Below are 72,089 nucleotides of genomic sequence, written 5' to 3'. Positions count from 1 at the left end.
AAAGAATATTATGTGTTCCATTCACCAAAACAGAGGCTGACTAGTCCAAAGATATCGATCTTGAACTTTTACATTTTCTTGACTAGAGGCATGGAGATGAGAGGGATTTAACTTGTGTATAAGGACAAGTGTTCAGGGGTTTTTCTAGTGCTTTCCCCTAGGCTACCATGATAGGTAAACTTTAAAAAAAGGGAAAGATGAAATGAAGCTGAATTGCAATCATTCTTGTGTTGCTCTAATATTTTGGATATTAACCCTTTTTCACAGAGTTTGTCAAGAACTTTTCCTAATTTATAGGCTTCAATTTTGTCTAATTATTTTTGCCTTACATGAACTTCGTAATCTCATGAAGTTCAATTTATCAATTGTTGATTTTACTAGCTTAGACATTTATTATCTACTCAGAAAATGGACTCTTGCTGAATTATCAATGCAATTCATTGATATTTCTTACTTTCTCTTTTATTAAATCGAAATTTCCAATTTTTATATTAAGGTCATTTATTCTGTTGGATGTTACTTTTGTGCAGGGTGATAAATATGGTGTATTTTCATTCTCCTATATATGAACATTCAGATAGAAGAGCCCAATTTGATGAGGGTGCGTCATGTGTCAGTTGAATAACTGAATATTTTATCAAAGTCTAAATATCCATAGATGTGTGTATTTTGGGGAAATTTTTTTCACATCCATTTATCAACCAGTATATTTCTGTACAAAATCAAGGCATTTATTATTATTTTATAGTAGAACTGCTAGAGGTAAGTGATGGCAATTTCTCACAAAATTCTTTGATTATTTTGCATTCTTTAAGCGATCCTAAATATTTGTCCACTTGATGTTGAGAATTGTAATTTTAAGGTTTGTAAAAATTGTGTTTTAAAATAATTTATAAATTATTTTTTCTAGAAAAAAAACTGTGATACAAATCTAAGCATACAAATGCATTTAGAATATAAATGTAAAATGAAGAGGAATTATTTTCTGAAGAAACTGAAGATTTTCATACAACATATGTTTGATAAAATTGATGATTACATAATGTTTTTGATAAAAATGAAAAAAATGATTCAGAAAAGCACTCAGATATAATTCTAGGCATTCAGATGCATTTAGAATATAATTAGAAAAGAAGAGTAGCTTGAAAGTAGAACTGCAACCCCATTCCTACACTTGTTCTCCATTCTTTTTGCTGGTGGTTTACTCTACATGTTTGCCCTCCCCATTATGAGTATTTCAAGCAATATCCCTCGATGTGTGTCCAGAGCATCTCTCACATCTGAGATCTCTTGTGAATTCTGGAGGCTCCCCACTTTAACTTCCCATCTTTCCTGTGTCCATTCTGTCTGCTGTTGCTGCTCAGGACATCAGTCCAATTTCCTTTCCATTATCTCATCATGTTTTCCCCTTCCTCTCTCTGTTTCCTCTTTTACTATTTTCCTTCCCTCCCACATATTCCACATCACACACATGGGTCTTTCTTTCAGTCCCAGGTTGATTTAGGCATTGTCATTTGGGTATTTGGCCTGTTAAACTTCTTGAATCCTGTGGGTTGTGTAGATTTTCAGTACTTTTTTGACCAATAATACATCTTATTGAGTATATTCCATGCATGGCCTTTTGGGTTGGAGTAACTTCCCTGAGGATATTTTTTCCTAGTTACCTCCACATGCATGTAACACTCATGATATCCTCAATCTTTACACCTTACTAAAATTCCATGTTGGAAATGAACATTTTCTGTATCCATTCTTCCATTGTGGAACATCTGGCTTGTTTCCAGGTTCTACAATCACAAATGAGGTCATTATGACCATAAATCAACTTGTTTACCTGTTTTAGGTTGGGCCAGCGTGGGCATACATACCCAAGAATGGTATAAATTTGTCTTCTGGTAGAATTCTTTCCCATTTAATGAGGAATCTCCAGATTTAATTCCTGTGTGGTTATCTCAGGTTGCAATCCTATCAGCAATGGGTGAGTGTTCCTCTTTCTCTACATCATTGGCAGCAAGTGCTCTTAGGTGCAATTTTGATATTAGGTATTCTGATAGTTTTTGGATTTTTAAAAAAAAATTTATATATTTACATTCTATGCATTGTCCTCCGTCTTATTCCTGACTCCAAAAATAATTTGTCTTGACCACATATGTACAAGCTTCATCATATGGTCACCAAGTGATAGCCACTGTGAGATGCCCTCTCTTTTATTAAATCTGGGAGAACTACTCTGTGGTATACAATTTATAGAGCCCAGAATGAGCTCTTTATAAATGTCTCAAAATTTGAGTGATCACAAATTAAGTTTTTGTAAAGAGACAACAACACAGTAGAGATCTAATTACTGCAAACCAACATAAAAGATCTCTTAATTTGCATAACCTCCTAATTCAGATCATTACAAATTTACCAACAAATTGTGGAAATCACATGAGTGGACAAGAATTAGGAGTCATTAGTTATTCCAATGTGACCTCTACAAACATATACAACCCTGTGTTGAAACACTCCATAGAAATAAAACAGTCTGACAAACCTCAGCTGTCACAGTGGACTATCAATAATTGATTATTATGCACTGTTTATGAAATGGTAGCCAACACTCAGTGGTCAATTGCCATTGACCATCTGACAGTGACAAGCATTATTACCATTATAATCATTGCTATATTACAATTCTAAACAGTGACAATGATTCAAAAGATGAGCTCTCAACCATAATCACATTGTGGACATCGGAATGTGACAATATTTCAGCGAACATGCCACACTGACCACAAAAATCAGTTTTCAGACCACATTATACCACAGAAAATGATCACCACACAGGGACCACCACAGTGTGACCACTACACAGTGACTTATCACAAAGTGTCCATCACTCAGTGGATATCAATACAATCCATCCCAGAACACACACACAGACACACACACACAGACACAGACACACACACAGACACATACAGATATGTATATATATATATATATATATATATATATATATATATATATATATATATATATATATAGATAGATATAGATATAGATATAGATATAGATATAGATATAGATATAGATATAGATATAGATATAGATATATAGATATATATATATTAATCTGTCAAAAAATGAAAACATTAGTCATCAATTAAAAGAAGATAATCTCAGAAATTTCTCTTTGAGATATTGAAAAGTACAACTTATCCTCTGGGTTTCTATTTCATATCTCTCTCACACACACTCACAGATACAGAAATGTTTATGACTTTCTTGAACATTTTCAATTGTTAATTTGCTTGAAATATATTCATAAGACTTCCAGTGATCTTCCAATGTCATGAATTTAAAATAAGATCTTTAGCAGGCAATGGTGGTTCACACCTGTAATCCAAGCACTCTAGGAGGCACTCTCATGAGATTTCTGAGTTTGAGGCCAGCCTGGTCTACAGAGTGAGTTCCAGAACAACCAGGGCAATACAGAAAAACCCTGTCTCCAAGAAAAGTAACAAACAAGCAAACAAACAAAAAGTAAGATCTTCTGCATAATTTATCTTGAGTTATCATGAAGGTAAATTATATTCTATTGTTAACAGCCTGGGAAACCACAACTCATTAAGACTGGCAAGATTGTAGAGAGCATTAGATTGAAAACTTTTCTGTGAAATTTTGCTATTTGTATTAATCACTGTTAATGCACACATGAATTTTTGAAATAAGTTCCAAATTTCTATATTTATAGTAGAATAACTATTCAAATCACAATCGACAATAAGATATGCTCTAAATTTTTTATGTAATTTGAAATGGCAATAATTGGTAGGAGTGTACTGAGTTGTGGAAATCACATAGTTTGATGAATGACAGCGTTCTTATATTTATTGTGACAACATGAAATTAAATCAGTGTAGTACAGGGCATCTAAAACTACACTGAAACGTCTTAACACATTTGAGCATATATATAAACATATATAAATATACATTATATAATGTATTCATATATGCATATTTGTATATATAAAGTATAGTTAAATGTAATGTATATATATTATATATAAATTTAAATATATATTGAAATACATAAGTATAAATTAAATATATTTATATCTCAGAAACATTAAATAAATAATTATAAAGGATGAAATGATATTATAAGGAAGAGGTGAAAAAACATCTAATGGACCTAAGGAGAATGTCACATTAATATGATTTGAAAATATTGAATATATGTATGTGAGTTAATGATTTTATATTTTACAATTTGTAATTTGTAAAAAAATATGTTTGACAACATAAATTGACTAAAGTTTTCTTAACTATTAGAGAAGGTTATGGCTAATTTCTTATAATCAATAAAAATAATAAAAAAAATTTGAACCTACTTATATGCAGAATTTCTCCAAAGCTTTTTCTTCATTAGCAACTAAGTAAGTCTTATTAAAATTTCAGAAATTTTGAAAATAAATATTCAAAATAAACCTGTAAGGCAAACATTGCATTGTCTTCCATGGCATATACGGTCTTCAATATGTCTGAATTTCCTCACATGAAATAAAAAAAAAATGCTTTCCTTAGAAAACTCATTTCTCTTCTATAAACATTAAAATTATGAAAGATATTTTCAAAATATTTAAAAAGTAGAATATAAAATAATTATTTTAGGTTGAACAGTATTCAATTTTATAACTTAAAAATTTTATAACCTAGATTATTTATGTTTTTTTATGTTAAACTCCTTTCAATTCTCCCAAAATCTTGTAAGAATGTTAAAGAAAGTGGACCTGTTTAAAAATGTTATATATATATATATAATTGATCACTGATCCACTCACAAACACTTCACTCATATATCAGCAGTGTAAATCAGTACTCAGAATAACAAACAAGAATCATCTTTCGTAGCACAACCTAGAAGATACTGCCAGGTCTCAGCCTCAGTATAGTTTAGATTGAGGAATTAGCAAGAACACCTATAGATAATCTCAGCTGAGCTTCTCTCTGCAAAGTGAAAATTAGTGAAGATATGAGGATTGTAATGTTTGCACAGCTTTCTATATAAGCAATGCTATCTAAGGTTTAGTGAGTAAACTTTGAAGTGTTTTAATTCTCCCACCAAATATCAAGTGTACTCCACAGGTTTTCATCAAAACAGGTCTGACCTCAGCATGTGTACGGGACCGATATGACATTGCTGCCAAGCACCCATCATATGCTGAAACAGAAAAAATTTGACACATCTCCAGAAATATTCTTAATGTATTTCTGGTTATGGTATCCATACAAATGCATGTCAACTGTTCAATGTAAAGTGGAACAATTATAAGCTAAGAATCCTCCCTTACCTTCGTCCTTTAACCTAATATCACTTCCCCTCTCCATCATCATGTGCTAACATCACTTCTCTGTATCTTCATGTGTTTGTTCCAGCAAAACACCTTCTAGTCCAACTGATTTTCTAAAGAACCTTTAATATAAAACTGCACGTTTATAAAATATGGATACTCTACAGTACAAGTTTGTTTGTTCCTATTAAACATCCTATTTTTCTTCTTCACAGATATGTAACTGAAAGATAAGACGACTATCAAAATATACACTAGGACTGGACACGTGATCAGATCTACAAAATTATTATACATAGTGAAAACATCCAATGAGATTATATAGCTTAATTTTTCAAATTGCTGTACATAATATTTTTTATCCAAATTTTTTATAGAATTAATAATTGAAGAGACACCATATTGGTGGTGTCATTGATATTTTGTACCTCAACAAAAGTTCCAACTGAATCTTCCAAAACACTGAATAGTTTTCTAGACATATTTGCATGTTAAATTATTAAAAAGAAATTAACAATGGTAGTGAATAAAAATTAATTTTATAAAATTGATATTTGATTCCCATATCACAATGAAAATACAATTTAATAAATATTACAAATGTGAAAAAAACTGAACATTATGAAACTGCTGAAAAAGGTGATTCAAGGTTTTCATGCATTTACATTTACTTATAAACAATTATAAACAAACCAGATCAATATCCATAGCATCAAACTAATCCTGGGGTAGCATATTGGTGGTGTCTCAAAGTGCTTTTTAGAAGCTGAAGCTCAATAATCTACAGTTGGTAATAGAGTTGCTTTGGTACTTTCCATTCTCATTCTTGTCATGGATCAGTGTATGGATGTATAGACTCTGCAATTAGGACAATTTTTAGGAATTCTCTCTTTATTTGACCATTAATCATTGACAGTGATGATTTGCCATCCTATATGTTTGATTGTTTCCATTTAATCTTTCAGAAAGTCAATGATGTGATATATTTGTCAACTTGTATATTATGATAAAACATACCTGTAGCAAATGAGGATTAATATGATGAAATTGATGACATTATGTACCAATCTAAATATATTATAACTCAGCATTTTAAACTAATTTTATATCCATTTTCCTTTTTAAATTTTTCTTTATTCTTTGTTTACATTTCAAATGATTTCCCCTTTCCCAGTTCCCTCCTCCTGATAATTCCCATAATCCCCATTCCCTTGATCCATTCCCCAATCATCTACTCACATTTTTCTTTCCTGTGTCCTGGTATTCCCCTACTATACTGCATCAAACCTTTCCAGGATCAGTACCTTCTCTTTCCTTCTTTTTGGGAATCATTTGATATGTTAATTGTGTCTTTAGCATTCAGAGCTTCTGGGTTAATAGCCACTTATCAGTAATTACATTCCATGTGTATTCTTTTGTGATTGGGTTATTCAATTAGAATGATATTTCCAGGTCCCACCATTTGATAAAATAAATTAATGAATTCATTGTATTTAATTGCTGAGAAGTACTCCATTGTGTAAATATACCACATTATCTTTATACATTCTTCTGTTGAGGGACATATGGTTTCTTTCCAGTTTCTGGCAATTTCTAATAGAAGTAGAAACATGCTAATTTGTTTGGTGATTGCTATCTTCTAATTCAAAATTCAGAATTATATAGCGAAGAGATATGAGAGTGGAAGGCAAGTATGCTACTTTTTTTTCATTGGGAATATGAAATGATACAGCATATATAATCATGAAATTTTCCTTTTATTTAGTTTAACTATTTTTCCTAGATGTACAATTATCCTTTTTTTATTTAGTAAGTAGGCCAGCATAGGAAGGATTTGTGACTTTGTAAAGAGAAAAAAAAACTTTTGAAGTGTTTCAAAATGCCTCTTTATGAATCACACTGCATATTTCATGCTGTGTAAGAGAGAGATGTGATATACACTTATATTTTTATTTATATGGAAAATGAGAGATTGTGTTCTTTTACTTTCGAATTTCAGGAAACAATTCCTTAATATAAGTTGAAAAATAATACTGATACTTTAGTGTACAAACATGACACAAACATAAATTTCACTTGGTATAACAAATCAAAGGGAATGTTTCAACATTACCTTAAGATAATCATATTGTCGGTAATTTAATTCTGTCATGTAAAAGGTCCTATCTCTATTTTTCTCTTATTAAATTAATGCCATTGATCTTATTGCTCCAATTGTATTTTCAATATAATGGCTCCCAATATTTTATGGAAGTTCTGTGTTTAAGTGTTTTTATGCTGTTTGTTTTTACTTTTCTTTTAGCATTTCACTTTAATTGCCTATTGTTTACTAAGAAGACAAAAAAGTGTTGTGAACAGTATTTATGAATGATAATGGAAGGTAAAATAACCTTATAGGAATTCATATGAAAAAATACTCTTATTTTAAATTTTAAATTGGAATAAAATTACACAAGTCTTTTCTCCTTTCTAAAGATTTGTTTCTTTTGCAATATGCTTTCATTGGTTATATACACTCGAACAGTAAATATTCATTTATTCTCTGGAAAGCCCCTTACCTCCCTGAACACAGAAGTATGATTTGGAATTTATGTTGAAAATATTTCCTCTTTCTCATGACTGCACTTTTATGTGTGCAGGTAACACTTAAAATACTCAAAGATATAAACATATCTATTGAAATTGTAATGTTGAATCTTCTGAAATAGTAAAACCTGAAATAAATGATTACTGGCTAAATCATAAATATATCTGTGTTGAATTTGAATGACAATTTCAAAAAATGTTAAATTATAACTCTATTACAACAGATAAGGAATAGTTTGGCAACTTTTAATACACTGTGATATAAACTACATAAATTAAAACTGAATAATTATATGAATTGAGTGTCTTGTTTTCATTTACCTAGATTTATAAGTTGTCACAGTAAGGAATGTAAATGACTATACAAATTAATACCATATCACCCCAATTCTGAGATTAAAGTCATGTCATATAGCATATATCATGGACTTTGAAAACCAAAGTATAGAATAAACATCTCAATTTTACTAAAATAGCAATTTATAAGACTCATGTAGAAAAATAATTTAATTTGTGCTTTTCAGTTACATATGATAAAAGTATCTAAATCAGTACCATTTTACCATGCACAGTACTAGATTTCATACAAATGACAGGCAGGGTATTGGTGGCACATGCCTTTTTCCCAGCAATTGGGAGGTAGAGGCAGAAGGATTTCTGAGTTCAAGGCAAGTCTCTTCTACACAATTTGTTCCAGGACAAAAAGGGCTACACAGAGAAAACCTGTCTCCCATACAGAAACAAACACACAAAGTGACAAGAAAACAAAAGAGATAGAGATAGAGATAGAGATAGAGATAGAGATAGAGATAGAGAGAGATAGAGATAGAGATAGAGATAGAGATAGAGATAGAGATAGAGATAGAGATAGAGATAGAGATAGAGATAGAGATAGAGATAGAGATAGAGATAGATAGATAGATAGATAGATAGAGAGAGAGAGAGAGAGAGAGAGAGAACAGATAATTGACACAACGATAAATTTTGTCTTTCCAGAAAGAACTTGCTTATGTATTGGTTATAATAAAACAAAGCAAATATTGAGGAAATTCTGTCCTAAATATTTCTTTATGATTTTAGGTGAAGATTGTTGAAATGACATACAAAGAAACAAACATACAAAAACTCAAATACCGAAATTGCACAAGAGAAATTTGGTCTTTCCATAAAGAACTTGCTCATATTTTGGATATAATAGAACAAAACAAATATTGAAAGAAGTCTGTCCTAAATATTTCTCTATTATTTTAGGGGAAGATAGTTAAAATGACATACAAACAAACAAACAAAACGTCACATATCAAAGTGACACCAGAGAAATTTTATCTTTTCAGAAAAAACTTGCTTATTCCTATAATATAATAAAACAAAACAGATATTGATGGAAGTCTGTCCTAAATATTTATTATTTTTTGTGAAGATTGTTAAAAGGATTAAAAATGTAAAGAAAAATGAATGCAAGTGCTTATAGATAGTCAAATAAATAATAATAACAAAAGAAAATCCTTACACAGCACATGGCTAAGGAGTGCCTTTCAAACTTTTGCAGTGAGAACTCATCATAATTATTGCATGTTTTCCTATGGTACATAAGAAATTAGAAGGATTTATAATTAGTTAATATAAAAGTATCATAGATGGAAAATTGAAATGTGATATGTATGAAGAGGCATTTCTTTGTAAAAGAATTTAAAACAAGAAACTGACAAATACTAACCTGTTGAGTTACGGCAAGAAATTTGACATTCTCTAGAGCAAAATTAAATGAGATTATATATGATGAAAACATGATACTTCAAATTGAATAAAAAAGAAAATGGAGAAGTCTTAAACACATAGGCACAGGGGCACCTTTCTTTAGTAGAACAGTTTTGTTTCAGGTAGGATGAGCATCATATAAATGGGAGGAAAACAACCTGAAATGCTTTTATAAGGCTAGTTATCATGTCCATAGTACTCAGAAACTATATGTATATTTTGAAAATATGTTCACTAAATCTACATCTAATAGTGGGATAATATCAAAAATCTTTACAAATTGGAAGGAATTAAACTCTCAGAAACAAATTTATCCAAAGAAAAACATGGATAAAAAAATGTAAAGAGAGTTCGCAATAGAGGACAATGAAATGGCCAGGAAACATGTACATTAATATACAACATCTAATGGTCAGTAAAATATATAAGAAATATACAACATCGAATGGCCAGGAAAATGTACAAAAATTTACATCATCATTATTCCTTTGAGAAATTAAAAGAGGAATCACCCTGTGATTCCACCTAACATCTGTCACAATGGCTTATATTAAATATAGTGGAGAGAATATTGATATAAAGAAACGATATTCTTTAAATTTAAAAAAAAAGCTTTTACATACTTTCCAGACCTCTATGTAATTTTACATCAAATATCATACTGAGTAAGCAAACCCAGACCCAGACTGGCAGGGCATGTGTTAACTAATAAATGGATAGAAAAAGTACAGATTAGTAGTGACAACCCAAAAGCCGTAATTAGTGTATCAAGAAGTATGGTACAAATGAGGAGGCTTTAGTCTCACTTTAAAACAGGAACACAGCAATCACATGAGGGAGAGAAATGGGGAAACCTTTGTAGGATGCTGTAGAGTAGGGGAAATGGCAGGTGCTAGATTAGGGATGTTTAAAAATAGAAGATGAGGGGTTCTGGAAAATGAATGGAATGTGCCCCTGATTAATTTAAACTTCAATGAAGGTGTAATGGCTGGGAGGCATCCAGAAATACATAGAGGTGTGTGATGGAAGACATTTCTAAGACACAATAGGTGTGAATGTTCTCTTTTCCTCATATGTAATTTTGGGTTATTTATGTGACATGTTTATGATTATTAGCATTCTTATTTTGAAGAGAATTTCATGATATTTTATGCAAAACAACATACAAAAACATATATTTAATTATCATCCATGGTGAGATGGAACCTGGAGATTACTCCTCAGGTATATTTTTAAATCCCCCAGCCCCAGTAGATGGATGGGATTATATTCCTGGCTTCAATATTTTTGACCCAGATTTCCTCATCTCTTAAAGTATTGCAGGAGAAAAAATTAATCCGAGATTTAAGGAAAAGCAAAATAACATCTGACCTAACTTTGTTTCCATCCCATGTGGATGAAGTGAACCCTGGCACTATTATTATTACTATGTGGTGCTTGCAGTTTGGAGACTAAGAGGACTTTCTTCTAAATGGCTGTACCAGTAGAAAACAAAGACAAATGTACTTATTTGTTACCAGACATCGGACTGAGGTCATGAAATATTATGTAAGAGTGAGGGAAAGAGGTTAAGCTTCAAGTATCCTTGATCCCTGGGATTTCACAAAGTCTAAACCTGAAACATTCTTACAGTTGCCGATCTAACACCCCAGGGAAATTAGGGTGAAGTGCACTGCCTTGTAAGTCAATCTAGTAGAAACTCTATGATTTAGGGAACGAAGATGCGAAGTAGATTTGCTTGGGATTAGCCTCTCACAGAACAATGAAGAAGGGAGGTTGTAAGAAATACTGGGAATAGATGAAAACATTTTTGATACAAATATATATTTAATAAACATTCACATCATCATTTAATATTTTTGCACACTTCCTAGAAGGCTCAAAAATTTAATAATAAATGTCAACTCTCAATACTTTAAGTTATTTCACATCATAGTAGATCCCAGAAACATTCATGATATGGATATTCATGACTACATTTTTACTACAGCCTTGTCTTCAACAAAAATAAGGAAATTTAATTATATAGCATTCTCATTTTAAATGGAAACAGGGAATATGGCCTAATCCAGTTTTGTGTGATTCATGATAAAATTAAGAGTTAGCAAATAATACATTATAAAAATCTGTTTCATTGAATTCAGAATTAATTATAATATCCATTATTATGTGTTATAAACAAAAAAAAGGAAAATAATGTTAATATAGTGAATGTTGTACAGAAGGAATATCAGAAAATACAGAGTCAGGGAAGAGGTAAATTTGTGAAGGTATTTAACTTTTAATATTATTAAAATTATAAAAATTCTAACTATTAATTTGAAAATAATAAAATAGAAATAAGAATGACTGATGAGTTGGTTGATTGGAAATAGTAAGAATCAAAGTTTAGCTGTGTAGTTTAATCAAAACTAAAATTTATTTTTTTCCAATAAAATCTATTCTCTGAATGTAAAGGTGAATGAATACTTAACATGAAATCCCTAACACGTTACAGATCATTAGATTTTGCTTTTGCAATACTAATTTTAAGTGTCTAATGTATATTATTAGTTGTGTACACTCTCCAAAATTAAATCCTATTTGAGATACATTTAATACTTAATTACCTTGCTTTCAAACTGTAACATTAAGATACTTTATGACTTCCTTTTGTTTAAAGACTTCCAACCAAATATATTATATATTTAGGGATATGAAACAATGTCTTGTATTCCTTCTCACAAATTTTTTATCTCAAAATCACAAATGAAAACTTACATTTTGATTATTTTGTTTAGTGAGAGAGTGTGTATGATAGGGATAAATGGTACAAAGAGTAATGATTGCATTCTAATTCAAACAAAACTAAAATAAAAGAACAACGGGATGAGAATTTATATCAGTCCTCAGGTGAATAAAGTCAATTATCAGCCATTATAAAATTTCCTTATTCTTATATACTTCTGCTGCAATATTCCATTTCAACTTTCCCTTTTGAATACATTGATAATTAATATTTCACCACTAGTTTAGAAATCAGAAAAAAATCAGTTTAAAACAAAAATGTGAGGCATTATTTATATACAATTTTTGTGAATTCAATCCACGTAACAAATAACATTTTTCTTGTATTCTTGGTGGTAACAGAAAACATTTTTCTAGACAACAAGATGAATGGACTCAATCTTATTTTGAGACAAGTCAATATGTTATGCAAATGAGAAAAGAGAAACAATATGGGTCTTTTTATGCATATATAATTTTGAGATTATTGCTAACCTTTTATTTATAATTAGATATAGTCTTTATTTACATTTCAAATATTATCCCATTTCCTGGATATCCCTCTGATAACACCTGATCCCTTCTCTGCCTCCCAAATGATCACCAAAGGAACAAATCCTACTTACCTATCCCAACATTCCCCTATAAGTGGTCACTGAGGCTTCATAGGACCAATGTTCCTTTTTTCCTTTGTTGTCCAAGAAATCCATTCTCTACTATATATGCAGCTGGAAACAAGGAACCAACCTTGTGAACTCAAAGGTAATTGGCTTAGTCCCTGAAAGACCTGGGGTTACCTCATAGTTTCACTACTTGTTCATCCTATGTGGTACAAGCTACTTAATCTCCTTCTCCACTATTGGGGAACTTGTCCTCAGTTCAATAGGTGGTGGAGAGCACCCACCTCTGTATTTGTGGTGGCAATACACAGTTCTATCATACTCATGTTAACAAGTGCTGACATTCACAATAGTGTCTGCTTTGGGGGACTGTTTATGTGAAGGATACCCAGAAGGGGCAGGGTATTTTTGTTCTGTCTTTTTTAGTATTCCTTTCATGGCAAAAAATAATGGGCTTTAAAAAAAAATACGGTTAAGAAATTTGGTCAAACACCTAGACTCAATTTCCTGTGAAAAACATTAATATGGTCTATCAACATTTTTATTCCTCTGGCCTTATGAAATTTGTTTCCTAAATGGAATCTCAGGATGTAACTATTATGTTCGACAGGAAAAGAATACTGGTCTGCTCTCTTACCTTGTTGGCCATATTCATTCTTCTTTGAATCTCTGCGGGTTTTTGTTTGTTTGTTTGTTTGTTTGTTTGTTTTTGGTGGGGGTTTGTCTCAGAAAGACATGTTAAAAATTGAAGATAATTTAGTGAGACCACAGATGTTGAAGATTACATTAATATGTGGAGAAATTAAAACAGGTATGGAGAAATGATATTGAACAACAAGCTTTTTTAAAATAAAGCATTTATTTCACACAGATGTTTATATTAAACTCAATTGAATTAGTAGTTCCAATTTCTCTTCATGTATTCCACCTCTCGATTTATTAAATGGCTTTAGTTTAAACACGGTATTTATTATCATCACTTCCCTTGCCTAGATGAAATGCTATTATTTATAGAGTGTTTTCAGATGTTTATAGCCAGCAAAATTGAACAAAGAAGGGAAATTTATAAAAATCAAGTATCTGACCACCACTCTTTCCATCTGCAACTTAAGAAAATGTCAATTAGTGATAACAACCTAGATAAAAATTCTGATTTGAAGCAAAATCTACGAATGTTTTCAGGATGGAGGTGTTGCAAATCATGATTTAATAATGTGTATTTAATAGATTTGTGCAATGATTATGTTGTATGAAATTATTCTTTATATTAAGCAATTGTTCTTAGATGATTTGGAATTTTAAATTGATAAATATGCGCACAGGTTTAGAACAGAGTCAGTGAAAATGGGTTGAACATATTTTTTCATTGCATAATAAAGGACATATATAGGCCAAATTAGCTGAGGTAATATATTTTTATATTTGTAAATAATGTCACCAATTTTAAAATACTTTTCAACATAGACAACAGATATCGTATAATAAATAGAAAGTAAAATATATTTTATGACTAATATTTTCTGGAGATACTAGAAACAAACAAAGAGGATGAGAATTGTATACACACAATGATTAATGGTCACTCAAATTGACAATACATTAATTGTTACACTATATTTCTACTATTTAAGAAATTACATTTACTTGGGAGTAAGGGAGTGCAATTTTTAATTTTATGATATTTATTTTTTACTACCAAAAATAATTCATTTCAATTAAGGATTAAATGTTCTCATATGCCTGCCAAAATATTAATTCTTTTGGAATATTTCAAGTACAGAATAATTAAATTGTCCAAAAAATCAAGGAGTGCACTCTTCAGTTTTTCTTAATTATATAAAAACTTTGATAAAATATTTTATTACAGTTGTTTGAGAAATTAATAAAAATATTATCATTGATGTTTTGAATAAATATAAGTGATTTGCAAACCTGAAGAGGTGTCCAGTCCTGTGTTGTTTTTTTCTTTTTACAATTACAAATCTTTCAATTACTAATCTGTGAAGAAGACAAAGACAATGAAGAAAAAGTATTACTAAAATTTGTACTATGGAGCATTTTTATTTTTGATTTTCTAAAGTGGAAATATAAAAATTTCTCAAGAATATAAGTTAATATGGAAAGAGTTTTGCTGGGGGAAACAAATGAAGGAACAAATAAGAAATAATTATGTAGGCTAAATAAAGCAGGGGAAGAAAGACTCCTTTCTAATGGCATTCTTGTACTGGTCCATCTAGCATTGAATAGTTTACATCCATTTGGAGGAATAAAATAATGAGAAATTAAGTAAAACATTCTCTGGGTGTATGGCCCAGTTCTTTCTGCTGTAGTATATAGTGGGAGAGTTTCAACAATCTCATCTCAGTCAGGATCTTAAGGTGAGGTAAGACATGTGATAAGGCAAAAACAGTGTTATTTTTGAAAGATTATATTTTCAATTCATACACACTAAGGCTTAGATGGAGTTCTTTATAGAGCTTGCTTTGCAATGATTGTTTGGATGATATCATCACTGATCTTCTCTTTGCAGAGAAAGGCACAGGTGAAATCTTGTCCTGCTATTAATCCAAATTCCTCCTGCTAACTTGTATGTTGGCTGTATCCTGGACATCTATGCTTTGTATGGTAAAAACTGCTAACTCTTAATTGTTTCCTGATTCTACTGATCTAGACTGATGGGAATAGATTAGGTAAGCATTCTATAAAAATAAGAAATAACTAAACATGTTTCTACTATCTGGCATTTCAAATCATAATTAATGGAAAACAACAAAAAGATGGAAACCACATCCTAGAAAAGGCAATATGTTGCTCCTCTAATAATAAATCCAAAAGAAGATTATTAAATTCACAAATTTAAAAATTACAGGAAAAATAACAGGAAGCCACAATCCCTAGTCCTTAACATTTTAACGCATCCAGGCACTCGATGTCCCAATAAAAGATATAGACTAACAGACTGGATATATATACAGGACCCAACATTTTCCTCCATAGAGTAAATGAATCTCAGTGTCAAAGAAAATCTCTACAACAGAGTAAAAATTTGGAAAACAAATTTTCAAACAAGTGTTTCTTGGAAACAAGATGGATTTGGCATTTCAATATCCAGTAAAACAGACTGTCTCCAAAAGTCATCAAAAAATATACAAAAGAACACTTCATACCCATCAAAGGAAATATCTACCATGAAATACTTTCAATTATGAGCTTGTATGCTTTGAAAGCAAGAGCACCCACATCTATGAAAGTCAAGGCATGCATTGAACCTCACACAGTAATTGTGGATGGCTTCAACACCTGTCGCTCCTCAATGGATAGATCAGAGAAACAAATTTTTCAGAAACACAGTAAAATTAACTGACGTTTTGTACCAAATGGAGTTAATAGATAGTTATGGAATATTTTATCCTAAATCAAAACAATATACCTTCTCCTCAGCGCATCATGAAACGTTCTCAAAAATAGAGTTTATAATTGCTCACAGAACAGACCTCAAATGATGTAAGATGATAGAAATCATTTCAGGCCTCCTATCAGATTACTATGGAATAAATCATGTATTGTAATTATTATTATTTTCAGATGGTGAGAGGGTATACATAATGGACTATGGACCCATAAAACTTCACCAGAAAACACATACAACTGATAAACAACATTAGCAATGTGGCTGGATATAAAATCAACTCAAGCAAATCATTAGCCTTCCTATACTCAATGAAAAAACAGGCTGCAAAAAAATTAGGGAAATGACACCCTTTGTGAAAGGCACAAATAATATAAAGTATCTTGGTTTGACTCTAATGAAAACAGTGAATGATCTATATGACAGTTACTTTGGGTTGTTGAATAAAGAAATTGACGAAACCTCAGATATGGAAAAATCTCCTATGCACTTGGATTGGCAGGATTGATATACTAAAAACGGCCATATTGCTAAAAGCAATCTACAGATTTAAAGCAATCCCAATTAAAATCATATCTAAATTCTTCCAAAGTTAGAAAAGCAGTTCCTAAATTCTACTGGAATAACAGCAATTCCAGTACATGTCAAACTATTTTCATCAGTAAAATTACTTCCAGGGGAATCAGTATCCTGCACCTCAGGTGATACTAAAAAGTGATAGTGTTGAATACTGAATCATAATAGTACAGTGGCATGTAGGTAGAGCAATGGAACAGAACTTATGACCAAGCAATGAACCCACACACCTATGGTAACTTTATATATGACAAAGAGCAAAACCCATGCAGTGAATAAAAGATAGCCTTTTAAACAAACAGTGCTGGTTCAAGTGGAGGTCAGTATGCAGAAGAATGTGAATAGATCCATTATCTTATTGTACTGAACTCAGGTCCATGTGGATTATGGACATACACATAAACCAGACATATTTAAATTAATAGAAAAGAAACTAGGAAAGAGCCTGGAGCTCATGGACACAGAGGGAATTTTCCCTAACAGAACACACATGATTTATTCTTATAGATCTAGAATTGACAAATGACATTTCATACAATAGAAAGATACTGTAAAGCAAAGGACCTTGACAATTTGACTAAATGCAAACCAACAAGTTGGGAAAAGCTCTTTACCAACCATATGACAGACAAAAGGAAATATCCAGGATATAAGACTCCAGAGAGCGAAATATCCTTATTTAAAACAGGTTACAGAGCTAACAAAAGAATTTACATCTGAGGGATATAAAATGGGTGAGAAGCAGCCAAAGAAATGTTCAACAATCTTAGTCATCAGGGAAATGCAAATCAAAACAACCTTGAAATTTCACATCCCATAGTTCAGAATGACTAACATCAAAAATTCAGTAGAAAAGAGTTGCTGACTAAGATGTCTAAAAAGAGGAATACTTCTCAAAAGCTTGTGCGTCGCAAATTGGTACAATAACTCTGAAAAATCAATCTGAAAGCTCATCAAAAACCTGGACATGATTCTACCAGAGGACCCTGCTATACAAGCTCTGGGCATGTAACCGGAATATTCCCCAGCATGTAATAAGGACACATGCTCCATTATGTTCATAACAGTCGAGTTTATAACAGCCAGAAGCCGGAAAGAACCCAGAAGTCCCCCAACAGAGGAATGGATACAGAAACTATTGCAAATATATCTATATACAATGGAGCACCATTCAGCTATTTAAAAGAATGAATTCCTGAAATTTTCCAGCAAATGGATAGAAATGGAAAATACGATCCTGAGTGTGGTATCCCAATCACAAAAGAACACACTCAATGGCAAATGGATGTTAGCTCAGGAGCTTGGAATCACATCTAAAATTAACCTCAAAATTAAAAATAAGTGAAGTATGTAAAGGACATGTATTCATTGCATTATAAAGGAATATACATACATCAAAAATGCTGAGCTAATTTATTTTTACTTTTGTATATACTACAAGCAATTGCAAAATACTTTTCCACATATACTACAGGTATCTTAAATTATAATGAACACAATGTCAAATATATTTCATCACTAATATTTTCAGTCAAACTAACAGGATGAGAAAAGAACACTCCAAATGATTAATGGTCTCACAAAAAAAGATATCCTTCCGTGTATTTTCATTTCTGAATCAATACAACTATAAAATAATACTTGTCCACAATAGGAATTCAAATGTTAAAATCTAGACAAATAGCAGACATACAATATTTTGAATTTTCTTTTAAAAATCATTTGGCAACATCACGAATATGCTGTGCCATGCTGATATGGTAGAGGTAGGTCTGTTTCTGATTCACTTAGTAGTAAATGTGGTGTGAGAATCTCAACTGTTTTCCAGAAATTTCATAAAATTCTTGTCTTTATTTACAAATAACATATTTATACTAAATAATAAATTTCATTGGGAGTAAAGAAGTATATATTTTTTAATTTCATCATATTTATTTTGTAATCACTAGCATATTGAAATTCCTCATAAATCTGCAAAACATATTTATTCTTTTGGAATATTTCATGTACAGCATTATTAAATTTTAGAAAATGAGAAAGAGTGTACACTTCAATATTTTGTAATTATGTATAAATTTGTAAATATATATTATTTACAGCCCTTTGAAAATTACTACAAATAATATCACTGGGTGTTTGAATAAATGTAAGTTGCAGAAATGATCATGTGTCCAGTCATAAAGTTTATTTTATTTCTATTCTAATCTTTCAAAACAACTGTGTGAAGAAGAAAATGACAATGAATAAAAAGTATTAGTAAAAGAGGTGCTATTGAGCATGTTAACTTTGAAAATATGAGGTGGAAAATTGAGATTACTTTAGAAATTCGGTTGTGTAAAAAGTTTTGCTGGGGAAAACAAATGAAGAAACAAATGAGAAATAATTTACTTAGGCTAAATAAAACATGCGAAGAAAGATTTTTGCTAATGATATTCTTGAATTCTCTACCTAACATTGAATAGTTTAAGTCTATTTTGAGTAATAAAATGTTGAAAAACATAGCAAAATATTCTCCAGGTGTATGTCCCAATTATTTCTGCTATTGAAATGTTAGGTTATTTTAAACAATCTCATTTCAGTCAGTATCACAATGTGAAGCAAGACATATGATAAGACAAAACCTGTTCCAGACTAGTGATATTTTGAAGGAGAATATAATTTCAAGGGATACTCACGAAATCTTAGATAGGGTTCATTATATTGCTAGCTTTGCAAAGAATCTTTGAAACATATCGTCACTGATCTTCCATTTGCAGAAAGAGGCACAGCTGAAAATTTGTCTTGCCGCGCCTCCAAATTCCTCCTGCTAATTTGTATGTTGCTGCTTCCTAGGCGTCTGTGATAGGTAAAGTTACAACAGCTGATAATTTGCTAAACTGTCACTACTGACCTGGACTGATGGTATAAGTGTGAAGTGTTTGTCAGTGGCTCAGTGAAGCATTCTATAAAATTAAAAATAAAAATAAATAATAAACATTTATCCACAAATCCAACACTTCAGAGCATAATCATTGGAAAACATCAACCAAAAGAGGGATACCACACACTCTACAAAGCAATAAATTAAGCCTCCATTATCAAACCCAAAAGAAAAATATAATTACACAGATATAATAATTTTATCAAAAATAACAGGAAGCAACAATCACTATTCCTCCATATCTCACAGCCGTAATGCCGCACTTTACTCTCAAATAAAAGACATAGACTAACAGACTGAATATGTAAGCAGGACACAACATTTTGCAGCATTTAAGGACTGCATCTCAGAGTCAAAGACAAATTCTACCACAGAGTTAAAGGTTGTTAAACAATTTTCCAAAAAAGTAGTCCCCTGAATCATGATTGATTATACATACCAAGTAACAGTAAAATAGACTGGCAACCAAAAGTCATAAAAAAAGGCATGGAGGGCCACTTTGTAAACACCAAAGAAAAATTATAGCATGAAGAACTTTCACTTCTGATCAGCTGTGCTCCAAATGCAAAGGCATTATCATTAATGAAAGAAACTTTACTGGAGGTCAAAGCATGCATTGCACCTCAGGCAGTAATTGTGCCTGACTTCAACAACTGACTCTCGTTAAAGGACAGGTCACAGAAACATAAACTGTACAGAAGCACAATGAAAATAACAGCAGTTTTTTTTCCAAAGGCATTTAATAGATATCTATAGAACATTTCATTCTAAATAAAAGAATATAACATTTTCTCAGCACACCATGATACCATCTCAAAAGTCTACAAATAAATGGTCAAAAAACAGACATCAACAGATATAAGTTGATTGAAATAATTCCATACATTCTATGAGATCACTATGGAATAAGTGTGATCTTCAATAGCAACAAAAAAAAAAAAAAAAAAAAAAAAAAAAAAAAAAAAAAAAACGATTGAAAACAAATTATACCTGTAAACTAAACAATTCTCTACTTAATGAGACATTGTTCAAGAAGGAAATAAGGATAGAAATCAAAGACTATTGTGGATGTAATTAAAATGGAGGCTCAACATACCCAAAATTATGTGACACAAAGAGAGCTGTGCTAAGACCAAAATTCATAGCTCTGATTGACTCGAAGATGAAGCTGGAGAGAGCACATATTACCAGCTTAACCATATACCAGAAAAATTTAAAACAGAAACTAATACAAAAAAGAAGAGTAGAAGGAAGGAAATCTTTCAACTCAGGGCTGAAGCCAACCAAATAGAAGAAGAAATACCTAGACAAGAATCCAACAAAACCATGAGCAGATTCTTTGATTAAATCAGCAAGATAGAAAACCCTTGTGTTTACAAACACGAGGACACAAAGTAAGCATCCAAATTAACACAACAGGAAATGAAAAGAAATAAAGAACAATAGAAAATGAGGTAATCTAAAAAAATTAAACAAAAAATCATCAGATCCGACAACAAATACATATATCAATAAAAGTGGAAAATCTGGATGAAATGAACAATTTCCTAGCCAGATACTGAATAGCAAATATAAATTAAGATCTGACAGACTGTCTGAACAGTCCCAAAGCCTCTAAAGGAACAGATGTGCTCACTGAAAGCCCCTGTACCAACTAAAAAGACAATACCAGATTTTTCTTTGCTGAATTCTATCAGAACTTCAACATAGACCTGATACCAATACTAAGCAAACTATTCTACTTAATAGAAGGAGACGGAACCCTGCCCAACTTGATATATGAGCCAAAATTACATTGATTCTAAAACCAAATATTCAACAAATATTCAAGCAAATATTCAACAAATAAAAAAGAACTTAAGACCAATAGTACTAGGCCCAAAACACATTTTGCATCTTAGTACCTGTTAATAGCCTTATACTGCCCATGCGTCACTCACTTGGAATCTTCTGTATAGTGATTGTTTGTTCTAGTAAATCTTATCAGATGAATATATTGAACTAGCTTCTTCTACTAGTGCCATCCTCAGTATACAATATTTTAAAATCATTATTTCACAGACTAAACTGTCTTTATTAGGCCATGGGGACTAAAGCTTATCTATTCTCTGCAACATAGCTAAATATTCAAAGTCTTTAAATTATTTTATCAGCCATACCAAAGGACCAATATCAGGATTGCCAACCCAGTAATTTCACATAATACAGCCTGTCCAATACTTGTAGAAGATGAATGGGGTTATAGGCATGTAGTGTAATTCAATGGTAGAGTATTTCCCTATTATGAGCAATTACTCAGAAACAGAGTGAGATCTAGGGGCATTCAGGGAGGTAAAAATAAGACCATTGGATCAGTTACATCCTAAGCAAACTGTGGCACAGAAAACTTAAATAAAAAAAGACAGATTATGTAATTTAAATGATTTTAAAAGCTTTGAGAAAATGTTAATTTGTTAAGATCTCACCTCAAGCTTGCCACAAGAGAACATAAACCTCTGTCTTGTAGTCTCAAGAGGAATGCAAGTCCTAATCCCATAGAGAATTAACTTATGTGGGATAATTTACTTTACAAAAAACTCAATTGTTGGCTGTTTCACAAAGTCCTTTGGTAAAGGGTCACTAATGTAAATTTATATTCTTTACCTCCAAGTAAATTTGAGCACCCTATTATGGCTCTGTTGCTATGTTAATACAAAATTATGAGATAGAATCAGAAAAATGTTTAATAAAAAACAATATTTATACCTTATTCCAAAGAGCCATTACATTGGGGTTTTGAAGAATATTAATAGTTGGTCTTTTGCATAGAAAACTTTTTAGACAAATTTTATAATCATTATTTCGAACACAATTTTTTAAACTTTGCCTCTCTATATATTTTTCTTAATATATGCATATAGTCAATAAATATTGCATTAAATATATTTATAAACAGCTCCTCTATGATAGAGAAATATAAACATTTAGATTGCATATTTATTATCTTAAATATTTCTCTTGCTTCACAAATAATTAAATTATGTGCTATAGCCACTATTTATTAAAACGTTAAATAATCAAGGTACACACATGAAGGACATACTTAAATTCAGGGGAAAATGGATCAAAAATTAGAAGCCCTTACAAGGGAAACACAAAAATCATTTAAAAAATAATTCAGGAGAATACAAAAGCCAATAAGGAGGAAACGCAAAAATCACTTAAAGAAATACAGGAGAACCTTGATCAACAGGCAGAAGTCATGAAACAGGAAACACAAAAATCGCTTAAAAAATTAGAGGAAAACACCAACAAGCAAATGACAGAACTGAGCAAAATTTTCCAGGATCAAAAAACAGAAGAAGAAACAACCAAGAAAGCACAAAGGGAGACAACTTTGGAGATAGAAATCCTTGGGAAGAAATCAGGGACCAGAGACGCAAATATCAACAACAGAATACAAGAGATAGAAGAAAGAATCTCAGGTGCCGAAGATACCATAGAAACCATGGATTCAACAGTTAAAGAAAATGCAAAATGCAAAAAGCTTGTAACCCAAAATATCCAGGAAATCCAGTACACAATGAAAAAAACCAAATCTAAGGATCATAGGTATTGATGAGAGTGGGCCTTTACAACTTAAAGGGCCAGCAAATATCTTCAACAAAATTATGGAAGAAAACTTCCCTAAACTAAAGAGAGAGATGCCCATGAATATAAAAGAAGCCTACAGAACTCCAAACAGACTGGACCAGAACAGAAATACCTCCCATCACATGATAATCAAAACCCCAAATGTACTAAACAAAGAAAGAATACTTAGGGCAGTAAGAGAAAAAGGGCAAGTAACGTATAAAGGAAGACCTATCAGAATTACACCAGATTTCTCTTCTCGGCAGGTTGTCTGCTTTCAGTCACACAGTTTTCTGCTGGTTTCCAAGCAGAGCTGTGCTGAGGCAGCCTTGGTAGTTAAGGTGAAAATGGCTGTATTGTTCCCAGTGGAACAAGGGCCGGAGATAACACATGGGGAAAGGTGGAGGCTGTAGGCCAGGAATGCCGCAGCTTGAATAGGTTGGAGATAATGCCAGGGGAAGGGTGGGGGTTGCCAGCCAGGAGGGTCACAGCTAAATGCTGTGGGGTGAAGGGACAAGAGACCATTAAAGCTAGAAGATCCTTGGTGGAGCTCATGAAGACTCTAAGAGAACACAAATGCCAGCCGAGACTATTATACCCAGCGAAACTCTCAATTACTATAGATGGAGAAACCAAGATATCCCATGACAAAACCAAATTTACACAATATCTTTCTACAAACCCAGCCCTACAAAGGATAATAGGGGGAAACACCATTACAACGAGGGAACTATACCCTGGAAAGAGCAGGATATTTAGCTTCTTTCATCAAACCTAATGAAGATAAACATACACGTAAAAAATTATAATCAAAAAAGATAGGCAGCAATAACCACTACTACTTGATATCTCTTAACATCTATGGACTCAATTCCCCAATAAAAAGATATGGACTAACAGACTGGTTACGTAAACAGGACCCTACATTTTGCTGCATACAGGAAACACACCTCAATGTCTCAAAAAACTACCTTAGAGTAAAAGGCTAGAAGACAATTCTACAAGCAAATGGTCCCAGAAAACAAGCCGGCATTGTCATTCTAATTTCAGATAAAATTGACTTTCAACCTAATGTCATCAAAGGGGGCATGGAAGGTCACTACTTGCTGGTCAAAGGAAAAATCCAACAAAACTCTCAGTCCTGAACATCTAAGCCCCAAATACAAGGGCACCCACATTCATAAAAGAATCTTTACTAAAGCTCAAAGTACACATTGCACCTAACACAATAATTGTGGGTGACCTCAACACTCCACTTTCCCCAATGGACCGATCAGGAAAACTAAACAGGGAGACAATGAAACGAATTGAAGGTTTGAAACAATTGGAGTTAACAGATATAGAAGTTTTTATCCCAAAGCAAAAGAATATACCTTTTTCTCAGCACCTCATGGTACCTTCTCCAAAATAGATCATACAGTTGGTCACAAGACAGACCTCAACAAATATAAGAAGATTGAAATAATCCCATGCCTCCTATCAGATCACTATGGAGTAAAAGTGGTCTTTAGTAACAGTACAAACAACAGAAAGACCACATATACATGGAAACTGAACAATACTCTACTCAATGATACCTTGGTCAAGGAAGAAATAAATAAAGAAATCAAAGATTTCTTAGAATTTAATGAAAATGAAGGCACAACATACACAAATCTATGGGACAAAATGAAAGCAGTGCTAAGTGAAAAATACATAGCGTTCAGTGCCTCCAAAAAGAAATTCGAGAGAACTTACACTAGAAGATTAACAGAACAACTGAAAGTCCTTGAACAAGAAGAAGCTAATTCACCCAGGAGGAGAAGAAGACCCAAATCATCAAAATCAGGGCTGAAATTAATCAAGTAGAAACCAAGATAACCATATAAAGAATCAACAAGACCAAAAGCTGGTTCTTTGAAAAAATCAATAAGATAGATTAACCCTTAGACAGATTAACCAAAGGGCACAGAGAAAGTATCCAAATTAACAAAACTAGAAATTAAAATGGAGATATTACAACAGAAACAGAGGAAATTAAGAAAATAATCAGATCCTACTACAAAAACCTGTACTCAACACAACTGGAGAATCTGGAGGAAATGGACATTTTCTTAGACAGATACCAATTACCAAAATTAAACCAGTATCAAATAGACCATCTAAACAGACCCATAACTCCTAAAGAAATAGAAAGGGACATAGATAGGCTTCCAATAAAAAAAAAAGCACAGCACCAGATGGTTTCAGTGCAGAATTCTAACAGACCTTCAAAGAAGACTTAACACCAATACTCTTCAAACTATTCCACCAAATAGATACAGAAGGAACCCTACCCAATTCCTTCTACCAAGCTAGTATTACGCTGATACCAAAACCACACAAAGATCCAACTAAGAAAGGGAATTTCAGGCCAATTTCCCTTATGAATATTGATGCAAAAATACTAAATAAAATTCTTGCCCACCAAATCCAAGAACGCATCAAAACGATCATCCACCATGATCAAGTAGTCTCCATCCAGGGATGCAGGGATGATTCAATATAAGGAAATCCCGAAATATTATCCACTACATAAACAAACTAAAAGAAAAAAAAAACACATGAACATTTCATTAGATGCTGAAAAAGCATTTGATAAAAATCGGCATCCTTTCATGCTAAAAGTCTTGGAAAGGACAGGAATTCAAGGCCCATATCTAAACTTAGTAAAAGCAATATACAGCAAACCGGTAGCCAACATCAAACTAAATGGAGAAATTTGAAGCAATCCCACTAAAAACAGGGACTAGACAAGGCTGCCCCTCTCTCCATATCTTTTCAATATAGTCTTGAAATCATAGCTAGAGCAATTGAGCAACAGAAGGAAATCAAAGGGATACAAATTGGAAAGGAAGACGTCAAACTATCACTGTTTGCAGAGGATATGATCGTATATTTAAGTGACTCTAAAAACTCTACTAGAGAACTCCTACATCTGAAAAACAACTTCATCAAATTGGCTGGCTACAAAATCAAAGCAATCAAATCAGTAGCCTTTATATATTCAAAGGATAAGCAGACTGAGAAAGAAATTAGGAAAATGACCCCCTTCACAATAGCTACAAACAGCATAAAGTATCTAGGGGTGACTCTAACCAAACAAGTGAAAGACCTATATGAAAAGAACTTCAGATCTCTGAAGAAGGAAATGGAAGAAGTTCTCAGAAAATGGAAAAACCTTCCATGCTCGTAGACTGGTAGGATTAATATAGTTAAAATGGCCATCTTGCCAAAGACAACCTACAGATTCAATGCTATTCCCATAAAAATCCCAACCCAGTTCTTCATAGAGCTAGAAAGAGCAATTCTCAAATTCATCTGGAATAACACAAAACCAAGGATAGCTAAAACTTTTCTCAACAGGAAAAGAACTTCAGGGGGATTCAATATCTCAGATTTTAAACTCTACTACAGAGCAATAGTGATAAAAACTGCATGGTAATGGAACAATATCATGAAAGCACATCAATGGAATAGGATAGAAGACCCAGAAATGAACCAACACACCTATGGTCACATGGTCTTCGACAAAGGAGCTGAAAGCATCCAGTGGAAAAAAGATAGTCTTTTCAACAAATGGTGCTGGTTCAATTGGAGGTCAGCATGCAGAAGAATGGACATCGATCCATTCTTATCTCCTTGTACCAAGCTCAACGCCAAACGGATCAAGGACCTACACATAAAACCTGACACACTGAAACTAATCGAAGAGAAACTGGGGAAGACCCTGGAGGACATGGGCACAGGGGAAAAATTCCTGAATAGAACACCAATAGCTTATGCTCTAAGATCAAGAATTGACAAATGGGACCTCATAAAACTACAAAGTTTCTGTAAGGCAAAGAATACCGTCAAAAGGACAAAACATCAACCAACAGACTAGGAAAGTATCTTCACCAACCTTAAATCCGACAGAGGGCTAATATGTAATATATACAAAGAACTCAAGATAGTAGAACCCAGAGAACCAAATAACCCCATTAAAAAGTGGGGTATGGAGCTAAACAAAGAATTTTCACATGAAGAACTTCGGATAGCTGAGAAACACCTTAAGAAATGTTCAACATCATTAATCATTAGGGAAATGCAAATCATAACAACCCTGAGATTTCACCTCATACCAGTCAGAATGGCTAAGTTCAAAAACTCAGGAGACAGCAGGTGTTGGCGAGGATGTGGAGAAAGAGGAACACTGCTCCACTTCTGGTGGGATTGCAAGATGGTGCAACCACTTTGGAAATCAGTCTGTCGGTTCCTCAGAAAACTGGGCATGGCATTTACTGAGGACCCTACTAAACCACGCCTGGGCATATATCCAGAGGATTCTTCAGCATGCAATAAGGACACATGCTCACTATGTTCATAGCAGCCCTATTTGTTGTAGCCAGAACCTGGAAAGAACCTAGATGTCCTTCAACGGAGGAATGGATACAAAAAACGTGGTACATTTACACTATAGAGTACTATTCAGCCAATAGAAACAATGAATTCATGAAATTCTTAGACAAATGGATGGAGCGGAAGAACATCATACTAAGTGAGGTAACCCGGTCTCAAAAGATCAATCAAGGTATGCACTCACTGATAAGTGGATATTAGCCTAGAAACTTTGAATACCCAGGACATAATCCACAAATTAAATGATGTCCAAAAAGAATGGAGGAGTGGCCCCTGGTTCTGGAAAGACTCAGTGCAAGAGTATAGGGGAATTCCAGAAGAGGGAAGTGGGAAGTGGTGGGTGGAAGAATAGGGGGATGGAAAAGGGCTTATGGGACTTGAGGGAATTGGGGACTGAGAAAAGAGGAAATCATTTGCAATGTAAATAAAAATATATCAATAAAAAAGACAAATAAAAAATATTCATAATTTCTGAACACATACTTTTATAGTATTAAGTTAGTATTTCCTTGTGTATCTTATCTGTTTATTATTTTAATGTTCACTATTTTAATTTTTTCCCACAATCTTTAATGAAATTTGAAAGCTATTGAAAAGCCAAACTGGTACTTATTGATCTTTTTTGTTTATGTTAATAACTTTATTCTGTTGGTAATGGTTGTGCACATCGATCATTGTTTTTGAATAATTCATATGTTGCTCTCAATTTCTGTTAAGTAAATTTGGAATCTAAAACTAATTCTGTCAGCCATCACTGAGTTACATTGTGGCTTAAAAATGTGGCACTAAATATGATTTTCAGATTAGCGACTATAATTTCTTAAATTAAAAGTAAATAAAATATTCATTAACATAGGCTCAAAAAAATCACTATTCCCTAATATACCTTAAACTCAATGCACACATTCCCCCAGTGGAAAGTCATAGATTAATAGACTGGATATGTTAACAGGACCCAATATTTTGCAGTATACAGGAAACTTGTCTTAGTGTCAAAGACACACACTACTTCAGATTAAAAGGCTGGAAATTTTTACAATCAAATGTTCCCAGGAAATGAGCTGGATTTGCCATTCAAATAAAAGTGACTATCAACCTAAAATTATCAAAAAAGACACAGAAGGACACTTCATGCTCATCAAAGGAAATATCCACCAAGAAGAACTATTAATTGTGAATATTTATGCTCCAAACACAAGGTCACCTGCATTCATAAGGGAAATTTTACTAAAGCTTAAAGCACACTTAACACCACACAATACATAAGGGTGACTTCAACATACCACGCTATTCAATGGATAGATCAGGAAAACACAAAATAAACAAAGAGAGAATGAAAGTAACAAGTTATGGACCAAATGAATCGAATAGATCAATAGAATATACTTTTCAGCACCTCATGTTACTGTCTCCAAAAGATGATATCATTATCCACAAAACAGACCTCAACAGATATTAGAAGATCCAAAAATCCCATGCCTCCTGTGGGATCACTATGGAGAAAAGGTAACAATAACAACAGAAAGCCCACATACACATGCAAGCTGAACAATGCTCCACACAATGATATATTGGTCAAGTTAGAAATATAGAAATAAAACAAATAATTTGTTAATAAAGAAATAAATTAAATTGTTAGAATTTAATGAAATGATGTCAGAGCAGTCCCAGATTTATGGAATACTATGAAAGATGTCCTAAGAGGAATATCCATAGTTCTGTGTGCATCCAAATGAAGCTGGAAGAAACACATACTAGTAACTTAACAGCACACAAGGAAGCTTTAACACAGAAAGAAGCCAATACACCAAAGAGGAATAGAATGCAGGAAATCATTGACTCATTGCTGAAATCAAATAAGTAAAAGAAAAAAAAAAAACTCTACACAGAAAGATATCATTGCATTTATCAACTCTGTTATTCTGCTCAGTGTAAGAGTCACATTTGTTTGTTATAAATTCTTCTATTCAGGGATATCTAAATTATTTCTGTCCTAATGTCTATGACATAAGATGAAGCCCCTGTCACTGTTTTGAGAGAAAGGTAAATACATTCAGATGTTCTAAAGATGTACATGAACCAAACACAATTGTTAAAAAAAAGTGACTAAGATGATGTGTAAAGACATTCTCTTATACTCCTAGAGTGGCATCTACTGCAACTGTTGTTATAGATGACACCACAAGAAAACAATGGACTCATATGTAAAGACCAACAACCCAATATAAGTCAGAAGATTATCATACCTTATTGAAGGGGAGATTGAAGGATTTTAACAGCAAGAGATGTCAAAGATATAAAAATCAAAGGTAAAGAATCAACCTTACTCTGCTAATAGTAGTTCACTTTGGCTGTTACAAAAATCAATGCATCTCTATGGAAACCCTGCATATTTATGTTCTAGTTTCTGTTTATATGGGTCTCAGATCGGAGGGAATAGGTATTGTTCATTTTCCTTTTGCTTTTTTAATATCCATGTATACCTAATAGGTTTTCTAGCCTAGCATCCTTAGGAAGAAATCTGAATAGATTCATTGCAACTTTATTTATTATTATTATTTTTTTTAATATAGACAAATTACCGGGGTTGTGCATGGTTTATGCCGTAGAAGAGATAAGGTTTTAGAATGTGATATGAGAGAATATATTAAGTAAAATTAGACAGATATTCAGCATGTACAGATATAAAAATAAACTGTGTTCAATGTTCGTCTCTATGGTAAAAACGAGAAAAAAATTCACAACTTAGGAAGTATTTCTTTTCATAATGTTCTAGTATAGTTTTCTATATTACATTACTTTGAAGGTTTTTAGTTATACCTTTAGCTCAATACAGGATGGTATATAAATCAATAAATCTTTAAAATGGCCTTGTTCTAGCAATATATCAAGGAGACTAGTGAACACTCTCCTATGGAAAATATATGAATAGCTAAACCATTTGCTAAAGAAGAGAACCACATCATACCATTAGTCCTCTGACTTCCATATGGACCCTTGGTAAGTGTGATTTCAAGTATAAATACATACCCACACACAAAACGCATAATCCAATATAGAAATTACATATATATATATATGTGTGTGTGTGTGTGTGTGTGTGTGTGTGTGTGTATGTATGTATATGTAATATATATACATAAATTAGAAAGCACAAGAATGTTCCACTCTAAAATAAGTGTTGATGTTCCTTGCCTTTACAGGTTATCCTTGAGACACAATTAACCTGTTTCGACTTCCCAAGAATATGGGTGGAGAGAAGAAGGCTTATAGAGCATCTGGGGAGATGGGGAACTGGGAAAGTTGAAATCATTCATGATGTAAACAAAGAATAAAAAAGAAATGGGACAACCAAGTATAATGAGAAAATTACTAGTCACTTAGGTTTGGGCTTCCTTCATGCTATGTATTCAGTGTGTCAACTGTCTTGTCTTAACTCTATTGTTCCTTTTGCCACAATCTATTGCTTTCTGACTTTAGACAAATAATATATAACTTACAGAGACCTATATCCAGGCACACTTTCGTATATTTGGTGTACAAAAGAGAAAACCTAATTCAGCTCAAGGAATTTTCTTTGCTGTTTCTCCACTATTTCATTTTCCTCTGTCTAGAATTAATCAAATGGTCACCAGCACCACCACTGCTGCATTATCTGTCAGTTACGGAAATGTGGGCATCTTTTAAGGATTAAATGGCTTCTATGACTATTATTCGGTCAAACATCTCACAATGAAAATTGTCTTGCCTGCTTTTCAAGGATGATGGGTCAGAAACTTGTATGAGACAGAGTGTCTCTCCTCATCATTCAACATGGTATGGATTTGTAGCACTATTTGGCAGTTTGTGTTGATTAACATCTGAGTTTAAGGGAGGGATGAAACAGTCCATTTTAGGTTTGTATCTAATGACTCAGTTCCCATGTGACGTGCTATTTCCCAGGACAACAACAGGACATTATCTGAATTTCTCTTGTATCCTGGAGAACAATTGTCTTCTCCAGTGATGTTACCAGTGTTATAGCAACAAGAGCTCCTACGATGTTCAAACAGTGCTTTCTGGATACATCCATATACATGTGGAAAAGCCTGTGTATACTTAGAAGAAAAAATTAGAGGTGTAGAGGGTTGAGCATGAGGCAGAATTAAGCTTGCATTCTATTTCAGTAAAACCAAAATATAAGAAGTGGTCCTGATGTCTGCCTAGTGATGCTTAAGCAGGACTATGGATCTTCATGAAGGAGGTGCCCTTGAGCTGGGCAATCCAATGAGGCTCAGTAATTTTATCCTATCAAGATAAAGAATAATTCACTGCTTATCTTAATTTCTGAAAATTAAGGAGTGAAGAATATTATGTGTTGCATTACCCTAAACAGAGGCTGACCAAAGATATCGATTTTGAACTTTTACATTTTCTTTACTAGAGGCAGGGAGATGAGAGGGATTAACTTGTGTATAAAGACAAGTGTTCAGGGTTTTTTCTTGTGCATTCCCCTAGGCTACCATCATGGGTAAACTTTAAAAAAAGGGAAAGATGAAATGAAGCTTAATTGAAATCATTCTTGTGTATCTTATATATTGTGGATAATAGCCCTCTTTCAAACCGAGAGTTTGTCAAGAACTTTTCATAATTTATAGGCTTCAATTTTGTCTAATTATTTTTGACTTACAGGAACCTTGTAATTTTATGAGGTTCAATTTTTCAATTGTTGATTTAGCTAGTTTAGACATTTATCATCTACTCAGAAAATGGACTCGTGCAGAAGTATCAATGCAATTCACTGATATTTCTTAATTTCTCTTTTATTAGATCCAAAGTTCCTATTTTTATATTAAGTTAATTTATTCTATTGGATGTTACTTTTGTGCTGGGTGATAAATATGGTATATTTTCATTCTCCTATAATTGAACATTCAGATAGAGGAGCACAATTTGAAGAGGATGCATCTTGTGTCAGTTGAATGACTGAATATTTTATCAAAGTTTAAATGTCCATAGATGTGTTTATTTTGGGGTTTTTTTTTCAATTCCATTTATCAAGCAGTATGCTTCTATACAAATGTGAGGCATTTTTTATTATTTTATAGTAGAACTGGTAGAGGTAAGTGATGGCAATTTCTCACAAAGTTCTTTGATTATTTTGCATTCATTAAGCGATCCTAAATATTTGTTCTTTGATGTTGAGAATTGTAATTTTAAGTTTTATAAAAAATGTGTTCATAAAATAATTTATAAAATATTTTTTTCTGGAAAAACACTCTGATACAAATCTAAGCATACAAATGCATTTCGAATATAAATGTAAAATGAAGTGGAATTATTTTCTGAAGAAACTGAAGGTTTTCATACAACATATGTATGATAAAATTGAGTATTACATAGTGTTTTTGATAAAAATGAAAAAAAAATGTTTCAGAAAAACTCTCAGAATTCTAGGCATAAAAATGCATTTAGAATACAATTAAAAAAGGAGAGTAGATATTTTTGAATATACTGAAAGTTTTCATTTAACCTGCATATGAGAAAATTGAGGATTACATAGTATAATTGATAATATTGAAGATTTAAAAAAAAACTCTGGTAATATAATACGCATACAAATGTTTCCTATTTTATCATTTCCTAAAAATAGTCTATGCAATCCTATGCAACTTTGGTAAATTATCCTATGCAATCCTCAATTTTGTGTTACAAATGTTATATGAAAATCTTCAATTTTATCAGAAAATGTTATCACTTCATTTATCAATTATATCCAAAAATTATTTGTATGCCTATTATTTATGTGAGTTTTTTTTCAAAAATAAACTTCAATGTTATCAACTATTCTTTGTCATCCTCAAATTTCACACACAGGATAGAAGACAATCTTCATTATATTCAAAAGTATCTATTCATATTTTTCAATTGTATTTTAAAGCATTTGTATGCATAGAATATTTCTGAGTGTTTTTCTGAATAAACCTAGAATTTTATCAAAAACACTATGTAAGCCTCAATTTTATCATACATATGTTGTACGAAAATCTTCAGTTATTTCAGGAAATATCTACATTTCATTTTTCATTTATATTCTAAATGCATTTGTATGCCTAGGTTTGTATCAGAGTGTTTTTCCGAATCATTTTTTTCATTTTTATCAAAAACACTATGTAATCCTCAATTTTATCATACATGTGTAGTATGAAAATCTTCAGTTTCTCTCACATCTAAGATCTCTTGTGCATACTGGAGGCTCCCCACTTTAACTTCCAATGTTGCCTGCGTCCATTCTGTCCATTTCCATTATCTCATCATGTTTTCCCCTTCCTCACAATGTCTCCTCTTTCACTGTATACCTTCCCTACCACATATTCCACATCACACACATGGGTCTTTTTTTCAGTCCCAGGTTGATTTAGTCATTGTCATTTGGGTATTTGGCTTATTAAACTTCTTGAATCCTGTGGGTTGTGTAGGTTTTCAGTACTTTTTTGACTATTAATAACTATTACTTAGTACATTCCATGCATGTCCTTTTGGGTTGGAGTAACTTCCCTGAGGATATTGTTTTCTAGTTACCTCCACGTGCCTGCAACACTCATGATACCCTCAATCTTTATTCCTTATTGATATTCCATGTTGTAAATGAACATTTTCTGTATCCATTCTTTCATTGTGGAACATCTAGCTTGTTTCCAGGTTCTACAATCACAAATGAGGTCATTATGACCATAAATCTACTTGTTTCCTATTTTATGGTGCACCAACTTTGGCATACATGGCAAGAATGGTATACATTCGTCTTCTGGGAGAACCCTTTCCCATTTAATGAGGAATCTCCAGATTGATTTCCCGTGTGGTTATCTCAGGTTGCAATCCTATAAGCTATGGGTGAGTGTTCCTCTTTCTCTACATCATTGGCAGAAAGTGCTGTTAGGTAAAATTTTGATATTAGGCATTCTGATAGTTTTTGGATTTTTAAAAAATCATTTTATTTATTTACATTCTAGACATTGCCCTCCCTCTTATTCCTGACTCCCATAGATTGTCATCATATTCTTCCTCCCTTTTGCCTCCAGAAGCTGCTCACCTATTCTTCGTACACCTGGCACCCTCACCCCTCTTGGAGCCTCATGATTCTCTACGATCAGGCACATCTTCTCCAACTGACGCAAGACCAGGCAGACTTCGGGTTTATATGTGTCAAGGGCTTTTGACCATGCATTTCCCTGGTAGGTAGCTCAGTCTCTGCATGTTCTCAACTGTCCAGCTTAGTTGGGAGAGTTCCCCCACTCTTATGAAAAGGCAGAAAAAAATAATAAAAACAGCAATTGTACCAGAAGCATTCCACACATTCATCCAAATCCCCATCAAAACACTGACACAATTCTTCATGAATTTAGAAAGAGCAATTCTGAAATTTATCTGAAAAAAATCAAAGTTACAAATAATCTTAAGCGTAAAAAACGTTATGGAGGAATTATTATCCATAAACTCAAGCTATACTACAGAGTAATACTGATGTGAAAAGAATCGTGCTGATATAGAGACAGAGAGAATTACTCATAGAGTAGAACTGAAGACCCAGAAATAAAACCACACAGGGATACTTGATCTTGAGAAAAAGCCAAAAATACACAATGGAATAAAAGGTATCTTCCATAAATGGTGCTGACATAAATGGAAACCAGAATGTATCAAAATGAAAATAGACACACGATTGTCACCTTGTGAAAAGTTTATTTCCAAGTGTATCAAGGTCCACAATACACTATGAGAGGCATGTCAGGACGTTAATTTTTAGGGTACTGGTACATTGTACTTTCTTGGGGTCTCTCACCCTATGTGTAGGTTTCTTGGTTCCTAGTATTGATACTTCACTATTGACTTGAACATTCAAAGACAGATGGATATTTATATTTAATTCAGAAGAGTAAATAGTCTCATAGTAAATTACTACTGTTCCTTGGGACAACAAAATTCAATAATTTCTCACTAAACAGGTTATTCTCTGTTTCTGATCTTCAGCAAGCTGCACCAAACTATGGAAGCTTCCCTCCTGACTGATTAACAAAGGAGAGAGACCCAGAATTGGGTTGTTTTATTTGTCCATAGCAATTTTGGGGCGTAAATCTAATCTACTCTTCTAATTGTTGGCCTGTCAATTTTTCCAGGTCTGTACCTCAGACATTTATTGTCTTATTTCTTCATGAGTTTGTGGTTAAAAAAATAAAAGGAGTATACAGTAATATTTAACATTTAGACAAATAAAAATAGATGTTTAAAATAATTTTGTTTTGATTTCTTTTGTTTTGTTTTTTGAAATAGGGTTTCTTAGTATAACACTGGACATCCTGGGACTCACTCTATAGTGTAGTCTGACCTCGAACTCAGAAATATACATTCTGCCCCCTAAATATTGGGATTAGGGCATGTCACATTTCATTAAGACTGGCAAGATTGTAGAGAGCATTAGATTGAAAACTTTTCTGTGAAATTTTGCTTTTGTATTAATCACTGTTAACTCAAATTTGAACTTTTGAAATCAGGTCCAAATTTCTATATATATAGTAGAATAACTATTGAATGTACAATGGACAATATGATCTGGCCTAAATTTTTTATGTATTTTGAAATGGGAATAATTTTTAGGAGTTCACTGAGTTGAGGAAATCACATAGTTTGCTGGATGACAGCATTCTTATATTTACAGTGACAGCATGAATTTAAATTAGTGTTGTCTAGGGCACCTAAAACTACACTGAAACTTCTTAACACATTTGAGCATAAATTTATATATATATATATGTATGTATAAGTTATATATATATACTTATATATATATATGTACCTTAAACTTAAGGTGATATATATATATATATATATATATATATATATATATATATACCTTAAACTTAAACATATATGTATATATAAATTATATTTATGTATAAAATGTATAAAATATATATATATTATATATAAATGTAAATATATATTTAAATATATAATTATAAATTAAATATATTTAGTATATGAAAAATTAAATAAATAATTATAAAGATGAAATGATGTTAAAAGGAAGAGGTGATAAAACATTTAAGAAGTTAAGGAGAATGTCACATTAGTCTGATTTGAATATATTGAATATATGTATGAAAGTGAATGATTTTATATATTACAATTTGTAACTTGTAAAAAATTATGTTTGACAACATAAATTGACTACAGTTTTCTTAACTATTATAGAAGGTTATGGCTAATTTTTTATAATCACTAAAAATAATAAAAAATTTGAACCTAATTATATCCAGAATTTCTCCTAATGCTTTTTCTTCATTAGCTACTAAGTAAGTCTTATTAAAATTTCAGAAATTTTAAAAATAAAAATTCAAAATAAACCTGTAAGGCAAACATTGCATTGTTTTCCATGACACATACAGTCTTCAATATGTCTGATTTCCTCACATGAAATAAAAAAAAAATGCTTACCTTAGAAAACTCATTTCTAATCTAGGAACATTAAAATCATAGAAGATATTTTAAAAAATATTTAAAAAGGAGAATATAACATAATTATTTTAGGTTGAACAGCATTCAACTCTGTACCTTAAACTTTTTGAAACCTACATTATTTATGACTTTTAATGTGTTAAACTCCTTTCAATTCGACCAAAATATAATAATAATGTTAAAGAAAGTGGACCTGTTTAAAATTGTTTATATATATACTATTTATAATAAATATATAATATATACTATATAATATATATTATGCTTCACTAATCCACTCACAAACACTTCACTCATATATCAGCCATGTAAATCAGTAGAGTCAGAATAACAAACATGAATCATCTGTGGTAACACAACCTGGAAGATACTGCCAGGACTCAGACTTAGTACAGGTTAGCATGAGGAATTAGCAAGAGCACCTATAGATAATGTCAGCTGAGCTTCTCTCTGCAAAGTGAAAATTAGTGAAGATATGAGACCTGTAATGTTTGCACAGCTTTCTGTATAAGCAATGCTATCTAAGGTTTAGTGAGTCAACATTGAAGTGTTTGATTCTCCCTCCAAATATCAACTGCACTCCACAGGTTTTCATCAACACAGGTCTTACCTCAACATATGAACGTGACCATTATGACATTGCTGCCAAGCACCCATCATATGCTGAAACAGAATCAATTTGACACATCTCCAGAAATATTCTTAATGTATTCCTAGTTATGGTATCCATATAAATGCATATCAACTGTTCAATGTAAAGTGGAACAATTATAAGCCAAGAATCCTCCGTTACTTTCGTCCTTTAAACTAATATCACTTCACCTCTCTATCATCATGTGCTAACATCATTTCTCTGTATCTTCATGTGTTTGTTTAAGCAACACAACTTCTAGTCCAACTGATTTTCTAAAGAACCTTTAATATACAACTGCACGTTTATAAAATATGGATACTCCATAGTACAAGTTTGTGTGTTCCTATTAAACATCCTATTTTTCTTCACAGTTTTCTAACTGAAAGATAAGACTAGCTTCAAAATATACCCTAGGACTGGACACGTGTTGAGATCTACAAAATTATTACATATATTGAAAACATCCAATGAGATTATATAGCTTAATTTTTCAAATTGCTGTACATAATACGTTTTATCCAAATTTTTTATAGAATTAAGAAAAATTGAAGTTTATAATCCATTGATATTTTGTACCTCATCAAAAGTTCCAACTGAATCTTCCAAAACACTGAATTGTTTTCGAGACATATTTGCATTTTAAATTATTTAAATGAAATTAACAATGCTATTGAGTAAAAATTAATATGATAACATAAATATTTGATTCCCTTATCACAATGAAAATGTAATTTAATAAATAGTACAAATATGTAAAAAACCGAACATTATGAAACTGCTGAAAAAAAGTGATTCAAGGTTCTCATGCAATTACATTTACTTATAAGTCAATTATAAACATACCAGACCAATATCCATAGCGCTACAACCTAAACCTGGGGTAGAATATTGGTGGTGTCTCAAAGAGCTTTTGAAAAGCAGAAGCTAAATAGGCTACAGCTGGTAATAGAGTGGCTTTGGTCCTTTTCATTCCCATTCTTGTAATGGATCCCTCTATGGATGTATAGACTCTGCAATTAGGACACTTTATAGGAATTCTCTCTTTATTTGACCATTAATCATTGACGGTGATGATTTGCCATCCTATATGTTTGATTGTTTCCATTTAATCTTTCACGAAGTCAATGTTGTAATTTATTTGCCAACTTGTACATTATGATAAAACATACCGGTAGCAAATGAGGAATAATATGATGAACCTGATGGCATAATCTATATATATATATATATATATATATGGCATAATATATATATATATACACACACACACACACACACACACACACACATATATACATATATATATAAACAAATCATTTTAAACTAATTTTTATATCCATTTTCTTTTTTTAATTTTCTTTATTCTTTATTTACATTTCAAATGATTTCCCCTTTCCCAGTTCCCTCCTCCTGATAAGTCCCATAATCCCCATTCCGTTGACCATTCACACACTCCCATTTTTCTTTACTGTGTCTTGGTATTCCCCTACTATGCTGCATCAAACTTTTCCATTACCAGTACCTTCTCTTTCCTTCTTTTTGGGAATCATTTGATATGTTAATTGTGTGTTTAGTATTCAGAGCTTCTGGGTTAATAGCCACTTATCAGTGATTACATTCCACGTGTATTCTTTTGTGATTGGGTTACTCAATTAGAATGATATTTCCAGTTGCAACCATTTGCTAAAATAATTTCATCAATTCATTGTTTTTAATTTCTGAGAAGTACTCCATTGTGTAAATATACCACATTATATTTATACATTCTTCTGTTGAGGGACATTTGGGTTCTTTCCAGTTTCTGGCATTTTCTAATAAAAATAGAAACATGCTAATTTGTTTGGTGATTGCTATCTTCTAATACAAAATTCAGAAATATATAGTGAGGAGATATGAGAGAAGAACGCAAGTATGCTACTTTTTTTTTCTATTTCATTTCGAACATGAAATGATACAACATATATTACCATGAAAATTTCCATTTATTTAGTTTAACTATTTTTCCTAGATGAAGAAGTATCCTTTTTTTTATTTAGTAAGTAGGTCAGAATACTAAGGATTTGTGACTTTGTAAAGAGAAAAAAAATCTTTTGAAGTGTTTCAAATGCCTCTTTATGAATCACATTACATATTTAATGCTGTGTAAGAGATAGATGTGATATACACTTGTATTTTTATTTATATGGAAGATGAGAGATTGTGTCTTTTTACTTTCGAATTTCAGGAAAAAACTCCTTAATATAAGTTGAAAAATTATACTGATACTTTAGTGTACAAACCTGGAACAAACATGAATTTCATTTGGTAAAACAAATCAAATGGAATGTTTCAAGATTACATTAAGATTATCATTCTGCTGGTCATTTAATTCTGTCCATGCAAAAGGTCCTATCTCTATTTTTCTCTTATTAAATTAGTGCCATTGATCTTATTGCTCCAATTGTATTTTCAATATAATGGTACCCAATATTTTATGGAAGTTTTGTGTTTAAGTGTTTTTTTTAATTTTCTTTCAGCATTTTACTTTAATTGCCTGTTGTCAATTAAGAAGAGAAAAATGTGTTGTGAATAGTATTTATGAATGATATCGGAAGGTAAAATATCCTTATAGCAATTCATATGAAAAAATACTCTTATTTTAAATTTTAAAATGAAATAAAATTACAAAAGTCTTTTCTCCTTTTTAAGGATTTGTTTCCTATGTTTTATGCTTTTATTAGTTATATACACTGGAGCAGTAAATATTTATTTATTCTTTGGAAAGCCCCTTACATCCCTGAACACAGAAGTATGATTTGGAGTTTATGTTGAAAATATTTCCTGTTTCTCATGACTGCACTTGTATGTGTGCATGTAACACTTAAACTACTCAAAGATATAAACATATCTATTGAAATCGTAATATTGAATCTACTGTAATAGTAAAATCTGTAAATAAATGATTACTGGCTAAGTCATAAATATATCTCTGTTGAATTTGAATGATAATTACAAAAAATGTTAAATTATAACTCTATTAAAGCAGATCAGGAAGATTTTGGCCTCTTTTAATACACTGTGATATGATATACATAAACCAAAACTGAATAATTATTTGAATTGAGTGTCCTGTTTTCAATTTCCAAGATTTATAAGTTGTCACAGTAAGGAATGTAAATGACTATACAAATTAATACCATATCACTCCAATTCTGATATTAAAGTTATGCCATATACCATATATCATGGATTTTAGAAACCAATGTTCAGAATAAATATCTCAATTTTACTAAAATAGCAATTAATAAGACGCATTTAGAAAAACAATTTCATTTTTGCTTTTCAGTTACATATATAAAAGTATGTAGATTAGTACCATTTTACCATGCACAATACTAGATTTCATACAGATGACATGCAGGGTACTGGTGGCACATGCCTTTTTCCCAGCAAATGGGAGGCAGAGGCGGAGGACTTCTGAGTTTAAAGCAAGTCCTGTCTATACAATGTGTTCCAGGACAATAAGGGCTACACAGAGAAAGCTTCTTATCCCAAACACAAACAAACACACAAACTGACAAGAAAAAAAAAAAAGAAAAAAAGAGAGAGAGAGAGAGAAAACAGATAATTGACGCCACGAAAAATTTTGTCATTCCAGAAAGAACTTGCTTATATATTGGATATAATTAAACAAAGCAAATATTGAGGGAAATCTGTCCTAAATATTTCTTTATGATTTTAGGTGAAGATTGTTGAAATGACATACAAAGAAACAAGCATACAAGGACTCAAACGCCAAAATTGCACCAGAGAAACTTGGTTTTTCCAGAAAGAACATGCTTATATATTGTATATAATAAAACAAAACAAATATTGAGGGAAGTCTGTTATAAATATTTCGCTATGGTTTTAGGGGAAGATAGTTAAAATGACATACAAACAAACAAAACTCAAACATCAAGGTGACACCAGGGAAATTTTGTCTTTCCAGAAAAAACTTGCTTATTCCTATAATATAATAAAACAAAACAAATATTGATGGGAGTCTGTCCAAAACATTTATTATTTTTTGAAGGTTGTTAAAAGGATTAAAAATGTAAAGAAAATTGAATGGAAGAGCGTATTGATAGTTAAATAAATAATAATAACAAAAAAAAAATCCATACACAGCACATGTCTAAGAGTGCCTTTAAACTTTTGCAGTGAGAACTCATCATAATTATTGCAACTTTGCCTTTGGTACATAAGAAATGAGAAGAATTTACAATTAGTTAATATAAAAGTATCATAAATGGATAATTGGAATGTGATATGTATGAGGAGGCAAGTTCATTGTAAAAGTTTTTAAAACAGGAAACTGACAAATACACCACTGTTGAGTTGTTGCGAGAAATTTGACATACTCTACAGCAAAATGAAATTAGATTATATATGATGAAAACATGATACCTCAAATTGAATAAAAAAGAAAATGGAGAAGTCTTAAACACATAGGCAAAGGGGAAACTTTCTTTAATAGAACAGTTTTGTTTCAGGTAGGATGAGCATCATATAAATGCGAGTAAAAAAAAACTGAAATGCTTTTATAAGGCTAGTTATCATGTCCATAGTACACAGAAACCATATATAGATTTTGAAAATAATTTCACTAAACCTAAATCTAATAGTGGGCTCATATCAAATACCTTTACAAATTGGAAGGAATTAAACTTTCAGAAACAAATTTATCCAAGTAAAAACTTGGATAAAAAATGTAAAGAGAATTCACCATAGAGGACTATAAAATGACCAGGAAACCTGTACATAAATATACAATATCTAATGGCCAGAAAAATAAATAAGAATTGTAGAACATCGAATGGCCAGGAAAGTGTACAAAAATTTACATCATCATTATTCCTTAGAGAAATTAAAAGAGGAATCACCCTGAGATTCCACCTATCATCTGTCACAATGGCTTATATTAAATATAGTAGAGAGATTATTGAGAAAAAGAAACAATCTTCTTTAAATTAAAAAATCGGGTACAACCTTTCCAGACCTGTATGTAATGTTACATCAAATAATTGGAATTAGAGCTAAGTGAAGACACAACTCTATTGGTCCTCAAACTATACCCAAAATATGCTTTATGAGACAACAATAACATATGCTCCACTCATGTTTTAGAAGTCATTTTTGTAATAACCATAGTTTGGGAACAACCCAGGTGTCTATTAGCTGGAAAATGAATACTGAAATTGAGGTTCATGTAAAATATAGAATTCTATTCAGCTATAAAAAACAAGTTGCTGACATCATGCATTTTATAGGCAAATGTGTCAAACTAGAAAATATCATACTGAGGGAGCAAATCCAGACCCAAAAAATTGGCAGGGCATGTGTTAACTAATAAATGGATATAACAAGTACAGATTAGTAGTGACAAACCTTAGACCGTAATTAGTGTATCAAGAGGTATGGTACAAATGAGGAGGCTTTAGTCCCACTTTAAAACAGGAACACAACAATCAAATGAAGGAGAGAAATGGGGAAATCTTTATAGGATGCTGTACAGTTGGGGGAAAGGGCAGGTGCTAGATTAGGGATGTTTAAAAATAGAAGATCAGGGGTTCTGGAAAATGAAAGGAAATGTGCCCTTGAATAATTTGAGGTTCAATGAAGTTGTAATGGCTGAGAGGCATCCAGAAATATAAAGAGTTGTGAGATGTAAGACATTTCTAAGACCCAATAGGTGTGAATTTTCTTTGTGAATGTAAATTTGGGTTATTTTTACGACATGTTTATGATTATTAGCATGCTTATTTTGAGAAGAATTTCATGATATTATATGCAAAACAACATACAAAAAGCCTACATTTAAATATCATCCATGGTAAGATGGAACCTAGAGGTTCCTCCTCAAGTATATTTTTAAATCCCCCAGCCACAGTAGATGGACTAGATAATATTCCTGGCATCAATATTTTTTACCCAAATTTCCTCATCTCTTATAGTATTGCAGGAGATAAAATTAATCTGATATTTAGGGAAAAGCAAAATAACATCTGACCTAACTTGGGTTCCATCCCATGTGGAGGAAGTGAACCCTGACACTATTATTATTACTATGTTGTGCTTTCAGTTTGGAAACTAAGAGGACTTTCTTCTGAATGGCTGTACCAGTAGAAAACAGAGACAAATGTACATATTCATTACCAGATATCGGATTGAGGTTATGGAATACTATTTAAGAGTGAGGGAAAGAGTTAATCTTCAAGTATACTTGATCCCTGGGATTTCACAAAGTCTAAACCAGAAACATTCTTACAGTTGCTGATCTAACACCTCAGGGAAATTAGGGTTAAGTGCACTGCCTTGGTCACCTTCAGTTGTAGAGTCAATCTAGTAGAAACTCTATGATTTAGGGAACGTGGATGTGAGGTAGATTTGGTTGGTATCAGCCTCTCACAGGACAATGAAGAAGGGAGGTGGTAAGAAATACTGGGAGTGGAGTAAAACATTTTTGATACAAATATATATTTAATAAACATTCACACCATCATTTAATATTTTTCACACTTCCTAGAAGACTCAAAAATTTAATCATAAATGTCAACTCTCAATACATTAAGTTATTTCACATCATAGTAGATTCCAAAAACATTCATGATATGGATATTCATGGCTACATTATTCCTAAAGCCTTGTCTCCAACAAAAATAATGAAATTTTATTATATATCATTCTCAACTGGAGAACATGGAATATGGCCAAATCCAGTTTTGTGTGATAAAGAAAAAATTAAGAGTTAGCAAATAATACATTATAAAAATTTGTTTTATTGTATTCAGAATTAATTATAATTTTCATTATATATGGATATTTTGTTTATGTTATGAACAAAAAAAAGAAAATAATGATATTATAGTGAATGTTGTACAGAAGAAATATCAGAAAATACAGATTCAGGGAAGAGGCAAAATTATGAATCTATTTAACTTTTAATAATATTAAAATTATAAAAATGCTAATTATTAATTTGAAAATAATCTTAAAGTGACTTGAAAACTGCTTAGCACATGGATCTTTGCTTATTTTAAAGGCACCACACAGAAGAAATAAGTGTAATTAAAGAAACCCAGCTGAATTTTCTGATTCAAAGACCATTCTTCAGGTTTTCTTGGTTACTTCCTGTTGGATAAAGAAATGTATCCATTTAATTAGAAAAAGGGTGATTGTTGAGTTGGTTGATGGGAAATAGTAAGGACCAATTTAGCTGGGTAGTTTAATCAAAAACAAAATGTATTTTTTCCAATAAATCTATTCTTTTAACACTTTGAATGTAAAGATGAATGAATACACACATGAAATCCCTAACACTTTACTAATTTTATGTTTGTAATGTCTATTATTAGTTGTATACACTGTTCAAATTTCCATCCCATTTAAGATACATTTTAGAATTTAATTACTTTGCTTTTAAACTGTGATATTAAGAGACTTTCTTTATGACTTCCTTTTGTTTAAAGAACTCCAAGCAAATATTTTATAGATTTAGGGATCTGAAACAATGTCTTGTGTTCCTTCTCACAAAATTTTTATTTCAAAATCACATATGAAAACTTGTATTTTGATTGTTTTGTTTAGTGAGAGAGTGTGAGTGATAGGGATAAATAGAAGAAAGGGTAATGATTGCATTGTAATTCAAATAAAACTAAAATAAAAGAACAGCAGGAGGAGAATTTATATCAGTCCTCAGGTGAATAATGTCAATTATCAGCCATTATAAAATTCTCTTATTCTTATATACTTCTGCTGCAATACTGTTTTTCAATTTTACCTTTTGGATATATTGATAATTAATATTTTACTACTAGTTTAGAAATCAGAAAAAAATCAGTTTAAAACAAAAATGTGAGGCACTTTTTATATACAATTTTGCAAATTCAATCCATGTGACAAATAATATTTTTCTATTCTTGGTGGTAACACAAAACAGTTTTTCTAGACAACAAGATGAATGGATTCAATCTGATTTTGAGACAAGTCAATATCTTATGCAAATGAGAAGAGAGAAACAATATGGGTCTCTTTATGGATATATAATTTTGAGATTATTGCTAACTTTATATTTATAATTAGATATAGTCTTTAATTATATTTCAAATATTATCCCATTTCCTGATTATCCCTCTGATAACACCTGATCCCTTCACTGCCTCCCAAATGGTCACCAAAGAAACAAATCCTACTTTCCTATGCCAACATTTCCCTATAAGTGGTCACTGAGCCTTCACAGGACCAATGTTTCTTCTTTCCTTTTTTATCCAAGAAATCCATCCTCTACTATGTATGCAGCTGGAACCACAGAACCATCCTTGTGTACTCAAAGGCTTAGTATTTGAAAGAGCTGGGGTTTCCTGAGAGTTTCACTTCATGTTCGTCCTATGGAGTACAAGCTACTTAAACTCCTTGGGTCCTTTCTCTAGCTCCAACATTGGGGAATTTGTACTAAGTTCAATAGGTGGTAGAGAGTACCCACCACTTTATTTGTGATGGCAATACACAGTTCTATCATACTCATGTTAACAAGTGCTTGTTGACATTCACAATAGTGGTTGGTTTGGGAGACTGTATATGTGAAGGATCCCCAGAAGGGACAGGCTATTTTGTTGTGTCTTTTTTAGTATGCCTTTCATGTTAAAAAATAATGGGCTTATAAAAAGTACGGTGTAGAAATTTGTTCACACAGCTAGACTCAATTTCCTGTGAAAAACATTCTTTAAAATGGTCTATCAACCTTTTTTTTATCTTTGACCTTATGAAATTTGTTTTCTAAATGGAAACTCAAGTTGTAACTATTATGTTCGACAGGAAAAGAACACTGGTGTGCTCTCTTACCTTGTTGGCCATATTCATTCTTCTTTGAATATCTCTAATCTTGTTTTTTTTGGGGGGGGGTTGTCTCAGAAAGACATGTTAAAAAATGAAGATAATTTAGTGAGACCATAGATATTGAAGAGTACATTAATATGTGGATATAATAAGTATGGAGAAATAATATTGAAATTTTATTTTATTTGATTTTTTATGTACATTGCAAATGATTTCCCCTTTTCTAGGTCCCCACTCCCCAAAAGCCCCATAAGCCGTCTTCTGTCCCCCTATTCTCTCATCCATGCGTTCGCACTTCCCTGATATGGAATTCCCCTATACTCTTGCACTGAGTCTTTCCAGAACCAGGGTCCACTCCTCCATTCTTTTGGACATCATTTAATTTGTGGCCTATGTCCTGGGTATTAATGTTTCTAGGCTAATATCCACTTATCAGTGAGTGCATACCATGATTGATCTTTTGAGACTGGGTTACCTCACTTAGTATGGTGTTCTCCAGCTCCATCCATTTGTCTAAGAATTTCATGAATTTATTGTTTCTAATGGCTGAATAATACTCCATTGTGTAAATATACCACCTTTTTGTATCCATTCCTCCGTTGAAGGACACCTAGGTTCTTTCCAGCTTCTGGCTACTACTAATAGGGCTGCTATGAACATAGTGGAGCATGTGCCCTTATTGCATGCTGAAGAATCCTCTGGATATATGCCCAGGAGTGGTATAACAGGGTCCTCAGGAAGTGACATGCCCAGTTTTCTGAAGAACCCCCAGACTGATTTCCAAAGTGGTTGCACCGTCTTGCAATCCCACCAGCAGTGGAGGAGCTTTCTCCACATTCTCGCCAACACCTGCTGTCTCCTGAGTTTTTGATCTTAGCCATTCTGACTGGTGTAAGGTGAAATCTCAGGGTTGTTTTGATTTGCATTTCCCTAATGATTAATGATGTTGAACTTTTCTTAAGGTGTTTCTCAGTTCTCCGAAGTTCTTCATGTGAAAATTCCTTGTTTAGCTCCGTACCCCATTTTACTGGGATTATTTGGTTCTCTGGGTTCTACTTTCTTGAATTCTTTGTATATATTAGATTTTAGTCCTCTGTCGGATTTAGGGTTGGTGAAGATTCTTTTCCAGTCTGTTGGTTGACGTTTTGTCCTTTTGACGGTGTCCTTTTCCTTACAGAAACTTGTAGTTTTATGAGGTACCATTTGTCAATTCTTGATCTTAGAGCATAAGCTATTGGTGTTCTATTCAGGAACTTTTCCGCTGTGCCCATGTCCTCCTGGGTCTTCAACAATTTCGTTTCAATTACTTTCAGTGTGTCAGGTTTTATGTGGAGGTCCTTGATCCATTTGGAGTTGAACTTGGTACAAGGAGATAAGAATGGATCGATCTGCATTCTTTGGCATGCTGACCTCCAGTTGAACCAGCACCATTTGTTGAAAAGACAATCTTTTTTCCACTGGATGCATTCAGCTACTTTGTCAAAGACCAAAGTGATCATAGGTGTGTTGGTTCATTTCTGGGACTTCAATCCTATTCCATTTATCTGCTTGCCTGATATTGTACCAATACCATGCAGTTTTTATTACTATTTCTTTGTAATAGAGTTTAAAGTCTGGGATATTGAATCCCCCTGAAGTTCTTTTACTGTTGAGAATAGTTTTAGCTATGCTGGGTTTTTTGTTATTCCAGATGAATTTGAGAATTGCTCTTTCTAGCTCTATGAAGAACTGGGTTGGGATTTTTATGGGAATAGCATTGAATCTGTAGATTGCCTTTGGCAAGATGGCCATTTTAATTATATTAATCCTGCCAATCCACGAGCATAGAAGTTTTTTTTTTTCCATTTTCTGAGATCTTCTTCGATTTCCTTCTTCAGAGATCTGAAATTCTTGTCATAATGGTCTTTCACTTGTTTGGTTAGAGTCACCCCAAATACGTTATGATATGTGTAGCTATTGTGAAGGGGTTCATTTCCCAAATTTCTTTCTCAGTCTGCTTATACTTTGAATATATAAAGGCTACTGATTTGCTTGTGTTGATTTTGTAGCCAGCCACTTTGCTGAAGTTGTTTATCAGCTGTAGGAGTTCTCTAGTAGAGTTTTTAGGGTCACTTAAGTATACGATCCCATTATCTGCAAATAGTGATAGTTAGACTTCTTCCTTTCCAATTTGTATCCCTTTGACTTCCTTCTGTTGTCTAATAGCTCTAGCTAGGACTTCAAGAACTATATTGAAAAGATATGTAGACAGGGGGCAGGCTTGTCTAGTCCCTGATTTTAGTGGGATTGCTTCAAGTTTCTCTCCTTTTAGTTTGATGTTGGCTACTGGTTTGCTGTATATTGCTTTTACTATGTTTAGATATGGGCCTTGAATTCCTGTCCTTTCTAAGACTTTTAGCATGAAAGGATGGTGAATTTTACCAAATGTTTTTTAAGCATCTAATGAACTGATCATGTGGATTTTTTTTTTGAGTTTGTTTAAGTAGTGGATAGCATTTATGGATTTCCTTATATTGAACCATCCCTGCATCACTGAGATGAAGCCTACTTGATCATGGTGGATGATCATTTTGATGTGTTCTTGGATTTGCTGGGCAAGAATTTTATTGATTATTTTTGCATCGATATTCATAAGGGAATATGGCCTGAAATTCTCTTTCTTAGTTGGATCTTTGTGTGGTTTTGGTAACAGCATAATAGTGGCTTCGTAAAAGGAGTTTGGTAGTGTTCCTTCTATTTCTATTTGGTGGAAAAGTTTGAGGAGTATTGGTGTTAAGTGTTCTTTGAAGGTCTGATAGAATTCTGCACTGAAACCATCTGGTCCTGTGCTTTTTTTGGTTGGAAGCCGATCTATGACCCCTTCTTTAGGGATTTTGGGTCTGTTTAGATGGTCTATTTGATCCTGGTTTAATTTTGGTAATTGATATCTGTCTAAGAAAATGTTCATTTCCTCCAGATTCTCCAGTTATGTTGAGTACAGGTTTTTGTAGTAGGAACTGATGATTTTTTTGAATTTCCTCAGTTTCTGTTGTAATATCTCCGTTTTTATTCCTAATTTTGTAAATTTGGATACTTTCTCTGTGCCCTTTGGTTAGTCTGAATAAGGGTTTATCTATCTTGTTGATTTTTTTCAAAGAACCAGCTTTTGGTCTTGTTGATTTTTTTGTATGGTTCTCTTGATTTCTACTTGATTGATTTCAGCCCTGACTTTGATGATTTCCTGTCTTCTCCTCTTCCTGGGTGAATTAGCTTCTTTTTGTTCCAGGGTTTTCAGTTGTTCCATTAATCTTCTAGTGTAAGCTCTCACAAATTTCTTTTTGGAGGCACTCAAAGCTATGAATTTTCCTCTTAGCACTGCTTTCATTGTGTCCCATAGTATGTGTATGTTGTGCCTTCATTTTCATTAAATTCTAAGAAATCTTTGATTTCTTTCTTTCTTTCTTCCTTGACCAAGGTATCACTGAGTAGAGTGTTGGTCAGTTTCCATGTGAAAGTGGGCTTTCTGTTGTTTTTACTGTTACTAAAGACCACTTTTACTCCATGGTGATCTAATAGGAGGCATGGGATTATTTCAATCTTCTTATATTTGTTGAGGTCTGTCTTGTGATCAACTATATGATCTATTTTGGAGAAGGTAACATGAGGTGCTGAGAAAAACGTATATTCTTATGCTTTGAGATAAAAATTTCTATATATACTTTTTAAGTCCAATTGGTTCAAAGCTTCAATTAGACTCATTGTTTCCCTGTTTAGTTTCTGTTTTCCTAATCTGTCCATTGGTGAAAGTGGAGTGTTGAAGTCACCCACAATTATTGGGTTAGTTGCAATCTGTACTTTGAGCTTTAGTAAAGTTTCTTTTATGAATGTGGGCGCCCTTGTGTTTGGGGCACAACCTCAGGGTGTAACTAATATGTTCGACAGGAAAAGAACACTGGTGTGCACTCTTACCTTGTTGGCCATATTTATTCTTCTTTGAATCTCTCTGAACTTTTTTTTTGTGGGTGTCTTGTCTCAGAAAGACATGTTAAAAAATGAAGATAATTTAGTGAGACCATAGATGTTGAAGAGTACATTAATATGTGGATATAACAAAATAAGAATGGAAAAATAATATTGAAGAATTAACTCTTTGAAACTAAAGCTTTTATTTCACACAAATGTTTATATTAAACTCAATTTAATTAGTAGTTCCAATTTCTCTTCTTGTATTCCACCTCTCGATTTATTAAATGGCTTTAGTATAAACAGGGTATTTACTTTCATCACTTCCCTTGCCTAGATAAAATGTTATTATTCCTAGAGTGTTTTCAGCAAAATTGCACAATGAAGGGAGATTTATAAAAATCAAGCATCTGACCACCATTCTTTCCATTTGTAACTTTAGAAAATGTGAATTAGTGATAAATACCTAGCTAAAAATTCTGATTTGAAGCAAAAACTATGAATGTTTTCAGGATGGAAGATTTTGCAAATCACGATTAAATAATGTGAATTTAATAGAGTGGTGCAATGATTATGTTGTATGAAATTAATCTTTACATTAAGCAATTGTACTTTGATGAATTTCAAAATCATCAATTGATAAATATACGCACTCGTTAAGAACAGAGTCAGTGAAATTGGCTTGAACAAATTTTCTTTCTTTGCATAATAAAGGACATATAGATAAGCCAAATTTGCTGAGCTAATATATTATTATATTTATAAATAATGTCGCCAATATTAACGTACTTTTCAACATAAACTACAGGTTTGTATAATGAATAGAAAGTAAAATATATTTTATGATTAACATTTTCTGGAGGTACTTGAAACAAACAAACAGCATGGAAATTGTATACTCCCAATGATTAATGGTCACTCAAAATGAGAATTCATTAATTGTTACACTATATTTGTACTATTTAATAAATTGCATTTACTTGGGAGAAAGGGAATGCCATTTTTATTTTTATGATATTTATTTTTTACTACCAAGAATAATTCATTTCAATTAAAAATTAAATGTTCTCATATGTCTGCCATAATATTAATTCTTTTGGAATATTTCAGGTACAGCATAATTAAATTGTTCAAAAAACAAGGAGTGTACTCTTCTGTTTTTCTTAATTATATAAAAACCTTGATAAAATATTTTAATTTTAATATTTAATATTTTAATGTTTAATAAATAAATAAAAATAACATAATTGGTGTTTTGAATAAATGTAAATGATTTGCACACCTGAAGTTTTGTCTAGTCCTGTGGTGTTTTTTGGTTTTTTCAATTACAAAGCTTTCAATTACAAATCTGTGAAGAAGACAAAGACAATGAAGAAAAAAGGATTATTAAAATTGTACTATAGCACATTTTTATTTTTGTTTTTCTAAAGTGGAAAGTTAAAATTTCGCAAGAAAATAAGATATTATGGAAAGAGTTTTGCTGGGGGAAACAAATGAAGGAACAAATGAAAAATAATTAGATAGGCTAAATAAACAGGGGAAGAAAGATTCCTTGCTAATGGCATTCTTGTATTGGTCCATCTAACATTGAATAGTTTGTATCCATTTTGAGGAATAAAATAATGAGAAATTAAGTAAAACATTCTCTGGGTGTATGTCCCAGTTCTTTCTGCTGTAGCATATAGTGGGAGAATTTCAACAATCTCATCTCAGTAAGGATCACAAGGTGAGGTAAGACATGTGATAAGGCAAAACCAGTGTTATTTTGAAAGAGGTTATATTTTCAATTCATACTCACTAAGGCTTAGATAGAGTTCCTTATAGAGCTAGCTTTGCAAAGATTCTTTGGAACATATCTTCACTGATCTTCTCTTTGCAGAGAACAGCACAGGTGAAAACTTGTCCTGCTATTTATTCAAATTCCTCCTGCTAATTTGTATGTTGACTGCATCCCGGCCATCTATGCTTGGTATGGTAAAAACTGCTAATTCTTAATTGTGTCCTGATTTTACTGACCTAGACTAATGTGAATAGATTAATGAAGCATTCTATAAAAATAAGAAATTCCTAAACATGTTTCCACTAATCTGATATTTCAAATCATAATCAATGGAAAACAACAAAGAGATGGAAACCACATCGTAGAAAAAGCAAGATATTGATCTTCTAATAATAAACCCAAAAGAAGATTATAAAATTCACAAATATAAAATTCCAGGAAAAATAACAGTAAGCAACAATCCCTAGTCCTTAATATTTTATAATATCAATGCACTCGATGTCCCAATAAAAGATATAGAGTTACAGACTGGATAAATAAACCGGACCCAAAATTTTCCTCCATAGAGGTAATGAATCTCAGTGTCAAAGACAATCTCTAACACAGAGTAAAATTTTGGAAAACAATTTTCCAAACAAGTGTTTCCTGGAAACAAGATGGATTAGGCATTCCAAAATCCAGTAAAACAGACTGTCATCCAAAAGTCATCAAAAAATATACAAAAGGACACTTTATACCAATCAAAGGAAAAATCTACCATGAAATACTTTCAATTATGAACTTATATGATTTTAAAGCAAGGACACCCTCATCTAAGAAGGAAACTTTACTAGAACTCAAAGCATGCATTGAATCTCACAAAATAATTGTGGATGGCTTCAACACCTGTCGCTCCTCAATGGACAGATCAGAGAAACAACTTTTTGAGAAACACAGTAAAATTAACTGACCTTTTGTACCGAATGGAGTTAATAGATATTTATAGAACATTGTATCCTAAATCAAAAGAATATACCTTCTCCTCAGCGAATCATGATACCTTCTCTAAAATAGAGCATATAATTGCTCACAAAACAGACATCAAATGATTTAAGATGATATAAATTATTCCAGGTCTCCTATCAGATTACTATGGAATAAATCGTGAACTGAAATTATCATTATTTGCAGATGATGAGAGAGTATACATAATGAATCCATAAACTTCACCAGAACACACCTACAACTGATTAAAAAAAAAAAAAAAAAAAAAAAAAAAAAAAAAAAAACTTTAGCAAAGTGGCTGGTTATAAAAATAACTCAAGCAAATCAGTAGTCTTCCTATACTCAAAGGAAAAACAGGCTGCAAAAAATAAATAAATAAATAAATAAATAAAATAAAAAAATAAAAACAAATGCAAAAAAAGGAAAATGACACCCTTTGTGAAAGCCACAAATAATATAAAGTATCTTGGTTTGACTTTAACCAAAACAGTGAATGCTTTGGTTAAACATTACTTCAGGTTATTGAACAAAGTAATAAAGAAACCTCAGAATATGGAAAAATCTCCTATGCTCTTGGATTGGAAGGATTGATATAATAAAAATGGCCATATTGCCAAAAGCAATCTACAGATTTAAAGCAATCCCAATTAAAATCATTTCTAAATTCTTCCAAAGTGAAAAAAGCAATTCTTAAATTCTACTGGAATAACAAAAATTTCAGTACAGGTCAAACTATTTTCATCAGTAAAAGTAATTCCAGGGACCTCAGGTGATACTAAAAAGTGATAGTGTTGAATACTGAATAATAATTGTACAGTGACATGTAGGTAGATCAATGCAACAGAAGTGATGACTGTGCAATGTACCCACACACCTATGGTAACTTTATATATGACAAAGAGCAAAATCCATGCAGTGAATAAAAGATAGCCTTTTCAACAAACAGTGCTGGTTCAACTGGAGGTCAGTATGCAAAAGAATGTGAATAGATCCATTATCTCGTTTTACTGAACACAAGTCCATGTGGATCATGGACTTCCACATAAAACTATACATATTTAAACTAATAGAAAGGAAACCAGAGTCAGGAACTCATGGTCACGGGGGGAATTTTCCTAAACAGAACACCAATGATTTATTCTTTTAGATCAAAAATTGACAAATGACACCTCATACAAGTACAAAGATACTGTAAAGCAAAAGACATTGTCAATGTGACTAAATGCAAACCAACAAATTGGGAAAAAACTCTTTACCAACCATATTACAGACAAAAGGAAATATCCAGGATATAAGACTCCAGAGAGTGAAATATCCTTATTTAAAAGAGGTTACAGAGCTGACAAAAGAATTTTCACCTGAGGGATATAGAATGGGTGAAAAGTAGCCAAAGAAATGTTGAACAATCTTAGTCATCAGGGAAATGCAAATCAAAATGCCCTTGAAATTTCACCTCCCATAATTCAGAATGGCTAACATCATAAATCCAGAAGATAAGAGTTGCTGGCTAAGATGTATAAAAAGAGGAATACTTCTCAACTGCTGGTGGGTTTCAAATTGGTACAATAGTTCTGAAAAATCAGTCTGAAAGCTCCTCAAAAACCTGGACATGATTCTACCAGAAGACCCTGCTATGCAGGTTCTGGGCATATAACCATAAGATTCCTCAGCATGTAATAAGGACACAGGCTTTATTATATTCATAGCAGTCAAGTGAATAATAGCCAGAAGACAGAAAGAACACAGATATCACCCAACAGAGGAATGGATACAGAAACTATGACAAATATATCTATATGCAATGGAGCACCATTCACCTATTTAAAAGAATGAATTCTTGAAATTTTCCAGCAATTGGATAGAAATGGAAAATACGATCCTAAGTGTGGAAACCCAATCACAAAAGAACACAGTCACTGACAATGGATATTAGCTTAGGAGCTTGGAATTCCCAAGACACAATTCACATCTAAAATTAACCTCAAATTTAAAAATAAGCAAAGTATGTAAATGACATGTATTCATTGCATTATAAAGGAATATACATACATCAAAAATGTTGAGCTAAATTATTTCTACTTTTGTATATACTACGAGCAATTGCAACATACCTTTCCACATACACTACAGGTATCTTAAATTATAATGAACACAATGTCAAATATATTTCATCACTAATATTTTCAGGATGTATTAGAAACAGTCAAACTAACAGGATGAGAAAAGAACATTCCCAATGATTAATGGTCTCACAAAAAAAGAATTCCTTCCATGTATTTTCATTTCTGAATCGATACAACTATGAATAATCCTTGACCAGAATGGGAATTCAAATGTTAAAATCTAGTCAAATAGAAGACATATAATCCTATTTAGAATTTTCTTTTAATAATCATTTGGCAGCATCACGAATATGCTGTGCCACGGTTATATTGTAGAGGTAGGTCTGTTTTTGATTGACTTATTAGTAAATGTGAAGGTGTGAGAATCTCAACTTTTTACAGTAATTTCAAAAAATTCTTGTATGTATTTACAAATAACATATTTATACTATATAATAAATTCCATTGTGAGTAAAGAAATATATTGTTTTAATTTTATCATATTTATTTTTTACTCCCTAGCATATTGAAATTCCTCATAATTCTGCAAAACATATTCATTCTTTTGGAATATTTCATGTACAGCATTATTAAATTTTAGAAAATGGAAAAGGAGTGTACTCTTCAATTTTTCTTAATTACGTATAAACTTTGATAAAATATATTATTTACTGCTCTTTGAAAAATTAATTCAAATAATATCACTGGGTGTTTTGAATAAATATAAGTTGCACAAATCATCATGTGTCAAGTCATATATTTATTTTATTTCTAGTCTTATCTTTCAAAACAACTTTGTGAAGAAGAAAATTACAATGAAGACAAAGGATTAGTAAATTTGGTTCTATTGAGCATGTTATTTTTGAAAATTTGAAGTGGAAATTTGAGATTACTTTAGAAATTTGGTTGTTATGTAAAAAGTTTTGCTGGGGGAAACAAAAGAAGAAACAAATGAGAAATAATTTACTTAGGCTAAATAAAGCACGGGAAGAAAGTTTTTTGCTAATGACATTCTTGAATTCTCTACCTAACATTGAATAGTTTAAATCTATTGGAGTTATAAAATATTGAAATATATAGCAAAATATTTTCCAGGTGTATGTCCCAAGTATTTCTGCTATTGCATATAGTGGGTTATTATCAACAATCTCATTTCAGTCAGGATCACAATGTGAGGCAATACAAATGATAAGGCAAAACCTGTTCCAGACCAGTGATATTTTGAAGAAGAATATATTTTCAATGGATACACACTAAATCTTAGATAGGGTTCCTTATATTGCTAGCTTTGCAAAGAATCTTTGGAACATATCTTCACTGATCTTCCATTTGCAGAAATAGTAACAGCTGAAAACTTGTCTTGGCGTGCTGCCAAATTTCTCCTGCTAATTTGTATGTTGCTACTTCCTAGATGTCTATGATAGGTAAGGTTACCACAGCTAATTATTTGCTAAACTGACACTACTGACCTGGACTCATGGTATAAGTGTGAAGTGTTTTTCAGTGGCTCAGTGAAGCCTCCAATAAAAATAAAAATATAAATATATAATAAACTTTTATCCACAAATCCAACACTTCAGAGCATAATCATTGGAAAACATCAACCAAAAAAGGGATACCATACCCTAGAAAAACAATAAATTACTCTTCTATTAACAAACCCCAAAAAAGATTATAATTACACAAACTAAAGAATTTTATCAAAAATAACATGAAGCAACCATCACTGTTTCTTCATATCTCACAGCCATATTGTACTTATTCTCCAGTAAAAGATATAGACTAACAGACTGAATATGTAAACAGGACACAATATTTTGCAACATTTAAGGACTGCATCTCAGTGTCAAAGACAAACTCTACCGCTGAGTTAAAGGTTGGTAAACAATTTTCCAAACAAGTAGTCCCCAGAATCACGATGGATTATTCATTCCAAGTAACAGTAAAATAGACTGGCAACCAAAATTCATTAAAAAAAAAAGACATGGAAGGCCACTTTGTAAACATCAAAGAAAAATTACAGCATGAAGAACTTTCAATTCTGAACATCTGTGCTCCAAATGCAAAGGCACTATCATTCATGAAAGAAACTTTACTGGAGGTCAGAGCATGCATTGCACCTCAGGCAATAATTGTGCCTGACTTCAACAACTGGCTCTCCTTAATGGACAGTTCAGGGAAACATTATCTGTACAGAAGCACAGTGAAAATAACAGCAGTTTTTTTTTTTACCAAAGGGATTTAATAGATGTCTATAGAACATTTCATCCTAAATCAAAAGAATGTAACATCTTCTCAGCACACCATGATAGCTTCTCAAAAATAGACAAAATAACTGGTCAAAATACAGACCTCAACAGATATAAGTGGATTGAAATAATTCCATGCATTCTATCAGATCACTATGGAATGAGGGTGATATTCAATAGCAACATAAAAACAATTGAAAACAAACATACACCTGTAAGCTAAACAATGCTCTACTTAATGATATATTGTTCAAGAAGGAAATAAGGGTAGAAATCAAAGACTTTTGTGAATTTAATTAAAATAGAAGCTCAACATACCCAAAATTATGTGACACAAAGAAAGCAGTTCTAAGACCAAAGGAACAGATGTGCCCATTGAAAGCCCCAGTACCAAATAAAAAGACAATACGAGTTGGTTTCTTTGCAGAATTCTATTAGAACTTCAACATAGACCTAATATCAATACTTAGTAAACTATTCTACTAAATAGGAGACGGAACACTGCCCAATTTGCTATATGAAGCCAAAATTCCATTGATACCAAAACCAAATATTCAGAAAATATTCAACCAAATATCCAACCAATAAAAAAGAACTTAAGACCAATATCCCTTAAGAACAAATTCGACAAATTCCCTAACTATATAGAGAATGCCCATACGTTCTGTGACTCTAGAGAACCCAAACTAATACAGAAGTCCATACCAGAAGTGGTTCTAGAGGAGCAGAAATATAAGGATGAACTTCCAAATTTTGGAGTTGGTTGGTTGATCCAATAGCACCTTCAACTACTGACACTTCTCCAGATTCTCTCCCTCCTGGCAGCTAAGAGAATATTGAAGACCCGTGGATGAAACTATATCTCAAGCTTAAAGAAGCTAATGCCTTTGATTATCTTGATGGTTTGGGTGATTCAGTGGTATACAATATTTCTCCAAGTTGGGGAAAAAATAGGAAAATGATTTTGCTGGCTGTTTGCTCTTAGCATCTCGGGGAAAAAGCAATGAAGGAAAGGAAGGAGATGCGTGATAAAATCGCAGAACTCCAGACTCAAGTAAACAATCTAAAAGTTGCTAAGTGTGCTCTTGAAGAGAATCTACTCTCTAGCAGCCACAGAGCTCAAGTAGCAGAAAATCGAACTGAAGTCCTCATTATAAGCTTGGCTGAATTACAGCGAAAATTTAAGTCTCAACCTCAGAGGGTGACAGAAGTTAAATAAGGGCATTCATTGGCAAAGAATGGGATCCTATATCTTGGGATGGGGATGTGTGGGAAGACCCTATTGAAATGAGAATTTTGAATCTTCAGATTTTCAAGGATTTACTCCACCAGAAGAAGTAGTACCCTCAGCCACACCCATTGAAATAATGCCTTCTCAACTTGAGGAAATTAAACACTCAGAGCCCGATAAACCAGCAGTGACTTTTGCCGACAATACTGATGTTTCAGAAGGCCCTCCAATAGTTTCTTCTAGACCTATAACCAGACTCAAGGCAAAGCATGCCCCTAGAGGAGAGGTAGAAAGTGTAGTCCATGAGGAACTACACTATACTAATAAAAATCTTAATGAGTGTGCTAATTTATTCAAGCAGATATCTAGAGAATATGCGTGGGAATGGATTTTAAGGGTGTGGGATAATGGTGGAAGGAACATAAAACTAGAGCAGACTGAGTTTATTGACATGGGCCCTCTGATATGGAAACTCACACAGTTACAAATGGTGTCAAAAGTTTGATTGGTTATCAAAACATGGCCTACTGAAAAGGAGTTGGAGATGCCTGATATCCCTTGTCTTACTGTTGATGAAGGGATTTTAATGCTTAGGGAAATTGCAATGCTAGAGTGTATACGTTGTGTAAAACCTAATACTCCACACTGAGAAGGTCCAGAAGATATGCCCTTCACCAGTTCTATAAGACGCAAACTGGTGAGAGGGGCACCAGCACATTTAAAGAGTTTTGTTCTTGCCCTATTCCTTGTGCCAGACCTTATCGTTGGAGATGCTGCTGCTCAATTAGATGAATTAAATGCAATGGGTTTAATTGGACCCTAAGTTAACAAGGGCCAGTTGGCAGCATTAAATCGCCAGAGACAAGGTGATCATAGTTATTATAATGGACAGCATAGACAAAACAATGTTTATAATGACATACCCCGTAATGGGCAGATAGGTGGAATTTATAATGGTATGACTCGTTTGGACCTTTGGTGCTGGATAATCAATCATGGTGTTTTGAGGGATGAAATACATAGGAAACCTATTGCATATCTGTTTGATCTGGGTCCTGATCCTGGAAAGGATTGATCTAGCATTGGAGGGGAATATAAGGACAGAGAAAAAAAGGAGGGAGGTGATTGGAGAAGGGATTGAGAAGAGAAGGTTTATGGGACATAAGGGGAAGGGGATACGGGAAAGGGGAAATCATTTGGAATATAAACAAAGAATACAGAAAATTAAAATATTAAAAAAAAGTCACCTAAAATTTTGCTCTTAGTCTTTCTCCAATTCTTCCCCAGAGAGAACTGCGGCCTTTTACAAGAGTAACTGTTCACTAGGGGAAAGGACATAATCAGACTTTCCAGGGGCAATTAGATACTGGTTCTGAATTCATACTGATTCCAGGAGATCCCAAGAATCATTGTGGCCCTCCAGTTAGAATAGGGCTTTATGGAGGACAGGTGATTAAAGGAGTTTTGACTATTGTGAGACTCACAGTAGGTCCAGTGGGTCCCCGAACACATCCTGTGGTCTTTTCCCCAGTTTCAGAATGTATAATTGGGATAGATATACTCAGAAATTGGCAGAGTTCTCATATTGGTTCTCTGACCTGTGGATTGAGGGCTATTATGGTTGGAAAGGCAAAATGGAAACCTTTAGGGTTGTCTCTACCAAAGAAAATAGTGAATCAAAAACAATATTGTATTCCTGGAGATATTGCAGAAATTACTGCCACAATCAAGGACTTGAAAGATGCAGGGGTAGTGGTTCCCACCACATCTCCCTTTGACTCTCCCATCTGGCCAGTGCAGAAGAGAGATGGATCATGGAGGATGACATTTGACTATCGAAAATTAAATCAGGTAGTAACTCCAATTGCAGCTGTTGTACCAGATGTGTTAATTTGCTCAAGTAACAAAACTACATCTCGTGGAACTTAGTACACAGCTTTTGACCTGGCAAATACCTTCTTCTCAGTACCTCTACATAAGGACCACCCGAAGCAATTTGTTTTCAGTTGGCAAGGCCAGCAGTATACATTTACAGTTTTGCCTCAAGGAAATATTAATTCTCCGCCCTGTCACATAACTTAGTTAGAAGGGAACTTGATCGTTTGTCTCTTCCACAAAATATCACATTGGTGCACTATATTGATGATATTATGCTGATTGGACCAAGTGAGCAGGAAGTAGCAACCACTTTGGATTCATCGGTAACACATATGTGTATCAGAGGATGGGAAATAAATTCAACCAAGAATCAAGGACCATCTACTTCAGTGAAATTCTTAGGAGTACAGTGGTGTGGGGCATGCAAAGATATTCCTTCTAAGGTGATATATAAGTTATTGCTCCTGGCCCCTCCCACGGCCAAGAAAGAAGCACAAAGTTTAGTGGGTCTATTTGGGTTCTGGAGACAGCACATTCCTCACTTAGGTGTGTTACTCACGCCTATTTATCAAGTGACTTGGAAAGCTGCTAGCTTTGTTTGTGGCCCAGAACAGGAGAAGGCTCTTCAACAGGTTCAGGCTGCTGTACACGCTGCACAACTACTCTCCCTTTGAAAAACAGCTCTTGGCCTGCTATTGGGCCTTAGTGGAAACTGAACGTTTGACAATAGGGCACCAAGTTACTATGCGACCTGAACTGCCCATCATGAACTGGGTGTTATCCAACCCTCCAATTCATAAAGTAGGGCATGCATAACATCAGTCTATTATCAAATGGAAGTGGTATATACATGATCGGGCCAGAGCAGGTCCTCAAGGCACAAGCAAGTTACATGAAGAAGTTGCTCAGGTGCCTATGGTTTCTACTCCTGTTACAATGCCATCTGCTGCCAAACATGCACCTATAGCCTCATGGGGTGTTCCCTATGACAAATTGATGGAAGAAGAGATGACTAGGACCTGGTTTACTGATGGCTCTGCAAGTCATGCAGGCACCATACAGAAGTGGACAGCTGCAGCATCACAACCCCTTTCTGGGACAACCCTGAAAGATACAGGTGAAGGAAAATCTTCACAGTGGGCAGAACTTCAGGCAACACATATGGTAGTACAGTTTGTTTGGAAGAAGAAATGGCCAGATGTATGATTGTTCACTGATTCATGGGCTGTATCCAGTCGATTGGCTGGATGCTCAGGGACGTGGAAGTATAACAATTGGAAAATTGGTGAGAAAGACATTTGGGGAAGAAGTATGTGGATAGATCTCTCCAAATGGGCAAAGGATGTTAAGATTTCCCCATTTTTAATTTACAAATGTGTTTGCCATAGTACAAGGAATAGTTATATCATGTTAGGTGTATTCACAATCTTGTTATTGTTTCATGTAGACATGAGATAATATTTGTGTCAAGTTGACAATGGGTAGATTGCAGTGGCTATTCCTGGTTGTCAACCTGACTATATCTAGAACTACAGTCTAGAACTGGAAGGGTCATCTATGTCCCTAATTTGGAGGCTCAGAGTTATAAGTTTCTGACCTGGATCTTGGTAAAGAGATCTTGAAGCATAGTGGCTAAGACAAGGAAATCTCCGAGTTCAAGATCATTTGGGATTAAAAGCATGGATGCACACACCTTTAATTTGGGCCACACACTCTACTGGAGAACTATAGCCTTAATCTGGGCCACACCCACTGTTGGAGACCTACAGCCTTTAATCTGGGCCACACCCTCTGCTGGAGATATATAAGGACATTGGAAGAAGGAAAATTTACTCTCTCTCATGCTTCCTTGCCTGCTTGCCTCGTGTGACTGAGAAACTGCTAGATCCTTGTACTTCCATACACAGCTGCTGCTGACCATAATTGAGGAGTTGGACTATAGACTGCAAGTCATCGACAAATTCCCTAACTATATAGAGACTGCCCATACATTCTATGACTCTAGCAAATTCAAACTAATACAATCCAGGTCTATATAAATATATTATTAGCATAGAAAACTCTAGTACACCTCTCCTGTAAACAAGGTGTTCTTATTGGTTTTTAAGATCTCCAGATCCAGGATTGGATCTGGTCAAAAGCAGTAGAACTCCTGTCATTCTGACTTAAGTATTTGGATATTGAATTTCACAACTATTAAATAAAATTTCTCTTTCTAGTTTGCCATCATGCCCATAAGTCATTTGGCATTATTTAAAACATATTGAAGAGATTATTTTTCACATTTTTTAATATATTGATATATTTATTTACATTTCAAATGATTTCCCCTTTTCTGGACCCCCACTCCCCGAAAGTTCCATCAGTCCCCTTCCCTCCCCCTGTTTTCCCACGCAACCCTTCCCAATTCCCTGTTCTGATTTTGCTCTATACTGCTTCACTGAGTCTTTCCAGAACAAGCGGCCACTCCTCCGTTCTTCTTGTACCTCATTTGATGTGTGGATTATGTTTTGTGTATTCCAGTTTTCTAGGTTAATATCCACTTATTAGTGAGTGCATACCATGATTCATCTTTTGAGTCAGGGTTACCTCACTTAGTATGATGTTCTCCAGCTCCATCTATTTTCCTAAGAATGTCATGAATTCATTGTTTCTAATGGCTGAATAGTACTCCATTGTGTATATATACCATATATTTTGCATCCTCTCTTCTGTTGAGGGATACCTGGGTTCTTTCCAACTTCTGGCAATTATAAATAGGGCTGCTATGAACATAGTGGAACATGTATCCTTATTACATGCTGGGGAATCTTTTGGGTATATGCCAAGGAGTGGTATAGCAGGATCTCCTGGAAGTGAGGTGCCCAGTTTTCAGAGGAACTGCCAGACTGATTTCCAAGTGGTTGTACTAATTAGAACATCCAGGAAGTCAAGGATACAATGAGAACACCAAACCTAAGGATTATAGGTATTGAGGAGAGTGAAGATTTACAACTGAATGGGACAGCACATATCTTTAACAAAATTATGGAAGAAAACTTTCCCAACTTAAAGAGAGAGATGCCTATGAATATACAAGAAGCCTACAGAACTCCAAACAGACTGGATCTGAGCAGAAATATGTCTTGCCACATAATAATTAAAATCCCAAATGCACTAAAAAAAGAAAGAATATTAAAGGCAGTAAGAGAAAAATGCCAAGTAACATATAAAGGAAGACCTATCAGAATCACACCAGACTTCTCACCAGAGACCATGAAAGCCTGAAGATCCTGGGAAGATCTCATGCAGACTCTAAGAGAACACAAATGTCAGCCAAGACTACTATACCCAGCAAACTCTCAATCACAATAGATGGAGAAACCAAGACATTCCATAACAAAACCAAATTTACACAATATCTTTCCACAAACCCAGCTTTGCAAAGAATAATAGGAGGAAAATTCCAATACAAGGAGGGAAACTACACCCTGTAAAAAGTAAGATAGTAGTCTTCCTTCATCAAACCCAAAAGAAGATAATCACTCAAATATAAAAATAACTTCGAAAATGACAGGAAGTAATAATCTCTATTCCTTAATATCTCTTAACATCAATGGACTCAATTCCCCCAAAAAAGACATAGACTAACAGACTGGATAAGGGAACAGGACCCTACATTTTTCTGCATAAAGGAAACACACTTAAATGTTAAAAACAAAAACTACCTTAGAGTAAAAGCCTGGAAGACAATTTTACAAGCCATTGGTCTCGGGAAACGAGCCGGAGTAGCCATTCTAATATGAGATAAAATTGACTTTCAACCTAAAGTCATCAAAAGAGACACTGAGCGACACTTCTTGCTGGTCAAAAGAAAAATCTACCAAGAAGAACTTTCATTTCTGAACATCTATGCTCCTAATGAAAGGGCAATCTCATTCGTAAAAGACACTTTACTAAAGCTCAAAGCACACATTGCACATACCACAATAATTGTGGGTGAATTCAACACTCCACTTTTCTCAATGGACTGATCAAAAAAAAAAAAAAAAAAAAAAAAAAAAAAAAAAAACCCAGAAACTAAACAGGGACACAGTAAAACTAATTGAAGCTTTGGACCAATTGGATTTGGCTGATATTTATAGAACATTTCCCTCTAAAGCAAAAGAATATACCTTTTTCTCAGCACCTCATGGTACCTACTCCAAAATCGATCATATAATTGTTCACAAGACAGACGTCAACAAATACAAGAAGATCGAAATAATCCCATGCCTCCTATCAGTTCACTATGGAGTAAGAGTGGTTTTCAATAGAAACAAAAACAACAGAAAACCCACATACACATGGAAGCTGAACAATACTCTACTCAATGACACTTTGGCCAAAGAAGAAATAAAGAAAGAAATAAGAGACTTTTTAGAATTTCATAAAAATGAAGTCACAACATACTCAAATCTTTGGGACACAATGAAAGCAGTGCTAATAGTAAAACTCATAGCCCTGAGTGCCTCCAAACAGAAAATGGAGAGAGCATATACTAGCAGCTTAATGACACACCTGAAAGCCCTGGAACAAAAAGTAGCTATTTCACCCAGGAGGAGTAGAAGACAGGAAATAATCAAACTCAGGGCTGAAATCAATCAAGTGGAACCAAAGAGAACCATACAAAGAATCAACAAAATTAGGAGCTGTTTCTTTGAGAAAAATCAACAACATAGATAAAGCCTTAGCCAGACTGACCAAAGGGCACAGAGAAAGTATCCAAATTAACAAAATTAGAAATGAAAAGGGAGATATTACAACAGAACCTGAGGAAATAAAAAAAAAATCATCAGATCCTACTACAAAAGTCTATACTCAACACAACTGGAGAATCTGCAGGAAATGGACAATTTCCTAGACAGATACCAAATACCAAAATTAAATCAGGACCAAATAGATCATCTAAACAGCTCCATAACCCCTAAAGAAATAAAAGGGTCATATAAAGTCTTCCAACCAAAAAAAGCACAGAACCAGATGGTTTCAGTTCAGAATTCTATCAGACCTTCAAAGAAGACCTAACACCAATACTCTTCAAACTATTCCACAAAATAGAAACAGAACGAACACTACCCAGTTCCTTCTACGAAGCCACAATTACACTGATACCAAAACCACACAAAGATCAAACAAAGAAAGAAAACTTCAGACCAATCTTGCTTATGAACATCGATGCAAAAATACTCAATAAAATTCTTGCCAACCAAATCCGAAAACACATCAAAACGATCATCCACCATGATCAAGTAGGCTTTATCCCAGGGATGCAAGGTTGGTTCAATATACGGAAATCCATCAATGCAATCCACTACATAAACAAACTCAAAGAAAAAAACACATGGTCATTTCATTGGATGCTGAAAAAGCATGGGCTGCCCCCTTTCTCCTTATCTTTTCAATATTGTACTCGAGGTACTAGCTCGGGCAATTAGACAACATAAGGAGGTTAAAGGGATACAAATTTGAAAGGAAGAAGTCAAACTATCATTATTTGCAGATGACATGATAGTCTACCTAAGTGACCCAAAAAACTCCACTAGAGAACTCGTACAGCTGATAAACAACTTCAGCAAAGTGGCAGGTTATAAAATCAACTCAAGCAAATCAGTAGCCGTCATATACTCAAAGAATAAGCAGGCTGAGAAAGAAATTAGGGTAATGACCCCTTCACAATAGCCACAAACAGTATAAAGTACCTTGGAGTGACTCTTACCAAACATGTGAAAGATCTGTATGACAAGAACTTCAAGACTCTGAAGAAGGAAATGGAAGAAGACCTCAAAAAATGGGAAAACCTCCCACGCTCATGGATCGGCAGGATCAATATAGTTAAAATGGACATTTTGCCAAAAGCACTATACAGATTCAATGCAATACCCATCAAAATCCCAACTCATTTGAAGAGATTATTAAAAACAATACAACACTGTATGCAAAAAGAGGCATGGTAAGATTTACGTTTGTGTATAGTGTGTATAATGGAAGAATTTTTCTTCTCTTCAAGGAAGCAAATTGTTGCAATTTCTATTCTTATTGTAGAACCAATCAATAAAAACAAAAGACAAAAAAAATTATTGAAGGATGGTTTGGGAGCAGAAGGAAATATCACCTTATTGGTTTGAGAATATATGCTAAGGGGCAATGTTGTTGTATAATCCACAGATTTATGTGTCAAAATGTTTGATATTGAGTTTCATTAACATACGACCTAGGATGTGGTAGCAGAACACCTATGACATGCCATTGAATAGAAACAAATGGATCATTTTCCCATGGAATATTTCCTTACATAATGATTCTAGTATATGTCTTTGACTTAGATGTAATTGCAAACAATCTGATAGTACATTGAGTTAAGAAGAAATTAATTATTAATGTATTTTCTGTGACTTTTTGCTGCTCTTTTTACTTAAATTTTGCCAGATGTGATCCTGTTATATTTATATTTGTAGCCTTTATATATTCAAAGGATAAGCAGACTGAGAAAGAAATTAGGAGAATGACCCCCTTCACAATAGCTACAAACAGCCTAAAGTATCTTGAGGTAACTTTAACCAAACAAGTGAAAGACCTATACGACAAGAACTTTAGATCTCTGAAGAAGGAAATCAAAGAAGATCTCAGAAAATGGAAAAAACTTCCATGCTCGTGGATTGGCAGAATTAATATAGTTAAAATGGCCATCTTGCCAAAGGCAATCTACAGATTCAATGCTATTCCCATAAAAATCCCAACCCAGATCTTCATAGAGCTAGAAAGAGCAATTCTCAAATTCATCTTGAATAGCAAAAAATCCAGGATAGCTAAAACTATTCTCAACAGTAGAAGAACTTCAGGGGGATTCAATATCCCAGATTTTAAACTCTACTACAGAGCAATAGTGATAAACACTGTATGGTATTGGTACAATATCAGGCAAGCAGAACAATGCAATAGGATTGAAGACCCAGAAATGAACCAACACACCTATGGTCACTTTATCTTCGACAAAGGAGCTGATAGCATCCAGTGGGGGAAAAAAGAGAGTCTTTTCAACAAATGGTACTGGTTCAATTGGAGGTCAGCATGCAGATGAATGCGCATCGATCCATTCTTATCTCCTTGTACCAAGCTCAACTCCAAATATATCAAGGACCCCCACATAAAACATGACATACTGAAACTAATGGAAAAGAAACTTGGGAAGACCTTGAAGGACGTGGGCACAGGGGAAAAGTTCCTGAATAGAACACCAATAACTTATGCTCTAAGATCAAGAATTGACAAATGGGACCTCATAAAACTACAAAGTTTCAGTAAGGCAAAGGACACTGTCAAAAGGACAAAACGTCAACCAACAGACTAGTAAAGTATCTTCACCAAGCCTAAATCCGACAGAAGGCTAATATCTAAAATATACAAAGAACTCAAGAAAAGTAGAAGCCAGAGAACCAAATAATCCCATTAAAAAGTTGGGTACGGGGCTAAATTAAGAATTTTCACATGAATAACTTCGGAGACCCGAGAAACACCTTAAGAAATGTTCAACATCATTAATCATTAGGGAAATGCAAATCAAAACAACCCTGAGATTTCACCTCACACCAGTCAGAATGGCTAAGGTAAAAAACTCAGGAGACAGCAGATGTTGGCGAGGATGTGGAGAAAGAGGAACACTCCTCCACTGCTGGTGGGATTGCAAGATGGTGCAACCACTTTGGAAATCAGTCTGGCAGTTCTTCAGAAAACTGGGCATGTCACTTCCTGAGAACCCTGTTATACCACCACTGGGCATATATCCAGAGGATTCTTCATCATGCAATAAGGACACATGCTCAGCTATGTTCATAGCAGACCTAGTAGTAGTAGCCAGAAGCTGGAAAGAACCTAGGTGTCCTTCAACAGAGGAATGGATACAAAAAAAATGTGTTATATTTCCTCAATGGAGTACTATTCAGCCATTAGAAAAAATGAATTCATGAAATTCTTAGACAAGTGGTTGGAGCTGGAGAACCTCATACTAAGTGAGGTAACCCAGTCTCAAAAGATCAATCATAGTATGCACCCACTGATAAGTGGATATTAGCCTAGAAACTTTGAATACCCAGAACATAATCCACAAATTAAATGTTGTCCAAAAAGAATGGAGGAGTAGCCCCTGGTCTGGAAAGACTCAGTGCAAGAGTAAAGGGAATTCCAGAACAGGGACGTGGGAAGGGGTAGAGGGAAGTATAGGGGGACAGAAGAGGGCTTATGGGACTTGTGGGGAGTGGGGACCCAGAAAAGGGGAAATCATTTGCAATGTAAATAAAAAAATAAAATTAAATTTTAAAAAAAATTAAAAAATTAAAAAATAAAAAATATTTAAATTGCCAATGTGCCATTAGTTGCAGTTTACAATTCTATAGCAAGCTCAAGATTTTAACTCATCCATATTTGTTATTTAAAATTATCCGCCAAGTGGATCTGTTATATCCTAAACAAACTGTGGCATAGGAAACTCAAATAAAAAAGATAATTTATTTAATTTAAATGATTTTAAAAGCTTTGAGAAAATGTTTATTTGTTAAGACCTCACCTTAAACTTGCCACAAGCGAACTTAAACCTTTGTTTGGTAGTCTCAAGGTAAATGCAAATCCTATTCCCATAGACAATTAACTGATGTGGGATAATTTATTTTACAAAAAGGTCAATTGTTGGCTGTTTCACAACAGTCCTTTCGGAAGGGAACATTAATGTAAATTCATATTTCTTTACCTCCAAGTAAAATTTGAGCACCCTATTATGGCTCTGTGGCTATGTTAATGCAAAATTATGAGATAGAATCAGAAAAATGTTTAATAAAAAAACAATATTTATTCCTTAGTCCAAAGAGCCATTACATTGGTTTTTGAAGAATACTAATAGTTTGTCATTTGCATAGAAATTTTTTAGACAAATTTGATAATCATTATATCAAACACAAATTTTTAAAATTTGCCTCTCTCTATTTTTGTTAATGTATGCACACAGTCAATAAATAATGCATTTACAATATTTATAAACAGCTCCTCTATGATAGAGAAATATAAACATTAAATTGCATGTTTATTATCTTAAATATTACTCCTGCTACACAAATAATTAAATTATGTTCTATAGCCACTGTTTATTAAAATGTTAAATAATCAAGGCTTTAATTTGTAGACATAATTAAACTTAAAAATCTCACCACTTACAATTGCTTAAAATTATATTTTTATAGATATTGCTAATTTTCAAATTTTATGCAAATATGAATTATAGTTTAATTTTAGAAAAATATAATCTCTCTTGCTTTTAAGACATTTAAACCTCATCCTACATTTTCCAGATTCATTATTGACAACAATGGCACAACAGATTTATATATTAGTCAAATTATAGACTTTTTTTTTGTCTTTTTTTTTATTCGATATATTTTTTATTTACATTTCAAATGATGTCCCCTTTTCTAGCCCCCCAATCCCTGAAAGTCCCATAAGCCCCCTTCTCTCCCCCTGACCTCCAACCCACCCCTTCCCACTTCCCCGTTCGGGTTTTGTCCTATACTTCTTCACTGAGTCGTTCTAGAACAAGGGGCCACTCCTCCTTTCTTCTTGTTCCTCATTTGATGTATGGATTATGTTTGGGGTATTCCAGTTTTCTAGGTTAATATCCACTTATTAGTGAGTGCATACCATGAGTCACCTTTTGAGTCTGGGTTACCTCACTTAGTATGATGTTTTCTAGCTCCATCCATTTGCCTAAGAATTTCATGAATTCATTGTTTCTAATGGCTGAATAGTGCTCCATTGTGAAGATATACCACATTTTTTGCATCCACTCTTCTGTTGAGGGATACCTGGGTTCTTTCCAGCATCTGGCAATTATAAATAGCGCTGCTATGAACATAGTAGAGCATGTATCCTTATTACATGGTGGGGAATCATCTGGGTATATGCCCAGGAGTGGTATAGCAGGATCTTCTGGAAGTGAGGTGCCCAGTTTTCGGAGGAACTGCCAGACTTATTTCCAGAGTGATTGTACCAATTTGCAACCCCACCAGCAGTGGAGGAGTGTTCCTCTTTCTCCACATCCTCTCCAACACCTGCTGTCTCTTGAATTTTTAATCTTAGCCATTCTGACTGGTGTAAGGTGAAATCTCAGGGTTGTTTTGATTTGCATTTCCCTAATGACTAATGAAGTTGAGCATTTTTTTGTTGGTTTTTTTTTTTTGTTTTTGTTTTTGTTTGTTTGTTTTTTTTTTGTTTTTTTTTTAAATATTTATTTTAATCTTGGGGGTCTACTTCAGTATGAGGGAGGAGAAAGATTCATAAAGAATGCAAAACAATCCATGTCATTTTCATTAAGGCAGCATGGAGGCCACCTACTCTATGGACATATAGACATAGGGTTAGGAGGCAAACTTCATGGAAGAGTGAAAACAATCAGTGAACCAGACAAACCATACTTCAGCTCTGGACAACACCTAAAAGAGACAGAGGAAAAGAAAAATGTCTCACTTTTCCAAGTCAGACCTCAAAAAGCCTGATAGATGCATAGAACCTTCTGCTGGCTTGGAAACAGTGCTAAGGAGCAAGAATTTTGTAAAGAAAAAGCAAACTATCTCACCAAATATATGCCCTCCCTGCCTCTTTTAGAATGACTTAAAATTGAACCCACCTTCCTAGGGTTGGTCCTTCCTTTCTTTTTTTTTTTTAATTATTTCTATTCGATATAATTTATTTACATTTCAAATGATTTCCCCTTTTCTAGCCCCCCCACTCCCCGAAAGTCCCGTAAGCCCCCTTCTCTTCCCCTGTCCTCCCTTCCACCCCTTCCCACTTCCCCGTTCTGGTTTTGCTGAATACTGTTTCACTAATCTTTCCAGAACCAGGGGCCACTCCTCCTTTCTTCTTGTACCTCA

Source organism: Apodemus sylvaticus, assembly GCF_947179515.1.
Source record: "Apodemus sylvaticus chromosome Y unlocalized genomic scaffold, mApoSyl1.1 SUPER_Y_unloc_5, whole genome shotgun sequence".
NCBI classification, from domain to species: Eukaryota; Metazoa; Chordata; class Mammalia; order Rodentia; family Muridae; genus Apodemus; species Apodemus sylvaticus.
This window is presented reverse-complemented; position numbering follows the sequence as displayed.